At 36.3% G+C, this 66,318-nt stretch overlaps 1 protein-coding gene across 1 annotated transcript; it reads left to right on the top strand.

The window, feature by feature from the left end:
- Nucleotides 1–11,270: 11,270 nt before the first annotated feature.
- CDH9 (cadherin 9, type 2 (T1-cadherin)) lies at nt 11,271–60,926 on the top strand. The gene is made up of 11 exons (XM_010075267.1): nt 11,271–11,322; nt 16,677–16,997; nt 36,453–36,572; nt 38,942–39,109; nt 42,999–43,186; nt 44,490–44,743; nt 46,065–46,201; nt 47,572–47,693; nt 56,762–56,889; nt 56,966–57,207; nt 60,022–60,926. The coding sequence occupies exons 1-11, from the start codon at nt 11,271–11,273 to the stop codon at nt 60,507–60,509; spliced, it is 2,220 nt and encodes a 739-aa protein (XP_010073569.1). The 3' UTR covers nt 60,510–60,926.
- Nucleotides 60,927–66,318: the final 5,392 nt, after the last annotated feature.

Below are 66,318 nucleotides of genomic sequence, written 5' to 3'. Positions count from 1 at the left end.
AATGATACACAGTGAAACTGCCCACCACCTGGTGACCAAGGCTCAGCCCTTTCCCGGCTAATGATCCCAGAGAAGGGAGAGTCCTGAAACTGCAATCCTTTAAAAGAGAAGATCCTGAGCATCTGAGAGACTGAGAGCTGACTGAGAAAGCAAAGGGACCCCGACAAAGAAGTGACCCAGAGAGCAAGATGACCCAGAGTGAGGGGTGACCCAGAGAGAGAGCAAGAGAACTTCCAGACAGATCATCATCTATATACTGGGCATGACGTGCATGATATGGAATATACCATTGGCCAGTTTTGGTCTCAATTCTAAACCTAGGCTAGTAATTGGGGTTGTGCTCCTTCCCAGCTTCTCCTGCACCTGCAGAAACTGACACAGCAAAGATGCTGAGAGGTCCTTGACTTTCCTGGCAGCAACTATAAACATCAGTGTGTTATCAGCACAAATCCAAAACACAGCCTCTCACTAGCTACTATGAAGAAAGTTAACTCTGTCATAGCCAAAACCAGGGCAACTACAGTGCTTGTTCTTTCCTTAGTCACAGCTCCCCTTCCCTGGGGATCTCCCCAGTGTGCTCAGAGCACCTGTAGGTTGGGCCAGGACAACAGTAATGGGGGTCTGGGGCCTGAACAGTGGAGGCCCTTTCTATGGAATGTGCCAGGACTGAGGGTGTTGGCAAGCTAACGAAAACCAAGGCTCAAAGTAAAAAAACTGTTTTAAAGACAAATTGGGCAAGGAGAATCAAGTTCTCTCCTGTCTCCAGTGGTAAATACCAGTTGCCCTTTAAAATACCATTTTCATTTTAATCAAAACTAGCTTTTCTGAACTTAGAAGCCTCTTGGTCTTGGCAAGAACATCATGCTAAAAGTCCTTAGCATGTCTGCCTCAAAGATCTGTCTGGCTCAAGAATCTGTCACAATAGGTAACTGCCATTTGTAGAATAGCCCCAGCTTCTTATTACAACTTTGTAGGCTGCTATTTCTCAGCCTTACAACTTTAAGCTGTAGGAAAGATTAGACTAAAGGCAATCTGCAGACATCATTTTCTGTTATCAGACAATCCATTTATTGTGCATGAAAAGGTGGGAGGGTGAGGAAAATGTATTTCACAAGATACATTTCATGCTGTTGTATATTTATTGCATTGATTACATTATGGGAGCAATTCTGAAAAGGGGAAGTGTTTTGACTATATTGTGGTTTACTGGTACCTGGCAGCCAGGTGATAAAGAGAGTGCAAAACTCATCAGAGAAAATCAATATAGGGCTACTTAGAAAGGGTAATTTGACTGCATCAGAGGGTGGTATTGTGCAACATCTTGTCTGTCAGAGAAAGGTTTATGAATAGTTATCTTGAAGACAAACAGAGGAGCTGTCAACAAGCAACTGTCAAGAACAGCAAGTGTTTTCTTCCTCTATGTGTCTGATACATCAGATCCTCTCCATTGCAGGAATCATCACACATTTCAGCCTTCTAGAAAGTGAAAAATATGTTAGTCTAGCCAATGTAATCAGTCATCTAACACTTTGCTGGGTATCAATCAAAAGAGGACTCTGTGATCCCTTATGGGCTACGGAAATACATAACTATGGTCAAATCTTTGGCATATGTATTGCTGTAGCAACACAAACACACTGGGCTAACTTCTGCTCTCATCTATGGTCAAGAAACTGATGAAATATCTCTTTTCTTTTTTTACACAGCAGAGTGCAATAAAAAGAGTGAGAAAGCATTCTGGCCTCCATGAAGAATTTGGAAGTTATAAATTCCTCCTTGTCTTCCTTTACATTTCAGGGACAAGCATGCCCATTTCAGATGGAAGCCATCTTACCACTTTGTCAAATTGGGAGCGCGAGGAAATTACAATCAGGCTGATAACAGTAAATGAGTTTTGGCCTTAACTGAAGAGAATTTTTTTTTAATGTATTCTCCATTTCCATAGAGGGAACCTAAGCAGAAATGGCATCAATTCCCCTCTGTTTAAGTTGTAGAACTCTTAAAATCTCAGAGGTCTTTGGAATGCTTGATTCAGTTACAAAAATAAAGTTTTAGCCCAAACTCTGCCATAAAAATAACTGTTGATGCCAGAAATAATTAATAGAAATTTGAATGATTTATGTACATTTTTCATCTGTAAAATGTAACTGCCAAGACTTACCCTAATTTTCCTCAAACATGTCTGTATATGAGGTGTTCCCACACAATATTATGAAAAAAGCTCTGGAACATCACAAAAACAGCCATGAATCAGCCATCTGATTGAAAGCAGGGTTGGAAGTATTGGGCTGAATAAGATATCAGGGCACATGGTGAAGAGGAAGGAAAAACAAAACTAAATATTTAATAGTTAATTACCTGGTGAATGGTGCTTCGATGCATGATATAAACGATTGCTTTAACTTTTCCTAATGCATAAAAATGACAAACACAGAAGTATTAAGTGAGATACTTCTACTCAAGCATTCATAAAGTGCATTTACCTAACTTAAAATTTGTGGTTGTTGTCACCACCTGTAGCCATTTTTGATCCTTGGACTAATATTTCTGATTGAGAGCTAAAATAGATTTAGTTTCTAAATACTGATGGCAGACTTAGTTCTTATAAAACAAGTCTGGTTTACAACTTCTATTTGGCTTAAGTGGAATTAATACTATATCACACTGTTAAAACGTTGCAACAACTGATTCAAGCTTTAAAAATGGTGCTTTTCTGATATTTCAATCTTGCAGGGATTGTGGAAGTAAGCATATTTTTCTTTTTAATAAGCATTTGTGATGAATAAACACTGTCAAATATCAGGAGGCAACAGACCATTAAATGTTCAAATAGAATTGAGTCAGGCACCTGAATGATAGGACTGAATTAACAAATGAAAAGTAAAATATAGAAAGTATTTGCTTACCTTGTCTCTACCACTGCAGCATCTGCATTTAAAATGTTGAGACTAAAGATCTTTTAAATCAACAATTCCAAAAGAAAATGGAAAAAGTTCCTGTATGTTCTGTGTAACACAGTTGACTAAAAGAAATAACCATGTATATTTATCTTTAATTTTGAACCTATATTAATTAGATATAAACAAATGGTGTGGACAATAAAATGAATGTAAAGAGGAATCTGGCACACAAGCAAGTATTTCTGTAAATATTATCGTTGAAGTAAATGGAAGCAGGGTTGTTGCAAGAAAGCAAAATAAATCATTAAAGTTTCTTTTAACAGTCTCTAGGTTTCACAGAACATGCAAATGCATTAATCTCTGTACAGGCTAGTAACTGTGAAGTGGAAAAGGTCACAGTCTAATTCCCACCCATTCCATGTGAAAGATTTTGAATCACATGCAGAAAGGCATGAAGTGAAGAGCAAAATGTGAATCTATCCTGGAAGAAATTCTTTAGTCCTTCAAAAATACTGTTAATGGAGGGAAACAGGAATGACCCATTCTGTTTTAATTCTATTAGAGGTACTGCAATTAATTGTCTTTGTACTTCAGGTGGCTAAATCTGGTCTAACTTCAAAGTGCGTAAAAGAAAAAGAAATAACAAAAAACCATACAGTTAAAATAATTTTATGCTTCCAAAAATCTATTTATAAAAAAAAAAAAAAAAGTTTTCTCTTCAGGATAAAGATAAGATTTATTTTGATCTCTTTAATTAAGATAAAAGAGGAAAGGATAAATAAAACCTCATAATGATGTTGCTATGATTATTAACAATAATTTGCACTTCCATAAGTACCAATGAAATATATCAAAGATTTTATATTAAATGGTGAGGCAGGCAATGATATAATATCTGCTCCTCTGAGGAGAAAACTGCAGCAGAGTTGCTGAAACAGTGATGTGAAGTCACAGAACCAGTCAATGACAACAGTTAGATGCAAAACTCAATAGCCACTGCACAGGGACAAATTTAGCACAATGACAAGGCTTATCTATTTGAAGAGAAGCGCAAGGCAGAAAGGACAGTATAGATCAGGAGTGAAAACCATTTGAAAAATGAGCACTCTTGCTCCCTCATTTGAATTTTATCAAAATCTCAAATTCTGTTTTAAAAACTTATCTCCAAATCGTCCACAAGACCATGGTCAACGTTTTACTCCAGATGAAGTCTTAGGATAATTGGCAAAACAGCTGTACTTTGTGTGTTGTGTGCTGCTCCAAAGTACAGAGTAACTCTTTAGACAAAAATGGATTTTTAGTAAAGGATGAAGACAGCTAACACTGAAGATTCCAGTTCCTCTAAAGACATCTTTTTTTTTTCATAAAGTTACTTAAAAAATAACATTGGTACATTCAGACTTTTATCTGCTTTAACCAGATACAAATGCTTTGACTACGCATGCTGTTCAACTAACATTAGTTTAACTCATCCTTTATGCACCTCCTTCTTCTTCATTAATATTTTATCTGAGAATCTAAAATAATAATTTAAAAATCCCTCTTAAATAACTCCTACATTGTCTGGTGTGTCCGTATTAATCTCACTTCATCTGATCAGCTTGCAGATTCTGCTATTAAATTGAAAATACCCTTGATAAAGGAACACTGTTGGTCTGCAGGGCTTTATGGTTGGTTTGGGCCTTATGCTTTGGCTTCTCTAGACACTACTTCTCCTTCATGGAGTTATCATCTGAAGTCCCAGGCAGCCTTACTCTGGCTCTCAGGGCACAATCAGCCTGTGGTTTATGCAGAACCTGAAGCCCATCTCAGGCCCCCTCCAAATGGCATTGCACTTACGAGGTTCTGTTGTGCCAGGAAAATAAGTTGTTCTGATAACTATTCCAGCCACCGCCTGGTCTTTGGCATCACTATATTGACGACCTTCCAAAGATGGTATGTTGAAACAAGATTTAAAAGAACCATAAAAGTAGGTAATGTAAATTTCAATAAAATCAGTGACAAGTAAGAAAAAGCACAAAAAAGGACCCTAAATATTTCTTTCCTAACTACTGATTTTCAGCATACTCTTCTTCAAACAATAGCTTCACTTAGGAAGCTACATTATCACAACACAGATTCAAGATGCCCTGTCCTGATTTCAAACCCTATGCTTTCATATACCTATCTTTTTGGAACATACTTAGATTTCACCAAGAGGTAGGCATGCACCTGTGTTTCTTGGAGCAGGCACAGGGTAGGGGAATTGCACTCAGACTGAGGAAGGCATGAGATCAGTAACTCTACAGTGCCCTTTGGTTGGTATGACAGTTTACATTTTCAATACAGTCTGCAGAATAGAGAAACAGTATAATACTTTAAATTAATTTCAGCCTGTGTTTTTCTTTTTTGTCTGGTTAACTTTGACAACATACAAAATAGCAAAGGACCTTAGTGATGCTTTAAGTCAAGCAATGACCTTATCTACCTTCCACTACTGTTCATTTGAAAGGTTAGTATTAGATAAACATTTAAGGTATTTAAAGAGTCACCATTTACCAACCACATTCTAAAATGAGTGTTGAGGAATGAACAGATTTATTTCTGTGAGGTGTGTACACTGTCTGGTAAAAAAAATTTAGCTTATCAGTTTGCAAAGTAGGATCTTAGGAAAAAAAAAAACTTTTAAAATTGTGATTTGAAGCTTAGTGGAAGAGATAATTGTGAATCAAAAAGCATGGAACTCAAAATAATCACTTTTTATGTTCAAAATGCATTCATGTAAATATGTTTTAAGGATAGGGGACTTTTTACAAGGGCATGTAGCGACAGGACAAGGGGTAATGGATTTAAACTGGAAAAGGGCAGATTTAGACTAGATATTAGGAAGAAATTCCTTACTGCGAGGGTGGTGAGACACTGGAACAGGTTGCCCAGGGAAGCTCTGGATGCCCCATCCCTGGAAGGGATGTTAGGGACTGAATGAGGCTTTGAGCAAGCTGGTCTAGTGGGAGGTGTCCCTGCCCATGGCAGGGGGGCTGGAACTAGATGATCTCTAAAGTACCTTCCAACCCAAACCATTCTATGATTCTGTGATTCTATGATAGTAAATAACATAAAATATTTTGAATATTTCTGGAAAAAACATATTGTTGAACAGCTTAAGAAAAAGGCATACTTTGGGATCTGCTTCCTTCGAGGAACAGGCCTGCAGTCTGGTTTTGTTTGTTTGGTGCTGCAAACCTGGAAGCCTGTTTACATATTTTAGGCTAAAAAAGACGCTTTGATCATATTGCCTTACATCTCAACATCTTACTCTATTACTCTTGCATTATGCTGTATGACTTTCTGAAAAAACATTTAGTCTTGATCTGTAGACATCTGTCTACAAGTATACATATATATGTGTACACATAAAACTCTGAATAAAAGTAGTAAAATACTCCTGTTCTTGATATATTCTTCAGATCATTGAGGATGACCCACAACTGGAAACAGTATAACATCGGCCAGTTCAGTTTAACTTCAGTCAGTGAAGTACTTGTCTAAAGTTAGGGCAATGGGTAACTAGATAAGTTCAAGGATATCAAATTAATTAAAAAAACCCCAAACAAACAAAACAAAAAGACCCTCCCAAGGTCCCTCTAGGATCCCTATTCTAATCTGACAGTTGGAGATGCTGGGCCCGGGAGGCACAGGGAGAAGAAAAAGAAGAAAAAATTTACAGTGTCCAGACTTGCACGCTCTCTCAAACCAATATCTCCTATTGCCACTGGGTTAAAGTACATGGCTAGACAAACCATTGGTCTCCCCTATTAGGATATTTCTTATACGCTTATTAGACCAGACCTGAGCCCAGATCAATTAGTTCTGTGGAGGGTAAGGGATAATCCATCCATGTGACAAACTCATGTTGCTTCCAGGATCAGAGCTTTTATTCCTGCCTATCTCTGTGCACATCTTTTGAAATTACAGCACATTTTTGAGTGCCTCTGAAGCAGCAAGAGAGATCACGCACACAGGCAGATTTCACTCAGAAGTTTCTGGTAAGAGAAAAATCCATGAGAAAAATATTCTTTATTATTGTGAAACCTTTAAAATGATGAATTTACCACCTGTTTCAGAGATTTATTAAAATAACAGTGTCTGATGTTGTGATGTGATAATTTCTGACCTGCGGACATAACTGATGACTTCATGTCACCTGTACACTTCATGTAAACCTGTATCTCATGTTACAGAACAGACAAATGACAAGGTATGGCAAACCATAAAAAAACAGTTTGGTTCTTTACATCAGGCTGAAAATCTGCAACTGAGCTGTTGATTTGGAGAACATAGAGAGGAGAACAATTGAAATTCTATGTACTCTGAAATCCAATTCTTTTTGCAGAAGAAAGAATGCAACCACTTTTCCAGATTTGACTACTATCTAGCATATAGGGTACAAGAGATATAGAAAGTATGCCAGGGAAGGAGCCACTGGAGAAAACAGCTCTGGTTTCCAAGACTCCCCCTAGGTATGGGGAGGTGTATGTGGAGGGAATGAATTTGCCCATACTGTGTTTGTAGCAGCAGAACCAAAAGACTACTAAGAATTCTGCTGAAGCCTTCCTGAACGAAAAATAGATTTACCCTTACCTACTAAGTCAAAATCAGCACCTGCAGCTGATGTCAGAAGTGTTTTTCACAATATCATTCTCTAGAGAATTTGTAACAATAGACAGCTGAACACAAGAACCAGATGCTGGAAAACAGAAGATAAGAAAAGTAAATGTCACTTGCCTTGTTTAATAGACAGTCGCTTAGGTTACCATCACACACAGAGTTTGGTTGTTTAATTAAGAAGTTTGTGCTTATGTCACAAATTCAAGTCAGGTAAATACATTGCCATATAGCTAGCGCATAGATAAAACTCTTGATTAAACATACATAAATAGAAAATTAAAGCAATGCAGATACGGCTGCTGCAATCTACACTGAAGAACTGCAGCAGTTATTAAGAACTACTGCAGTTATTAAGATGTCTTGAGAGTTTTTAACCAGTTAAAATGCCAATAAGGGAGAATATTGACTGAGCTGCTGTTGGTGCTGTATTCTAGCTGCTGCAAATCTCTCAAAGGTCTGAAATCATATAGTGGGTGCATTGATTAATATTCTACCTATCACTAGCACTCAACATGTTTTCTGTGAGATACTAGGGTTGGCTGGGATGCTACAGGCTCTTATTTCAACTACACTTTTGCATTTCTTATATGAATTAATTTATTTTGGTTTAGGTAATACTCATCTATCCTCTTTCACAAATACTGTCTTCTTTCCCACCTCTATATGCATAACCTTCTTTACTTGGAGTAAGCTTAGAGTGATAATTACCGTCAAGTTTCCTGGGGTCAAATCAATTTGTGCTTTATTACATACTGGGCAGACTTGGAAAACTAAGACTTTTTCTGTGCCACAGCTTCAGAAAAAATAGTATAGTACAATCACCATATATGAATAGAAATTAGATGTAAACAGGCATATGGCTTTGTAAAAGTAGCATACACATGAGCTTGTGTTTTCCTTTATTTTGCGTGTTTCTTCCCTCAGTGCAGGAGCTTTAGCTAGAAACTATGATTAAAATATGTTTGAGGAATCCTAAAACTACAGAAACTTTCTTTTTCTCCTCTCATTTCTGAAAGGGTTACTTTGGATACACCCGAATAGCTTATGCTTCCCTGTTCCTTCCCATTGCTTACTATTTATGCTTATTGCTTTCCCATTTAAGAAGACACAAGCATATTGAAAAGAATCATACTAAATCTGACAGTTAATGACACTATGCCAAGCTGATTGCTTATTCCATATACACTCTATTATGGTTTCCCTGTACATTTTCCAAAGTCAGTAGGTCTGGATATATTACAGACAAAACTCAGCCTTTTCTAGCTGTCAAACTATTAATGTAGTGCTTCGTAATGTTGATTTTATGGAAAACTTTTTCAATCTGAAGTTTTACATGGCTTGAGTCTTTTGCCTTAAGCCATAAAGACAGCAATGTTATGAAAGATAAACTCAAGGATAAGAACTTGCAGCAAAGGCAAAGTTGTGACTAGCATGTAAAAAGCACCTTAACTATACTAGGAACATGTACAGAGGCATGTCCCGGTTTCACACAGTTAACTTTCCTCATAGTAGCTAGTGAGAGGCTGTGTTTTGGATTTGTGCTGAGAAGAAGGCTGATAACACACTGATGCTTACAGTTGCTGCCAGGACAGTCAAGGACTTTTCAGCTTCTCTGGTGTTCCAGTGTCTGCAGGTGCAGAGACTCTGTGAGGGAGCACAGCCCCAATTAGTAGCCTAGGATTTGACCTTAGGTTTAGGATCGAGACATGAATTGGCCGATGGTATATTCCATATCATTCATGTCATGCTCAGAGTATATATGAGGCTCTGTCCGGAAGTTCTCTTGCTCTTTCTCTGGGTCACTTCTCACTCTGGGTCTCCTTGCTCTCGGGGTTGCCTTTCTCTAGGGATTGTTTTGCTCTCTCCATCAGTTCTCAGTCTCTCGGATGCTCAGGTTCTTCTCTTTTAAGGGATTGTGGTTTTGTGACTCTCCCTGCTCCAGGATCATTAGCCAGGAACTGGCTGAGCCTTGGTCACCAGGTAGTGAGTGGTTTCACTGTGTATCACTCATTTGTGTATTTATATATGTGTATATGTTACTATTATAATTGTTATTATACTTATTATATTCAGTTTTGTTGTAGTTTAGTTATCAAATTGTTCTTATCTCAGCCCACAAGTCTCTTTTTGCTTTACCCCTTTAATTCTCTCCCCTATCCCCAGGAGGAGAAGGGTGAGCGAGCAGCCGTGTGATGTTTTCCTGCTAACCAGGAAACCAACACAAGGCTGAATACACAGCATTTGGAGGGGGGGGGGAAGGGGCAATGTTTTCCATGTGAATAGTAGGTTGTACATGAAATATGAAAAGAACAGAGATGTGTTCTGACAGCTGCATTATGGCTTAACAGAACCTTAAATGGAAATATATTTGGTATAAAAAGACAATACCAATGTAACTCTTGGTTCAGCTTTCATTTTCACGGGGGGGAAATAAATCTTTGTCTTTTATAGCTTACAAGTTTTCCCTGATGACTTGTGAGAGCCTCAAACCAAAATAACCAACACCATTTACACTTCATGTTTTTATTGTTATGCCTCCAGCAACTGCAAGAAAAAAATCCAGCAAGCAAACCTTAATGTCCTCCTTTAAGAAAGACCTTTGAACTACACACATTGAAACAAAACCCTATTCCAACCAAAATTAACAAAGAACATACCATAGGCTATTGCTCCAAGCATCTAAAATGCATGTGTAGGCATACACAAATTTTCCATGATTATTTTCAATGTTTTGTGTAATATAAATACAATCTAACTTTACTGGTGAAGGTGGAAAGAAATAACAGAGAAGACTGCAGTGGAGTAGACATTTTCATTTCATGCAACTATAATATGAAAGAGGAATTAAGCCCTTCATATTATCACTGCAAATTTACAAAAATTATGAAAATACCTTCATAATTACACAGGATTAGTTTAAAAAATATTGTAAGGACATTAAAATTTTCTAATATAATTTGAAGGACTTTTGTTCAAGGAAATTCTTCCTTCTACTTGTAAACAATAGCAAATAGCAAGTGAGGATGAACACCCAAGCGCAGCATTGCACAATGTCCTAGGCAATGTTGTCTATGGTGAACACAGGAAGAAAGGTAACACATCATAGCTACATCTAACCTCTGGGACCCAGAACTGTCTCCCCATGCCAAGAGAAGTCTCAGTTTTGCATCTTCTTCCCAGTCCTCCCTGTCCTGTTTTGAGGAAAGCAAACAAAAATAGCTGAGAAAGACAGGAGCCTCTGCTCTCTCTAAAGTGTAACTAGGATGTTAGAGAGTTTGGAGTTTCAAGTGTTTGGGTCTGGGACTGGGCATGCCCATGAATTCTCCAGGTCAGATATTAATCACCTTCCTATCTGCCTGGTAAATTTATGGCACATTTGAAAAAAAGATTTCTGCCTTTAAAACTCCGTTTTTGCACCCTTTGCTCCTCCCATGTGCATCTGCATTCTATCTGTGATTGCAGCTCCATGCAATCCTCTGTCCTCGACATAACCTTGAAGAAGTTCACTTGTGTTCTGGTAGCAGTTTTACCACAATAGTGTGAAAATCAGCGTGGTCTTCATGTCCCACTAAAATATGCAGACGTATCAATCTAGTGATTGAAAAGAGTTCATTTCACCACAATAATTCCCCAACATATATTCACTTAAAAAAGTAAGGAAAGAATACTGTTCACACTTTCTAGAAGGCATTTACAGGCAAATAGGTTCTCAAACATAAGACTATGGATCAGGATTCCTCTGCTGGAGAGAATTGTGTGGGTGGAGGCAGCAGAGGTAAGAAATCTGTAGTAATAGTTCTTATTCTGTATCATGATACAGATGCACACTGTAAACCATTTAATTTGTAAGCATTAGTTCAGTACCTATCACAATGTAAACATGGATATACCCTCCCTTTTATGTGTCTTCATCTTTCCTTTCCCCTCATCCCTCTCCACAAGAGGCATCACACCTCTTTTCTGAATTTAGGAAACAAAATAAATGTTTTAACTGTATTTATTCATAACAATCTTGCTAGTCATAAGTAGCTCATCTTTCTCTTTTTTCCCCTTTTCACCTGCAACGATAGTTGTACAGAAATAAATTGCAAATAAAATTAAATTTAAATGAAGTCTAGCCATTTCTTGCTTCTAAACGGGGAAAATTATTTCCTATCACTATATAATTTGTTAACTGTGTCCGTTGATTCTCCCCTCTTCCATTGATTATATGTCTGCCTAACTTGAAAGAGTTACTCTCTATTACAAAGACCTGAAAAGCAAAACAGCTGCACAGTTTACAGGAACTCTAGTAAATTAAAATTGAATTAATAAGAAACAGTCATTTAAACATGGGCCTTTAAGAAACTCTTTTCTATGGCAACATTTTTTTCTTTTTTTCTTTGTTTTCTTTTGTCACTCCATGCCAATTCCTGAACTGGATAATTTATGACATATCTTTTCCCTCCAAAGAATGCTGATATCTTATCTAGTTTATAATAATAGCAGTTTTGAAAGAAGTTACGGATTAGCCTTGGACGTACTAATAATGAATAGTCACATAAAATACTTCTTGAAACCAAGCAGATATGTGTTATAACTACCATGTGCTGATACATATTGAGTGCTATGTGCTACATGAGGGTGAAGTGTAAGACAAAGGAGCAAGGTACTTAATTAAGGGAAAATAGAATTATGCTACAGAACTCTGAGATAATCTGTTGTTTGCCTACTCGTTTACTTACTGGAAATTATAGTAACAGGGACCCATGTAAACTTATGTCAAGACTTCTGTTGAGAACATCTAGATCTCAATTATCATATCATATAAAAATTCAGTTTCACAGAACTGTATAGACAGGCTAATTTGAAATGCACACATTTCATATGTAAATAAAGAAAAAAGATTGAGAGAGCATTTATAAATATGCCCATATTTATAAGACATACATTGTTACTAATTGTCACTCCCATAACCAACGTCTTTGTTTCTGATAATCCTCAAGAAAAGTTGTGTTGAGAATGTGTTTAGCTAGCCACACAGAAGACTACAGAAAAAGAAATGTGTATAAAAGAATATTAAGAAATCAAGATACACAGCAATGCACCTTCTAAGTTATGTCTTCATTCTAAAGTGTTTCAGATGACTTGCTACTGGATATTGAATGGAATGGGGATGGCATTCATTATCGGTGTGGTGACTATATACTGAGTGATCTAATATTTTATCTGGTTTGGGGTTTTGTTTGTTTGTTTGTTTGTTTTCCTTTATCAAAGTATTTAATGGTTCTCCTCTGACCTGCAAGCTCTTCACAGAAATTTCAGAATGAACAATTTATGACATGAGAAATGACACATTTGACAAGTTCATTTTCCATCCATATAGAGTTTTTCCTTGCTAACATACCCCACTCCAGACAAAGAAAAAGGATCCTGCAGAGTAAAACAAAACAAAATATTTCAACAGGAATGACTTTCTGGTAGTAAATGGTAGACCTTCCCAGACCTACTGAGTCTGTAAAATGTAGAGGGAAGCCAAAACAGTCAAAGATTACTTCAGATCAAATGTATTAATACTATTTTTCCAGTTTAAACACCTGAGCCCCCTTCACACACAAAAACAGTTTACTAATTAAAAAAAAAAAAACACAAACTATTTTGTATGCAAAACTATTGATTATTACTTGAAACAGGATTTAGAAAATTTGTCTGTTCTTGTTCTTTAGTTTTAGTGAATAAAGGACATGATATTTTGTAAGCGTATTATAACACAGCACATTTCTGCATGTGATTTTCTGTGGGCAATTTTGTAGGAAGCTTAAAAGATCCATCACAGTTTGAACTACCTGACATCTTTGTCAATAGTTTGAACAGACGGATAAAATAAATTAACTTCTTATCTGAGGATCTCAGAGAACATAGTTGAGGAGCAGGGTAAGGGAATGGCAACGGACAGATGTGATTTTTTTTTTCCAGAACTACTTGTTACTGCAGAAAAGATCACTGGTCCCAGTACTCACTCATCATTGACCTGTTTAAAGAGGTTATTGACCCTGGATTACCAGCAGACTTGCTCATATCAGCAATCAAAATGAGATTGGCATGCTAACACTATTTACATTCACAATCTGGATCTCTGCTACTCATCTACATCTGTCTTCTTTTAGTATATAGGACCTCTTTTCAGCAGATGACCAGCTCTCCAAGTCTATAGAGAGTTTGCAGGAATAAAAAAATTCAAATAGCAAAATTTGCAATCTTAGTAAGTATAGTGCTAGTTTTAGGTGAGTTTATAGTCTCTGAAATAATTTTTAGGTAGCAGAGCTGCCTGAGAAAAGCATTTAGCAGATTTTCAAACATGAATTGTATTATTATTACCACAGTTTCAAATAAAATTATGGTAAAATAACATTCCAGATATAATTACCTATAAAATGCATAGTATGTACTTATTATTTCTGATAAAATTCCCCATATACAACATATTTATATTTAAACTAAAAAATTTGTTTTCTGTTCTAAATCAAGATGAACAATATAAAAAACTTATTCTACCCCTTGACCCCTTCTTTCTTTGATTTTCCAGTTCAGAACTGTGTGAAATTTTGTTTCAGGAATGGCTGCTTGCTTTTAAAGTGTAAAACTTCTAATGTCTCTGGTTGTATTCCATTCTTCCCATGCACAGCAGTCATGTCAATTAAAGACCAGGGCTTCTGGAAGTTAAGTTTCTTTCTTTGCAGTCTGCCAGGTAGGCTGCTGTGGAGATAATATTTGTGAGACAAAGTCCAGTTTAATTCATAAAACAATAAGCAAGTGAAATAAATTTCTATCAATAACAATGTGTGTTGGAGTATATACGTGTGCAAGAAAAAACCAAAAGTCCCAGGGATACCGACAGAAATTATTAAAAAAATTCAAAAAGTAACTTTGCAAATACAGGACAGAATGTGCAGCTACTCAACTTTTGAGAACTTTAATGCACTTACATGACTAATGCTAATACTATAAACAGTTTAACTAACTACTGATTAGTCGGTGATGACTTATTGAGTGGGAATCAAGAAGTACTTCCCTATATGCAGTGCTGAGAAAGAATGTTAGCTTTACGGAGGCTCCAGCCTCCCTAATGCCTTACGTTAAGTGATTTCTATTCTCCTGACCGTTGGGATTAATCCTCATCGGGCTCCCAGACAAGGCTCTTGCTCTGGCTGCTCCCCTGGCTGGCTGGCTAAGAATGTTTAAGGAGGCACGTAACAACACAAGGCATCGTAACAGGCATTTGGATATTTTAAATATTCAAAAAGAAGCTGTCCTGTCTTAACGAAAAAAAAATAGGTTCAGGTGCTAGTCATCAGTCCTGAGATCTGATTCTTGTCTGGCATATTTTAAAAAAGGTTTCACCTTGAGAAAAAGGAGAAAGCTATATTTATGCCACAAGGTGAGCAATATCTCAACAAGAGTAAATGTGCACTGTTTCTTAGGGACAGGAAATTGTCCTGTGTGGCACAAGACAAAATCATCTGACTGAAAGAAATATGCTGTATTTTCTACTTTGCATACAAAAAAGTCTACTCTTTTTTCCCCCGAAAATAACAGTTAAAATAAGAAATTAAGAATAAAATATTTTTAATTAACTTTGTATATTGATTACATAGTGCTCCACATTCTGTGTCAAGATTCCCATACAACTTTTAAGTTTATTTTCTCTGTATTACCTGTAGAGCTGGTAAGTTGGCAGGGACTTTTTTCTGAGTGCTGTATGCATGTTGTATATAATCCTTTCAACTCATTGTATGCAATCCTTAAGAATTTTCACTGATATTTATTACAGATATACACTGATTATATTAAATGCTAAAACTATTTGGATAGTCATCTCATCCTGTGTTACCTCTAGAAGACCATAACAATAAGGAGATCACATTTGATGACGTTAGGCTACAGTGTTAAACTAGAGGAAAAATCAAAGTGAAGAAATTTTACAAAATCCGACACAATCACCCTTCATACAGGTGGAGTAATAAAAAGATGCAATTGCTCAGCTACGGAACATGGAGATAAACACTGGCAGGAAGAGAGAAACAAGGAAACAAGGAAAGAAGCGGCTTAAATTATCTGGCTATAGTAACTATCTAGAGTAATACCTTTACTGATACTGAAAACTTTTCTCAGGTGGATGATATACTACAGTTTTCTACTCAGAAAAATAATTTTAAAAAAATGCTGGGATAAGATTATTTCTGTCCACATTTGAAGAACACTCAGGTCATCGATCTGTGTCCAGATGTGACTAAAAGCATGTATCTGAGAAAAATACACTACAGATGCTCATAAAAAGGAAATACAGGTCCCTGTAAATGAAATTAGAGGAATAGACTTCTGAAAAAAGAGTATTATGTGATAATTTCTACTGCCTGGGTCAGCTTCAATGGCTTGCTTTGGCTTTGGTTTTAGGCACTTTTTCATAATGGTCCTATACAGCAAAATAATCAGTGCCTGTAAGTTCACAGGGATATGGTTTTGAACTTTTATGAAAAGGTGTAGTAGGAAAAGGACTGTTAAATCCCACTCGATGCTTTGAAAATTTACCTCCTAGTGTCCTTGAAAATTATTTCTCCTGCGTGAAGAGGACTAGAAGGAAGGAAGTAATTAAATGAGGTAAGATGTTCATAAAGGAGAAAAAAAAAATAGAAACATAAGTCACTTAAATCAGAACATTTATAGCTGATTTAGGGAAGTTCAGAAGTCGTAATCCTTAAAACCCACATCTATGTTTTTACAAGGTAACTGGTTGCCTTGTCAGCAATCGTTAACTGGGAAGACAAGTGTTATTTGCAAATAGAAACGATGAGGGTTTTATACCCCCCGTCATCTTCAACAAAGAGACTTCTGTTAGTTTCTGGACAGATTGTTCAAAGAAATACAATTTTTTTGTTTAAGTTGGTCATTTTAAATACTACTTCAGTACCTTCTACATCCCCCTGTGTCCTTACGAGTTTATTTAGAGATATTTTTTGTGTATGACTTAGGCTCAAATTTGCAATTTTCAAAAAGATAACCACTGCTGGCCCCAGTCACAGTCAAGATTGTACAGACATATTCATATATGCTGAATGATTCGGTCTGTAATAACAATACATATATTTATAGAATTCTTCTTTTCTACCTCCCTGAAGCTACACACTGACCAAGATGAAGGAGATGGAAATTTAAAATACATATTAACAGGAGAGGGGGCTGGCAGTCTGTTCATTATAGATGAAAATACAGGAGATATTCATGCTGCAAAGAAATTGGACAGAGAAGAAAAGTCCCTGTATGTGCTACGTGCCAAGGCTATAGACAGAAAAACTGGAAGACAAGTGGAGCCAGAGTCTGAATTTATTATTAAAATCCACGACATCAATGACAATGAACCAAAATTCACCAAGGATATGTACACGGCTAGTATTCCGGAGATGTCTGGAGTTGGTAGGTAAAAATTTATCACTATGTTAAATGCAAACTGTTTTGAGTTGGTTTGGAATTTAAAAATAATTTATTATTTGAGGCATTTACTAATAGCTTCTGTGAATATCTATGGAACAATTTTTGTTGCCAGTAATGTATCATAAAAGATTGGTTTCTGCTTTTATTTATTTGTTTCGCTTAATCCACTTTTTAATCTTTTTTTTTTTTTTTTCACACTATAAGCTGTTCCTTATTCTTTTAAGCCCCCTGGAACCATCCAGGAATGTAGCATATATAGTTGTCTTACCAGTTACTACATAGTTTTGCCACAGCTGAGAATATCCCTTGTATAAAATATATCCTCTTTGTATTTGTAAAGTCTAATTTACCAAACCTCTCTGTACCTTAGGACACAAACAACTTTAAGCACGTAAGTATGTAAATCAATTAATGTATTAAAATGATTACAAATGTGTTCCTACAAATACCTAAAAATTTGGTTTGTGTGCTTGTTTGGTTGGTTGGTTTTTAAATTATTTTTTCTTTTAGGCATCAATAATAGCAGTTGTTGTTGGTGGGTTTTTGAATATGGACTTGTCTGTTTGTGTTTTTTTAAGATAACAAACATATGAACACCTTCCCCAAAGATATAGTTCTTTTTGTTTAAAAAATATTTTTCTTCATGGATAAAATCTTATAGCTATTCACAATTGCTGCACGGAAGAGTAAAAATGTGGAGTGACAATAGAAGACGCATGAGAAATATAGCATCAAAGGAAAATAATTCTCAGAGTTTTGTTCAAACAATACAAAGTGATAGATAATATTCACCAGCACACATTCATCAGAAGTTATTGTGTTTACCTAAGTGTTCTACTCTTTTACAGTAGAGACAGTCTCTCTGATAAGATGAGTAAGCATAAAATACATAGACTATGGGAAACCAACAGATAAATTCTCAAGAGTTATTTACTTGTCATGAATTACTGTAGTGGTCTGCAAAATCAGTGCTAGATGATAGCATTGCTAAGAGAGACAATCGTATACCAAACAACATTTGTGACCAATATGTATCTTTGCTAAATAATTTACAGAAGCTAATAATTATCTCTGAGAGGAGTACCAGAAGTATAACAGAACAGGACTCTATTTTATAACTCTCTTTTACAATAATGAGAAGGGACTAACTACGCTGCTATGTATAACGCGAAGAGTCCAGGAATGGTTCTCTTAAAGATACATGGAAAATAGAGAAATCCCTTCCATTCAGAATTTACTTTGCTGACAAAGAGTGAAGGAAAATGTTGGCATTGCACCTGTCAAATTTAATTTGAAATATATTTGTAAAGAAGGAACTCTATAGGAATAGATAGGTGATGTCCATGTTTAACCTTATCACTTACTCCAACTTCATTAGAGTCAATGGAGAAACATGAATTAAAAGAGAATACAAAAAGGTCCAGTGCTTTGGCACTGTCTGTGAAACTTTATATCTGTATTTGATGAGGATGATGATAGTATAAGTACCATTATGTACTTTAAGCTGCAAAAGTATCCATAAAAGACCCAAGTAAAGGTGAGTTTTATTATGAAGAAAGAATTAAGAGGAAAAGGATTTAAACAGTAAAAAAAAGGCCTTTAGCTTGCAATATGAAGGCAAAAAGGGATCGGAGTTACTCTTTGTTATGATCAGTTGATATTTGCACTTGGGGATATAAAAAATCCACTGGAATGGCAATTTTTGGCGTTTGAATTTGAATGACTAAAAGTAGTTTTGTCATTATCTAAAGGAGCAGAGAAGAACCCAAGTCCAGACCAGTCCATTCAAGAAGCATAGATTCTGTATTTCTGAAGTCAGTCATAAGTATGCTAATTCAACAGTCAGGATGTACATATAGGTAAATAAGGAATACATAAATACATTCCTTCTTGGAGTCCCTTTATCCTCATCCAAATAAGGAATCAGGCATCATAACAGGAGAGAATTACTTGGGAGTGAAAAGCTGAGATTCTTGCTGTAAGTGTAGTACAACTTACAGGTGAGCAAGTGGTACTCTCATAAACTTTCCCATAAAACCCACAAGAGAACACATAAAATACAAAATGAAGATAGCATAGTCTTGAAATACCTAGACAAAGCTATATGAATGTAAGCCAGCAAACATGCACTAGGAGCCCATACAAAAAAAAGCAAGGAAAAGAAGAAAAAAGAGTGCCAAAATTAAATTCAAAACTGATCCAGTGTAGCAAAGGGCTGTGTAAGAAGCTCCTGGTTCATACTTTCCACAGTGGCTAGGATATCCGTTAAAAAAAATCTCCAATGCATTATGAAAACGTCATTTAAGCAGTTGTAATTATTCTCCCTTCAATAGGTATGATTTAATTAACAACTACTAGTTTTTCTTTTGTCTAGATATGCAGTCCAAATAATTTTTTCTTGAACAGTGTTTATTGCAGAACATCACAAATTTGCAGAATTAATTGACATTAAGCAAGTAGGTTCATTGCACCTCAACACTTCTTAAGTGCTTTTGATATATATTGCTGTTCGCAGATTAGATAGGTGTCAAATACAAATCCAAAAGCTACATTTGTTAAGGGAGTAGGGCCAAGCCTTTTAGTTGGTTCTGGACTGTAGATTTAAAAAAGAATTTGAGGTTGGAGGGTCACATAAAATAAATCATGAAGGAAGAACAAACTGAGGAACTATTGAGTGAGCAACTCATACTAGGGTTATTGTTGCTGTGAAAGCAACTGCATCTGAAAGAAAAGGGAACAGAATATACTGAAAATTAAAAGAAATTAAAAATACTGAGATCACAAAAGTGAATTCCATAAAACCATAAGACTTCAGAATAAAAAGTTGTGTCCCTCAATTCTATATGCTCCTCTATAACAAATGGAAGGAAAAACAATAATAAAATAAAAGCAAGAATCCCTGGGATAGGGTGATTATCTTTACTACGTGAAATTAAAAAGTCAATGTAGTTCTGCATCACCTGCAAAAATACTTAAGAAGATGGATATAACTTGTTATAACCATTAATACACAGATTCTTGCACACCTAACCAAATAACTTTTGGGACGGGAAAGAACAACAATTACACTATTTTAAGAAATACATATAATCATGACAAGCAGGTCACAGATTTGTGGGAAAATCTCAGTTTCCTCCCATCCTTCACTTCTTTCCAATTTTGTGTCTTAAAATACATTTTTTTTTCATAAATATTATATTTATTATGTTTGCCAAGTTCAATAAATATGACAGCAGATATTTGTGAAAGCTCAGGAAAATGTCACTAAGATTGAGAAATTGAAGAATCATCACTAGCAAAGTTTACAGCTGCATATGTATCTGTTATTCAAATGACATACTACATACATCTCACTACGTTACTGACTGTTTCTTGGAATAAATAGATCTTGAGCACACAAAGGAAAATGATAAGTCAACACCTCTGACAGAATGTGTGATTTTCAGTACCAACAGGCAAACCTCACTCATGTTTAACTAGTTTGATAGTATGAACAGTGAAAGTGTGACATGAATTTTCAGCACAACCTAACCAAGCCTGGGGGGAAATATGAATGCTTATTTGTGCACTAGTTTGTGTCAATCCTATGTTCTAATATCTACACTGCAGCCACCAAGCCATACATAAATTAGCCTTGCTATGCCTAAATGGGATCTAGTCATATCTCCAACAGCATTTTGGGGATATCTAAAATGCTGTGTAGCAAAGTTAGTGCTGGAAGCAATCAAAACCACTGAAGTGAGTTGACTGCAGTGTCATTTCAGATAGCTTTTATGGAAATGATCATGCTAAATGCTCACAGTGATATTAACTTAAAAAATTAAATGAGAAAGTTAGTTTAAGAGATTCTAAAACTCAATAACATGGGATTTCTCATTAAAATCAGCTAGTCTACTGAAGAACTGAGGATAATAACTTCTGTAGCTATGTTTTCAAAGAGTGCTAAAGTTGACTGGAAGAATCCCAAGATTTATGTCAGACTAGGTAAATTGATTCAGTAAAAAAATAGTTCCAAAAAATGAGAAAAAGATGCTAGACAGACCCATGAAGGTTAATCAAAACATAATATAAAAAGTAAAGGAACAAAAGACGTTCAACTTTTTAAGTTGATGGAATGCCAAAGCTGTAAGATACGATCTTCGTCACAATAAAGAGCAGGTGGACTTGAAGCATAACCTCTTCTGATATGGATATAATTTAGGAATACCATAAGAAGAAACTTCAGAAAAGCTAAATACATATGATGCATCTTGAGAACAATCTTTTCATTTCCTCTTCACGTAAAAGGAAAGGTACAGCCCTAGTCAAACTTAAAATCTACTCAGTCTTCAAGTCTTACACGAATAGAAGCTATGATCCAAGTATTTTTACAAGTTGAAGGTAATTGCTAAAAAACCCCAAAATAAAATTAAATCAAAACTAACCACTAACCCTGCACCTCATTGTGAAAATCAGTTTTCTCAGAATATAAACAAAGTGATTAAGTAATTTTTAAAAAGGGAAATCAGCAATGAGATGTCCTGTGGAGTTCAATCCCTTTTGACTCCTGGGTCAATATTATTAAATCCTCCTGTACCTGTCTTGCTAATTTTAATGAGTAAGGCTTATCATTTTTTCTCATTAAACATCTTTAGCATGCAGTTGATGAGTATTTCACAATACATTTTTAACCTTGAATTTATCCCATTAAGAGAAGGGATAATGCCTAATTTAATTGAGCACTCATTTCTTCTTACTTAACTTCATCTTTCTACGTTTTCTAGATCTAACCAAAGGCACCTCCTGGTTCAGAATTTCTACATGGTAAGATTTGTATAAGTATAGAGAGCCCCATTTTAAATGGCTAAATTTTAAATTTATAATTTTTCCATGAAATTACTTTGACTGAAAATACAGTCAGAATAAAAGTTTTTCAGTGAAGCTTGATAGGACATTATATATGAACTATAGTTATGGCCATTTTCAGCTCAGGCATACAGGATTACAGCATGCCTAAACATGTCTTGTGTTTAACAGCTACGCTAAATAAAAGATGTATATAAAATACATACACACAAGGAGAAAGAGAAAAAGAGTTGAAATTGCAGTAAAACACACAAGGTAACATGAATTAATACGACCCTTTTTGTTTCAGTGCTATTGTCAGTGAGTGCAGTAGTAGATATTTCAAAATCGATTACACAATGATTGCGTTATAAGTTCCAGTATCATTGTTCACTATTTGTATAGTATTTTTGGGGAATCTATAAGCATCACAACTACTACAAGATTTAAGTAAGACTGCATTCTGATATTTAGTTTTAGTTACATCACATTTTCAGCATCACATGATCATAAACACTTATTTCTCAAGAACAGTTTCTTAGCTTGTATAGGAAGCTCTTAAAAGAACAAGTAGGCCTTATGGTAAAAAAAAAAAAAAAAAAAAAAAAATTAAAAAAAGAAGAAACTGAACCAAATACAGTAACCATCACATTTTCTATTTTTGAATTTGCTTATGTCAGTAAGCATTAATCTACAAATGCATGCAAATGACTAAATGGAGTCAGCTCTTTCATATTTCACCAGGAAATAATTATATTTTCTCATCTGCATATTCTCCCTGGTTTCAGATGCTTATAAAAAAAAACTATGAATGGCTGTCTTGACTTTGCTACAAACTTATGAAAACTACTTTTCTGACTTGCGAAATTTCAGAATGATAATTGCTAACATGCACTCTACTTTAAATTGACTAAGAGAAAGAAAAAATTCAAATAAATATTCTATCTGCAAGTTTGTATTTTACATTCTACCGTAGAAATATAGTATTAGAATTCCTCTCAGTCAAACTAAGCATGATGGCAGAAATCCTGTAGCTAGAATACTTCCTACATTTCTATTTCCATTTGCCACTACAAATAAAGAATTTGAAAAACTCTACAGCTGTCAGAATCTGCATAGGGTACTCTTTTTTAAATGCAGTATTTTTATTATTTTAAATTTAATCTTCTTTATTATTTTTATACAAGTCTTTATAATGAAACAGATCCCTTTCAACTAAATAAAGCTGAAAATAAAAAAAATAAGAGTTCAATGCCTCATAATACTATCTGAAAATAAACAATCAAGGTGAAAAAGGCAAAAATCTTTTTTTGTTAAACAGTTAAAAATAGAGATTTAGTTTTCCAATAAATTTGGGGTATTTTTTTCTTTTGTCAGTTTTGGACATGCATTCTGCTATCTACATGAAGAGCATTTTTATTTACAATAAGCTTGCGGTACATTTTTATTAGGAAAGTATATAGAATGCTTTATAAATATTTTGCATTTGGCATGAGGTCAAACTTTTTAGAAGAGTATGAGAGGGTGTTTTAAGATGTTGTATTTCCAGTTTAAAAAGAAAACCACTGGAATGACAAAGGAATCTTATTTAGATCATTATTTTTCCCCCCCTAAATTTTTCTATCATTTGTACACTCATGTATATAATATGGATAGCATTTTCCTATCAAAAAGGAGGTCTACTCTGCAAGGAACTTACTTACTAGAGCTTTGATACAATAAACAGGTTATTTTCAATTTGTAGAACTCAATCAGCTTCAAGCTGGATGTTCTGTAAGTGTTAGGATCTCCCTGCATGGACCTTACTTCATGATTAATGTATATAATTTAAATGTCCATGTACAACTACTATTTTTTTCCTGACGTTTCTCATATGTTTGTTCAAATAAACAAAATTATACGTAATGTAGACATTTCTGCTCTTCAAGAAACAGAATGAAACATCCTCAGATGAAAATCTCTGACTTTACAACACTCCCAATTAATTATGTGATCTCAAGAAACAAGCAGTCATACACTCTGATCCAAATGAAAAGCAATAGTTTCCTTTTAGGGTCCAAAAAAGCAGTGTAACTGATTTTTAAAAAAACCCAAAACATTTTGGGATTATTATCATTGCACAGTTCTGTTTAACACCCAAACATAACATATGAAATTGAAAGTAAACATTGAGTTTATGTATTATTTTTTCTCCTTCAAAGCTTGGTTAATTTATCTTTACGTAAGTAATTTTATCCATTAGTGACACTGCATTATTCTTTGTTACTGACTGAAGAAAACATAAACACTTACTTAAAAAAATATATATCTATATATTATGTGTGTGTATATATATATATATATGAAAGTAAAGAGGAAACTTAAATAAATCATGTTTATAAAATTTGGGAAATTCCTCCTAAATCATGAGAAATACCAGAGTTCCTTTAAAGATTATATATTAACATCACACTTGAAAAAACTGAGAGACATTGCACATTCAGAAAAATGTCTTGTAAACAGTACTCTTCCTTTCTCAGTCTTTTCTCAAGGGGAAGTTTGGTTTCTTATTAAGACACAACAAGTCTGACGCAGCACAATGGGAAAACCAGGACCAGAATGGGGCTTTAGGCTTTGTAAACTGCTTGGCCTAAACTCTGGAGATGCAGTTTTAAGGTGACCACAGACTCATTTAATCTCTGTGTGGCTCAATCTCCCATCAATTAGTGGAAAACTAGAACAGCTCTACTTCATAGATATGTCAAAATGTGTTCGGTTACTGCAGCAACAGACCCCACAGCGCTCTTGGAGTGACAGTCTTCTCGCCAAGTGGAATTTTCAGGCCTGGGCTGTGTTAAATGTGGCTCCCCTTCATATGTGTCAGAAATGATTCAGTGCAATACCATTTGCCTGGCTACTTTATTGCAACAAATTTATTACTTCCCATTATCTGTGTACGTTGAAAACAAAACAAAACAAAACAAAACAAAACAAAACAAAACAACCCAGAGGCCTGGACCTCTCTAGATTAGAGCTTGAAATTAGCATTTAACATGCCTGTGTCACACTTACACTAAAAATTGCTTTATGTATCCATTTTCCTTCCTTTTATTTCAGTAGATTTTCAGCTATAAGACTATAATAGCGAAAAAAAAAGCATAATGGGCCTGAATTCTTTATATCAGCACTTTTTCTCATACTGCAGTGCAGTACAATGGGCTATGTTCTGCATTGTTAGAGATGCTTTCCTTCAGATAGGATGTTAAACCAAGGTCCTTTCATCTTTCATGGCTTCACACCTAAACAGTAAAAATCTCATTGACATTCTGAAAACATTAAGGAACAGAAATGGTGCTTCAGCCAGTATATATACCTTTTGATATGAACACACACCCTTTATACATCCTTTGATATGAACGTGTTGCAATTCACAGCCATGTGCAACCTGTTTTCATAGCCACAGTAAATATTAAGTTCCTATGCATGACACCAGTTTACGGGCACCGAATTTATTCCCTTATGAGCTCTTGCAGCTACCAGCCACCAAATAATTTTGTTTCTTTTAAGGCAGGCTACAGTAAAACCGGTGAGGTGAGCCCCTTCTCACATTTATGTGACCATATTGGAGCCTGCGGCAATTGAACTGCTGGTATTAAGGATTGGAATATCTGTGACTAATTAACATTATTAATATTAGGAACATCTGTGTCATTACCAGAAGGAATATGTCAAATAGATGCATGCATGTGTTATATCCTTTATTAAAATTAAACATGGCAAAAAAAAAGAGCAAGCTAATAGTGAGGATGAGGTAATCTGTTGTCTAAAAGCAGATCTTGCTCTGAAAGCGCTAACATTAATGTTTCTATTTATATCACGCTAGTGCACAGGGTTCTTTCCTGACACCATGTAGTTTTAGGTGTCTGAAAAAAACATTTGAGAATGGAATTTCTCAAATGTTGGATCTGCAGTAGGCTGGGAAGACTGGACACACAGTCAGGAACTGTAATTAACTAGATGTAAGTTAAATCTGTTTGAGAATTGGTTATATGTAGCCATAAAAGAAAATTATAATTTTTACTGAGAAGTATTATTTCATTTTATTCTGTTAAATCAAAGCACATCTGGGATCCTTGCTTAGTCTCATCTTCTGAACATGGAAGTTTCCAGTTGTTTTAAAAGCAAAGGCAGCTTTCTGAATTCCTGAATGTACATTTTAGTTGCTAATGTTATGCAGCTGAGTGTAAAATGTCAAATTGTGGGGTTTGCTTTTTTTTTTTTTTTTTTTTTAAATCATGCTAAAACATGCATGCATCTATTTTGAAAGTAAAATAGAAAGGCAGGGTGGTTTTTGCATTTTTTTCACCAGATTTCTCTACAACTTCTAAGCGTTTCCAAAATGTGTAACTAAGATACAATGGATCGTATTTGGGTGTAAGATAAAACATAACTTTTTTTCTAATACAATATAAATTATAGTAACTATGTGTCACATATGGTAGAATGTACATAAAGATGCTTTGACATAATTTTCAGTCTTCCAAAGAGGTAACAGTCTCATCAAACAGATCAGTCACTAAGCAAAGGTCCAGACTCCTACATCTTTATTTATCCTGTGTACCTCATTTCATGAGCTATCCCCCTCCACCCTTAACCCTCAGTTTTAGTAGAACTACTGAGAAATGAAAGCTTTGGTTCATGTGAATCCATTTGACTACGACTACTTCTATTACAAATGATTTAGCTGCAGCATACCACCAGCCTAAGAGTAGTAAACTCAGAAAAGGAACTTTACTCCCACAAAAAAAGTCCACTATTCCACGTAAAAGAGACCATCAAATGGCTCTGTAATGAACTGGGGGAACTATGAATGTCTGCCAATAATGGATACAGTATTGTTAAATAAGTAAAGTACTCATTTAAAATGTGCCCATACATATACAAAATAGATATGTAAGTTTATATGTGTTACAGAAATAAAATATTACATTTGTTTCAATTAAATAATGAAAATAGGTAGGAGAATTTATCATAAATTTCTAGCAACATAGAAGATGGATTATACAAATGGCAGTTACTGCCTGTGTGTTCTTCTTTGTTCAACTAACAATTTAGCTTCAATTCTATTATATGTCAGTTTTCCTTCTCGTGAATCATACTGTCATTTCAGAAATTTTCTGTGTCATAAACAGCCTTCACAGAGTCAAGAAAAATGAACATAAGAAAAAGCTTATCCTGGACCATCTTGTGCAACTCTTGCTTATTTGAAAACTACTCTATGTTATTTGCACTGATGCTCATCTTTTACTAAGTAACTGGAACAAGATAGCATACAGCATTTCTCATGGCAATCACTATATTTTTTCTTAATAACTATCAAAATGCACATCTGCAAGTTTTCACGACAGCAATCGTGATGTTTACATTTACTTTAGTATCTGCTGTCTAACCAGATGGCTCAGAAGACTTTCCGGAATAACTTTTTCCTACAACCTCTTAGATATGTAACACTGAAATTCAGATGAAGCATGATTAAGATCTGTGCAAGTATCAGTTTGATTCTGTATGAAAGTTGTTCATATCTTTGTATTTAAAAGACATGTTGCTCACATTTAATTGGTAATTTAGAAAAAAAAAAAAAAAAACAACCAACAATCAAGCCAAAGCAACCTAACTTGTTATCCACTGAAGTATGTACACTTGTGTGAATCTCCTGCATTTAACAGAGTTGCTGCCAATAAACTGCAAATTCTCATCAAAGCTTCATGTCAGAAAGCCAGCTCAGTAACAGTTACTTCACTCTGTTCCAAGGCAAATGATAAATAGCCTGTGATAAATAAGGCTATGTACACAGTATATTGGAGATGTAAACAAAAAAACCCAAAAGGTTTACTTCCTTATAAAGTCAAGATACGTGACAGCTGTGAAAAAAATCACACCTAAATAATAACCACATCTTTAGCACACTCAGGTGGTTAAGAGAGAGGACAAGAAAAACAAAAAAAAGTTTTATATTTTATGGTTTGGAAGACTAATACTTACTGACTTCATAAATAAAATTTTAAAAGATACCTTGGCTATCAAGAATGTGTGTCTATCTGAGGAAGAGAAACAACTATTTAAGTGTTTATGTCCAACTAATTTTCACTGAGACCTAGACACGCCAGTGTCTAAACCTTTGGAAATTAGCTCAGGCATTTCTAAAGAGTATTTCTCAAACAAGCAATTTGGCATCAATACCTTTAATCTTTTTCAAACAGAAGTTTTCTAATCTATGAGATTTGTCCAAATGAGATCATCCTCATGATGTGTGTCATTTACTCTGACCATAATCTTGTGATCAATAGCCAATGCCCTTGTGATCAATTTGCAAACAGTGAAAACTCAACAGTCTTCAGCATAATACTTCTGAATATGAATCATTTGACAGATTATACTCAAGACATTTGAACACTTTTGATGATAAATGAAATGTCTAGAAATAATAACAGAAAACTCCCTAGAGTGACCCTACTTTATATTGTAGTAGATCCTAGTAGGATCTTCTCAGTTTATCATAAAAACACCTGAGAGCTGTTTCTCTCTTTTGGAGTATTCCAGAAATTAAAATTGGGCAAAGAGGCAAGATCCCCAGTTCTAATCTCTAAAAAGGAAATAAGCCTTCAAGGATTCTTAAACAGTGGAGTTCCTGTGACTGACCTGCTGTGGATGGGAGCTGTCAATCCATAATCTGGCCTATTTCCACATACTCTATAAAAGCATTGCAGTCAAAGAAAGAGTAACCAAGGTAACTAACTGCCTTCAAGAAATTGGTTTCATTAGCAACTAATTCTAGTTGGAACAACCTTACCGTACGAATATCAGCTCCAGGCCCAGAAACACGCTACTGACGAATTTCTTCATTATTTTGAACAGAAATTTTGAGGATAATTTTGTGATTCATTCTTTTCATGTTTGGTTTCAATTTCTTTTCAAACACAGATTGCAGACACTTGCTCTGTGTAAAAGAAGTGTATTTTCTAATTGTAAGTGCACATAGCATGCTGAACAAAATGAAAAAGATTTCTAAGCTGCAGTTCACTTATTATGGATGGCAAATCATTTTAAGGTACCTCTTTAGTCACCAGGAAATTAAATGTAGAAGCTAATCAACATTAACACTTGAAAGAGTTTGACTACCCTTTTCTCTATCTTATCACTGCCATTTGATGGCACCAGTATTGCTGTTTCTTTACAGTGAGAAGGGGAAAAAGAAGATTCCCAAAAGACTTAATATACATAGAGTTGTTGACGCATCAGTACTTCAAACTCCCTCTCATTCTTTTCACTGTTTCCCACCTGTTATGGCATCCATAATACTTCTCAAAATCTCATGAAGGCCATCTGAGGCACTTCACAGCTACAAACTAAAGTTACTGTATCAGGGTATTGAACAGTGTGAGGGCAGGGCTAGAGGCTTTGGTCAGCTTTAGTCATTTTTTCCCAGTTCAATTTCAGACATTATGTTACAGCGGTGTATGTATTGTATTCACTATTGTATTCACAGCCTCTACCCCACACAGCATTTCAGGCAGGTTAAAGACAAAGTAGTTCAGTCACATTGCATCTTTCTATGTGGTGAGGCAATCATTAGCGTATACTTACTTCTTTAATGCAAGTTCTGATAACACAATACAAAATGCGACTTGATTTTGTCATGGAAGAGAAAGCATTGAACAAAACCCCAAAACATCAAAACATAAGATGCACAAGAAATGATGAGAATTATTTCCCCATTATGTTTATAAAATACAAGGGACTGTTTCTGGTGTCAAGCTGCATAAACACAGCATCTTGTATTTCTGTAATGGGTGGTAAGGTCCATCTGTTTTTACTGGTATGGAGCGAAATGGAGAGGAAAATGTAGTTCTGAGGGAAGAAGTAAAGCTATACCGCTCAGCATACTTTGGTTTTCCTGCATCTCTCATAAATTACTTTTAGTCACATTAACAGGGACTGTTTATGTACACTACAGTGGTGCAAAGTTTGTGATTCCTGGATGGGAGATCACTGGGCATCCGAAACAAAGGTACAGTACATATGTACAGGAGCTAGCACATCAGCTGGCTTCTCAATCAGCCATTACGTGAGACTATATACACAAAAATAGGAGACAGCATGTTTTCAAGGGAAATTAAGTTTCACCTCATACCTATATGGTGGACTATTAAAAATCATCAACCTGGTAAAATGTAATTCATGATATATGCATCTCCTGTTCTATGCCACCTTTTTGCCTCCTCTCTTTTTTGTCTTTTTTATAAATTTCTGCTCAATATATATGGCTGAACCACATTTTAAGGTCCTTCTTAATTTTCCAGTTTCATGTTATTGCTCCTTGGAGTCTGGTTTCCTGGGTTCTTTATTTGTTCTAGGTTGACTTTATTTGTTTTTCTCAGTTGTGCTCATTTATTCTTTTTCTAGCTTGGATCATTTATCTGTTTACCTGTTGACACTTCATCTTTTTCTGCCTTTACTCTTTCTTTTCATTTGCTCTTACAAATCTTTAATGCTGCCAGCCTTTTGGATTGTTCTGCATCAAAGCAAAAGCAGTCTAGTGAAATCTCCATTAAATTGTGGTCAGGTACAAAAGAGCAAAGTTCATTTTGCAGTTCCCTGTTCCTCAGCTTTCTAGGTAGAGCTGTCTTCCAGTCAAAACATAAGAGTTATATCTCAACCTTATCTATCCCCTCGCCCTCCCACACACACTTTTTATAGAAAGCAGTCTGAAATGATGTAGGACAACTGAGATCCTTGGTGCTAAATTCTACATACTCTTAAACTTTTTAGGCTTGAGTAGTGCCATATGACTGCTCCTAGTTCATAATTTCTCCAGTCCATTGCCTAAGCACAGGGTCCTATCCAGACAGAACAACCTGCTCTCAAAAGCAGAAGTGTTTTAATATCTCTCAATATTTCTGTAGCTCACTTAAAATTTCACTCATGTCTTCATAGTATGTCTGCACGAAAATAATGCTTGGAGCCATTTTATTTGAGCAAACTGCCTGTCCACTTACCTTCTTTAGGTTTTTAGCCAAGCAAAATTCCTAATTTTGCGTCTAGAGGTTTTCAGAGATTCTCCCAAACCTTTTCAGCTTGTAAAAGTAATCAACTTCTAAAATCTTCCCTTCATGAATAAACTTGATGAACAGCAGATTGTCACTGTGCTTGAAAACAGGAAGCAAACACAAGAGCTTCTCCTTTAGGGAAACCAAGTCGTTCCTGCATGTCCACTTACCCAGCTGGTCTTCTGCTGCTGAAAATGAAACAGCCTTTCTGCTTTGAGTGGATCTCTGTCTTAAACAGAGCTAGATACACACACACAAAAGTTCCCTGCAAAAATCAGAACATTTTAATAATTGCCAATTTTAACAGAAGTTGAATTGAGGAAAAATAGAAAGGAAGCTGTCTGATAATGTAAAACATATCCTGTTTTGGTATTTTCAGATTTTTTGATTTTCAAATTGCTTTTTGAAAAATTTATATTAGAAGGCCAAAGTCTAAATGAAACATCTTATTTTTTTCTTAAAAGTTTGAATTTATCTGAAATATATATGAATATGTCAGAATCAAACTCAAAATGCATTTTGAAGTTACAGAATTCCCTTTGGAAAAGAAATGTCACTGTTCTGAACTATATTTATATCACTTTCTGTCATTTTTTGATCCAGAGTTCATCGTAGAATCTTGAAACACACTACGCTAACAATAGGATCTGCTCATTTTCTTCACCGAAGCTGGAGATCAGTGTTCAAAATGAAGGTTACAGAAGAAGTTATCTGTAAAAATAACATTTTCAAATCAATGCAGATATATTCTTCTGGCTGGCAGAAGCTGTTTTAGTTCATGCGAACCAAAGAAGCCAAGTAGGCACAAGAACTGCATGCTGAAGACTATGACTTTACATGAAAAAGTAGCAAAATGTGTACCTATCTCATCTGAAAGAAGACCTCTTTGCACAACAGCAATCCTCTGCAAGCTACTTCACCTTTGCAGTGTACTTTGGTTTTGTGCTAGGAGACCTAATTATACCAGAAGGACTCTTTCAAAGACTGAATAGCACAAAAAAATAGAAACTATTTTAAACATAATTCAGAAAAGCATTCCAATTTCAAATGCTTTTTCATGTTTATGTCTCACCCTTCATGAGTTCTGGAAATCTGTATCAGTAGGACTCATTTCTGACACTGAGTTATACCGAATTTTTATTATCTGTCTTGGTCACCCTTTAGCACAAATCTAAAATATAGCCTCACACTAGCTACTATGAATAAAGTTAACTCTCTCTCAGCTGAAACCAGGACAGCACACAAGACACTACTTACACAAACTTAGTCTAGATTTGTCTTCTCTCAGATTATCTTCACAATTATCCTTCTGCATTTTTCCACCTTTACATTAGGACACCATCCATCACAGATGTATTGTCAAAGTGCTTAAGCTTCTAGTCTCAAATGCATCTAAGCAAAGAAGGAAAAAAAAATAGTACTGATGCTATAGCACTCATAAAGCTTGTTAAAATCAACACATTCAGCAAACTGTTATTACTTGCTCTTTATATAACCATAGAATCACATAATGGTTTCAGCTGGAAGGGACCTTAAAATCTTCTAGTTCCAACCCCCCCCTGCCATGGGCAGGGACACCTCCCAGTGGACCAGGTTGCTCAAAGCCTCATCCAGCCTGGCCTTGAACACCTCCAGGGATGAGGCATCCACAGCTTCTCTGGGCAACCTGTTCCAGTGCCTCACTGCCCTCACAAGAAAAATTTCTTGCTAATATCTAATCTAAACCTACCCCCCTTCAGCTTAAAACCATTACCCTTTGTCCTATTGCTACACTCCCTGATCAAGAGTGCCTCCCCATCTCTCCTGTAGCCCCCCTTCAAGTACTGGAAGGCTGCTAGAAGGTCTCCCCAGAGCCTCCTCTTCTCCAGGCTGAACAACCCCAACTCTCTCAGCCTGTCCTCACAGGGAAGGTGCTCCAGCCTTTCGATCATCTTTGTGGCCCTCCTCTGGACTTGCTCCAAACAGGTCCATGTCTTTCTTATGTTGGGGACCCCAGAGCTGAATGCAGAACTCCAGGTAGGGTCTCTGCCAGGTGTGTTAAAGAAGTACTGAGAACTCATCAAAAAAAACCCAAAACAAAACAAGACAAAAAGAATTAAAAAAAAGAAAAAAGAAAGGAAAAGAAAATCAGACAAATCTCTTAGATTTACTTCCCATCCTGAGATAGCATAGGCTTGCTGTGTAGGACTGGGTTGAAGTTCACTTTGTTCTGCAGAAAAGTGATGATATTACTCCTTAAACTGATGTTGTAGTCATTCTCACATTTTCTCTGTCATCTTTCACACCAGTTTTCTAGTGTGGTGTGTTTGATCTTGGCTGGCTGCCAGAAGCCCACTCAGCTGCTCTCTCATTCCTCCTCCTCAACAGTAGAGAGAGAGAAAATAAGACGGAAAAGTTCATGGGTTGAAATAAAAACAGAGGGATCACCTACTGATAAACCATCAGGGGTAAAATGGACTGACCTTGGGAAAATTAATTTATCGCCAATTAAAAATTGAGTTGGATGGTGAGAAACAAAGACAAAAAACAAAACATCTTCCCCTCATCCCCAATTCTTCCCAGGTTCTACTTCACTTTTTTTTTCCTGCTCGTGTTGGCAGCTGTGGAAGTATCTCAGAAAGCTTCAAATTTCTAATCAACAGCCCCATTTGTATTTTAAATCATGCTGACTTCTGCTGACAAACGTGAGCAAAATGCTGCTTGAGATGTAATCTGGACTACGAATAAATAAATTAATAAATACATCCACACTCTGTGGGCACCATTCAGGTAAGGGTGAGGATAGGGCATAGCTGTCTTTAATTAAAAAGATTCAAACTGGTTTTGCCTCATTAACAAATACTTTGTCATTAGTGTTGTGCTCCTTTATTTCACTGTATTTTCCGCTTTAATGTTGGACCCCAAAAGCTATGAGAAGTTTCCTTCCTCAAAAAAACCAGCTCCACAAGCATTGCCTGTCACCTGTAAGGATTCTCCCTTTATGACACAGCAGGCTGTTGGCAGAGAAGAGAGTGAACTGCATGCTGATAATAAGGTGTCTGAGGATATATTTTGTTAGTCGTTTTTCACAATTGTACTATTAGTTTTCTAGGAAGCAACAGCAGTCACAGCACTATTTTTCACCACTCTATAGAATTTAACAAATAAACAAAAACATTAGTATTTTGCAAACTCAAATGAGACCTCCTTCTATATAAGATCCACAAACTATTTGGTAGTGTCCTCCAAAGTTTCTGTAGGATTACAGCTTCTGTACTCTCCTCAGCAACGATAATTATACGGCACTTGAGCCTCAGGAAACAAAGATATGTGTTCCAACAAGACAAAGACAGAAGTTTCCCGAAGACTGCCCTAAGCTCTGGAATACCTTTCTTAGGGGAAAAAAAAAAAAAAAAAAAAAAAAAAAATTCTCAAAACAGGCTTCAGCATTCTTTTTTTTTTTTTTTTTTTTTTTTTCACCAAAACAGTATGCTAGGAAAAAAAAGTTAATATGCATTCAGTTGTTATGACCATACTCAAAGTTCTGTGTCATAATCAAGACAGTGCCTATATCAGGAGGTCATAGTTGCAAGTTTTCCTGATTAAAATATTTTGGGTTTTTTGGGGGGGAGGGTGGGGTGGGATGGTCATGTACATTTCCCCTGATTCTTAACCTCTAGATGCTACAGTGGCATTGATTCTACTGATGATTCTACTGATGACAGCATATGATTCTACTGATGACTTTTACACTTTTATAGGCTAGCAAGTGATGTTGACTCTGTCTGTCAGTCTTGAGGAGACAGGGGATCTAACTTACTTGCTTTTTTGAAAGCAGATAAGACTCACAGAACTTTGTATCTCTCAAAAAGCTGTCTCAATTTTTGGTCCAGACAAGCAGTTCTGACGGACACAGTGATTGATATTCACTTCTTCAGGATTATCTTTACAGCTCAGCTTGGCACATTGATGACCTCTAACTGTTTAACCAGGCAAAAAGTAATCTAGATTACTGACAGCAAAAATCCTCTTCAGAGTTCGATGAATTGTGACAAAGCATTTTTACAACTTTGTTCTGCTAATTTGTTGCAGAGAAAGAAGCATTCCTCCCCTCTTGTCATGCTGTTCAGATAAACTGAAATAGTGGGATTTGTTACTATTATGCAGGTAAAACCATTATGTGTAAAGTGGTATTATGTACTATAAGAAAACAGATGCATCTAACAGCATGTAATAATAACACGTGCTCTCATAAATCTGTTTTGATTACTCTGGATTTCTCCATTCCCAATCCCTCGTATACACCGAAGAGTGATGGTAGCGATGATTCACTTCAATTCCATTAGTCACAGGTAAATGAACATCTTCTAAATTTGGAGTCAAGACAGATACTTGACTGCAAGTTATCTAGGTGAACTTCAACCTAAAGAAGTTGAGGGTGAAAAGAAAAAGGAATAGGAAATGATATCATTTAAGTGGACAGTGCTCAGTAGACCTTTTCCTTCTAAGGAAAGTGAGATACATAAAAAATAGACAGCCAAAAATAGGGTAAAGAGCTTTCTTTAAGTCAGTCTTCTGCCCTTGCAAGGAGTTAAGGTCCTTTACACCTCTAGATACTGGACTGCTTGCATTTATCCAGACATTTTTCAGCTCTAGATTGTGTTAGTAAAATGTATCCTGATGTCTTGAAAATTGCTTAGAAATAAAAGCTTATGAAGAATAGTCTTGTCCTTTCACATATCTTGTAAGAAAGGCTTTACAGAAGCTTTCATTTGCTTCTAATCCATAAACCACACCAAGTGTATTGGCTCACAGTGCTCTGAATCCCACATAGCTTGCATTGTCCTCATTGCTATCACAGGACATGGATAAGCCATTCTCATGTAACATAAGTGAATGCTGAAAAAAATGTAGCCAACACTTAATGGAAATTATTTGCCAAATGGATAAATTTGATCAAAAGAGAAAAAAAAAAACCTCAGAATTTCTATGGCAAAACCAAGCTAATCTTTTAAAAGCATCTTAAAAATTAGTTAGGATGAGACAAAACTTTTTATTTAGTGTAACTTCAGATATTTGGAGGTTGTCATCTAAGCAGAAAATGAGTATCGGGAAGTTTGCTTTAGGTTATTTTACTGATTAAGACAATCTTAAGAACCATAATGGTACTTTTCACACAGCAGCTAGCCACCCTTTAAGTGAACAGTTTCAACTGAGGTTATTTTATTATCAAAGAACAATCTTCAAACCTGTTTGATCAACAAAAAAAAAAACTAAAGTTGTGTTGAGTTTCAAAGTTACGTGTCAATCTGTATGCATTTACTCATGTTTAACTGAAGCATGACATTTCAGTGGTAATGATTTTAGTTTTAATCACAAGGAAGATGAGACTTTATTTTACTGTTTGCTTGGGTAGGATAACACCGGATTTGTCCACCAGATGCTGTTCAATTTTATACTGAATTCAATACTGAAACCACTGTCTGTAGTTTACAAGAAGTAGGTGCCTTCTTAAGATCTGCTGATTCTTTGCTTGGTACCCATTTAGGTACATCTGTTATTCAAGTGACAGCCACAGATGCTGATGATGCCAACTATGGAAACAGTGCCAAAGTGGTGTACAGCATCCTCCAGGGACAGCCGTATTTCTCAGTGGATCCAGAAACAGGTTAACAATTCATTCAGTCTTTCTTTTTGTAATGTCAGAGACAGGGTGCAGGGATCAAGACACTTTTCACTTGCATTTAAATAGTGGAACAGGCATATTGCATCATATGCCTTGACAGGAAGCTGATACACTTTTGAAAATGGAAACTGGATTTACAATTAAAATGCCTTTTTTATCAAAATAATATTACTGCTTTATTTGGTATGAACTTCCAAACTTACAGAAGAAAACTGCTAACTGTAAAGGTCAACAGTTCAGAAAGGTTGTAGAATATTGTAAAGGGTCCAAAGAATCATGAAAGTATTAAAGCTTATTTTACAACAATTTATCAGAATTTAATCTGTTTGTCTTTAAGAAAACAAAAAAGGATCTAGACAATTTCAGACTATAAGGTTAAAAAAAATCCCCAAAGGTAAATTTATTGTTCCTAAAAGTTTGTGATATATTCTTCACTATTGACCATTTTTAACTCAAGATGCTTTTTGAAACTGTAGTCTGATTCCAACAGCTATTAGAATTGAAGCAAAAGCATTAATGCTTTTAAGTTGTAAATCATGAATGGAAGCCCTTTTCAATGTTGTGCAGGTAGTCAGATAAGGGACAGATGCAAAGAAGAAAAACTTGTGTGAACTTTGGATATCTATAATCCAAAATTGGTATCCAAAAAAGAAACAAACACCACCCTCCTCCCCTTCAGATACCTAATCCTAATGCACCTAAGACTTAGCAGGCATTGCATTAGCTTCTTCCTGTATTTTATCAGAATTGTTCTGCTTTGAGAATGCAGAATTTAAGTGCAACTGTGCCCAGAACCCTTGAAGTTCCTAATCCATTGAGCATGCTCAGATGATGGCTTAATTTCCTTTTGAAACAATTTATTTTTTAAATACAGCAAGGGCATTATATCCAAAAGATAATAAGAGTCACATGGCCACAATTTTAAAAGGAAGCATAACAATGTTGCCTAGGATTAGAGAGTTTGGGGTTTTTCCACCTTTTCCTATCTCTCTCCTTTTTTTGCATTTCTCCAATCCCCTGCTCAAAACATCTTCACCAGACATAAGCAGGGAAACAGGACCACATGGTCATTTACTGATGGCAGCAGGCAGTTACACAAGCAGACAGTTTTGGGGGGACCCAGGCTTTCATCTTAGAGATCTTTCATTTTTCTCTAACTCACTTTTCAAAGTTACATATATGTAACAACCCTAGTTGTGGTAATCAGAACTTGGTAATCCTGGATCAGAGGTGAATGCCATATCCACTAGAACACAGAGGTTTTTTTCTTTGCTTCACTCTCATTCTAGGAGTAGGAGTCTTCCAGGGTTGCTTTTTTTGCATAATAAGACAGCTTCCATATCAAGCTGATCTTGTAATCAGAGCCTTCTTCTGAGAAAGAAAAGGTGGAGGTATGGAGGTATGAATCTTACAAGCAAAAAGGGACGTTGTATTCAATTCTCCCACTTCACAAGAGAAAGACTTCATCACTTCAACCTTGCCAAGCCACTACCCTACTCAATACCAAAAAAAAAAATTCAGATCAATCCCTCTAGTTGCACCCCCTCCCCCCCCCCCCACAAAACAAAAAAAAAAAAAAAAAAAAAAAAAAAAAAAAAAAAAAAAGCTAGCTCTGCTTGGTTTTCTAAGAGAAAACATGTGTGTGTCCACTTTTTTAATGAAAAGGTCTTTTGGGCTCTGGATCCCAGGAGGACTGAGGTCGCTTCTCTCCCCAGGGTATGGGATTTTTGGTTTTATCACCTGAGGTCCCTAGTTTTTTATGTGCTGTACAATAGTCTAAGACATTTAAATTACACTTATGAAATTCTTGAGATCGAACACCCAAAAAAGATTTTCCAATACTAATTTTACAGTCTTGCCCAACTCTTTTATTAGCTATACCCCCAGTTGACATACAGTGGCCATCGCTGGGCATTAGAATCTATAATCTATTACAGTGCAAAAAATGAATCCGGGGCATATTAGAATTCAGCTTTGTGCTATATCAAAACCTCACCAGGGATGGAGATCACATAATGCATTAAAATAATAACTGGGGATAGTAGCTGAAAAAATTCATTAATTCAACAAACATATTTATATTTTTGTCATTGAAATAATTATTAAATTGGTTTAGCACATCACAAACAATGAATAATATCTCTGTTACATTTATTTATCTTTTTTTCTTAAAATCACATTAAATCAGCCATAGATTGAAAGACCTATTGCAGTACACCTTGTTTTGATTGCTATGAATTAGCATCTGCACAGTATATCTCATATAAATCCATTTAAAAAAGCTGAGATTAAAGTGTATGGTGCTGCTTCTCCTTCACCTCTCTGTCTCTCCTTTTTCTCTCTTCTCCAAGGCATAATCAAGACTGCTTTACCAGACATGAGCAGAGAAAACAGGGAAGAGTATCAAGTGGTCATCCAGGCCAAAGATATGGGAGGCCAGATGGGAGGATTATCAGGGACCACAACTGTGAACATCACGCTGACTGATGTCAATGACAATCCGCCTCGCTTCCCCCAGAGTATGGAGCATCTAACAGTTTTGTTGTTTTCCAAAGAACCTATCTAAAATCAGCTGTTTCATTGTCACCATCTGGGATCTTTTTTTTTTTCCTCCTTTTTTTGTTTAGTATAATTACCAACCCACTGCTGTGTCTGTTTATATTGCAGGATTATTAAGGCAAATGGGAATCTCTGCCTCCATTTTTTGTAATAGCAAAATATTTCTTGGAATGATAAACTTACTTTACATTCTTACTCTGCTTATGGGAATGTGGGCTGTAAGAATAACTTAGGTTAACAGCAAGCACTTAAAAGCCTCTAGAGGAATTTAATTACAAAATTTGGGGTTCAGGTTTTGGAGACACTTGTAATTCCACGTGTTTAGGCAAGCAAATAGGTCAGCAAATTTTCCAGTGTACCACCTTGCACAGGCAGAGCTGGTCAGGTGGTATGCTCTGCTGGAAGTCTAAGCATTTGGTTTAGGTACTTATAATCTGTATCCAGCTCTTGATGTTGAATGATTTCAATAATCTAGACCAGAATGACACAATTAAGTTTTTAAAAACATCTCTGTAGAATACAAAATGGCAAACAAGGTTGCACAATACAGAAAGCTTCACAGCACACTGCAGATCCTTTCATCCTTTCATCCTAGGTCACTGGCTTAAATCCAATCACAAGTTGTTATAATCAGCATCTGATAACTGTTTGATAGGCTTCAGATAGAAGAAATTGACAGCTTCAGTTCAGTGCCTGCTGGAAAAATGTCCATATTATAAAATTTGAATTGCCTGTTGGGACTGATTAGGGACCTGACTGGTTCTCTTTACAGATTCACCACGGACAGAACAAACAGAGCTGATTTAGAAAACGCTCTCTCGGACTTGAAGAAACTTGAAAAGCACTTCAGTACCATGGCAATAAGTACACTCAGAATAGTATAAACAGGTCAACCTACAACAGATTTTTAAAAATACAAAAAAACTCTGACTGTGGGAGAAAGAATTCTTGAAATTGCATATAACTTTTAAAATCTCTATTAATGATATCAGATTGTTTATAAAAAAAGAGGGGAGGAGAAGTACCGCAGTCCTCATAAAGAAAACATAATATGAATTCATACTCAAAGTTTACTTGCTGAGAATCATCGTCACATGGCAAACTCAAACATCAATTTTTAACCAACTTCTTGTTTGACTTCAGGAGGGGATAATGCTTAAACATATATAACATGATATAGCCCATAATATTTTGGCAGATCGGAATTGAACCTAAGTATGAACCTAGAATGCGGTGTAGCACATTGCACCGTAAGATTTGTTGCTGAATAAAATTAAATTAAACTAAAAAATAAAGAAGAATGCCTAGAACTGCAAATTAACTTGAGGTTTTCCATCTCCTTAGCCTTTGTTCCTTATCACACATTTCTTTCAAGATTAGCTGAAGCCTGAAGTCTATGGAAGTTCTTCTGATTATTTCAATAAGCTTTGGGTTTGGTACTTAATTATAGAGAAATTTACACAGTTTGATGCCTCATACAATATTCTCTATAACTTTCTACTTTGAACATCACCAAAACACATTGCATGGGCTATAGAAGACCTGCTGTGGGATCTATTCAATGGTGCAATTTTCATTTTCCTGATGACCCTTTCCTTTCATTTTCTTTCTCCTTAGCAGGGTGGTTTTCAACAATTACTAGGAAATCAAACATATGGAAACATCTGGAGGTTTTGATTTCTTTTTCTTCTTAGATAGTAATGAAGAGGGGCATACCTTCAAAGAACTATCTAGTTCTGGAAGTCTGCTCCTTCCAAAACCAATTATCTTCCATTTTCTCTTATGTGAGGCAACAATAAGTGAAAATGTGCCCCAAAGCAGAGGGTGAATTGCAAATGGAAGCAACAGGAGTTTACGTCAAGGTAGTGAAGAACTAAAGATTGATTTCTTAGAGGGACAGAAGAAAGGAAAATGACAGAGGGCACTATGAAGTACTGGTTGTTCAGACCCCATTAAGAAGGAACAGATTTTCTGTTTTGTTTTGTTTCCTGAAAGGAATCCTGGACAGTTAAAAGACATAGGTCTAACCTGAATGCAAATGACACCATAATGAAAATCTTACACATTTTTAATTCAGTTGTACTCTAAACCGAATTAGCTGTCTTGCATGCCAAAATGTGTAGCACTCACACAGCACCACAAAAATAAAGAATGCTTTCAGATGTGAAAGCACTCAAGGGAGTTATTCATTCTGGAAGAAGCCATAAGTAGCATGATTAAATCTGTTCTTACAGTATTTCTGGTTCACCTGCCAAACCCCTGAATTTGAGCAAGCCTTCAAACTTATGGTTAGCTTCCAGGAATCTTAACTTGCATCCCATTTTCAGCTTGGTTTAGGGGAATAGCATGCATTTTTATCTGTGTGGATTGCAGCCAAACAGTCTATTGCTGAGTTTTCACTTACAACCTTGAATTTGTAACAGCAAATACAATTTAGCATCAAGCATTAGCTTCAATTTTGTTACACATCTATATAAATATAAGGTATTTGCAGTGACACTCTTTTGTACTTAGTCTGTACAATTGGGGATATAAACTCATTCAGAACTCAGACATTTGTTATACTCCTTGTACTTGAACTTTCAGGACCCTCTAAGTATCTTAAAAGAAGGCAAAGGACATGTAAGTATAGGAAATAGTCTAGTTCCAAGAAAGATACTTGACTGTACTGTACTACAAGTCAACACAACTTATACAGGTTCTTATTGGACCCTTCAAATAAAGATCGTGCATTTAATCAGGTGCTAATTTTGTCAGGTCCAGAGTCTTATGGTATTTTTCCAATGCTACTACTTCACTCAGTAAATTAATATTAATTTACACAAGAAAACAGGTCAAAAGAAACATCAGATTCTGGAATTTGGCATGTAAAACTGAATATGCCTGTTGGTTTTTTTTACATTCTCTTGGTAACAAATAACTGAAAATACTGATCCAGAAACATTTGTGTTGTACTAGTGATGACCAGTGTTTAGTTTTGACTGGTCAAGAAAACCATGTGATTAACACTTTTTCTGCAACAGCGTGTCTTTATAATCAGATTTTTACTGAAAATGTTGTCAGAAAATTAATATAAATTCACTTTTCCTACACACAGGCAAGATTAAAATGTCTGTGTAATCAGAATTCCTTCTAGCAAACCCTGATCATAAAAACATTAAACGAAACCAACCATTGAAAGAGCACAAAAAGTATGTGCAGAGTAAATTAAAGAAAAACTGAATGTATCTGCATTTCAATTAGCTATACCAATTAACATGAACACGTATCCAAATGCTCTTTACCATGACTCTTTAGTATGTATTACTAATAACGGATGAATGAATTACTTTCACACAGAACACCTACAAATCTTGAACGTATTTTTCAAAAGAATAAAAAAAAGCCTATTCTGTTTCAGTCTCTTTCCAAAATTCACACAGGTTTCTACAGCTCTCATGCTTTGAGAAAACAAAACAAAATCCCCTACTACTTCTAAATGTATCTGGGTATATTTCTAGAAAACTGAGAGAAAAAAATTATATATACTGTTAAATAATCAAGGTTGTAACTGGTGCTTTTTGCTGAGCTTCTCTGTTCCTTACAGCTGAAGAACAAAAAAAAAAAAACCAAACAAAAAAAAAAGTGTTAAAAGCAACATACTAAATGACTTTGAAGAATCACTTGAAATTTTTGTGACAGTTTGTCAATCAGCTCCAGTTTAAAAGTTTTGTATGATAACTAACAGCATTTTTCTTAAAGTGTTTCAAACTTCAAGTTACATAAAAAATCCAGGTAAAATTGAAGATGTTTATTATTCAAAAGAATAATGCTTCTCAAAATAATAAATGCTTGGTTTCACTCTTACAGGCACCTACCAGTTCAGCTCTCCTGAGTCTGCACCACCTGGGACTCCTCTTGGCAGAATTAAAGCCAACGACCCCGATGTGGGTGAAAATGCAGAGATTGAGTATAGCATCTCCAATGGGGATGGATCAGACATGTTTGATATCGTCACTGACAAGGACACGCAGGAAGGGATTATAACTGTCAAAAAGGTTTATTTTTTGTGCCTCTCTTATATGTACTTAGCTCTGCAGGTGTTATGGTTATTTTTCTTTTTCCAGGGGAAGGGAGGGTAGATCTCTCAAGGGGTCAGGCTGCCAAGAAGTTGTTGTATTAGTTTTGTTCTTCTTTCTTCAGCAGATATCTGTTATTTTCAAGTCCCAAGGGAAATTTACTGGCATGTCACTTCACATAAAGCAATATTTCAGTGTCTGCTGTCTGTTCAATATATATATACTCTCACACACACTACTTTTGAATTAGGGTTGTGAAAACCTGGGGGGGTTTAGTCAGCTGAGTGCTGCAGTGAGGCTCACAAGGGTTGGAGGCTCATCTGAAGTTTGATGAACTTACACCTCCAAGGCTAAATTGTCCCTCTCTAACAGTCAACTGTCCAATAGTCAGGTATCTCCAGTACCTAAAATCTGTCTTGGTTTAAGTCCAATCTCGGTGAAACTTAAGTTGTTACATATTATGTCAATTGAAGTCCAAAGAGCAAAGACATGGACAGAAAATTAATTCAAAATACCATCTCTGACAGATTTATTGGTTGCTTTTTAGTGCTCAGACTGTTAAACTCTGAACCTGTTTTTGGTTCTACTTCTTACCGAATGTATCAGTAACAATTAATTGACATATATAAAAAAATATATAGATCTATATACATGTATTTGGAAACATACACATATTTATGTGTGGATATGCATGCATATGTGTGCACATATGAATATATATATGCATATATGGATATGCATAGTATAAATGTCACATAGATTGGAAATCAGACTTCATAATTTTTGTTTTCACTCTGGAAGATGGTGGTCAGGGACAGGTCTGGGTTGCTCCTGGTGCAAAATAGGCAAATGTAGATGGTAATGGGGGAGGAGTAAGAAAAAAGGAAATAGGACAGAGAGCATTTAAGAGCTGGGATAATTGTTCTCGTCCCTAAAAACGAGAAGACACAAATAAGACCTTTAGTATTTCCCACTTGTGGATTAAGCCGAGCTTCCCTATTTCTTTCTCTGTTTCTATTTTTATATAGATTGACCCCTCCCGGTTTTCCAGAAATCTGAAGAAGTAGTAGACAGAGGGATCATAACTGCCTTGCTGCCCTATAATACTTATTTTTCTTATACCTAGGGCAAGCCCTAACATACTCCATCTTCTCCAAGTTGCATTAAATTTTAGACCTCTTGCTCCTAAAAATGCCTACGCTTCTAATTCAGCATTATAAAACTGACTCACATTTCTCATAAAGTGGCACAATTTTCTTTATTATTATTATTTGCTCCCCAGCGGCTGGATTTTGAAAACAAGATGCTACACACCTTAAGAGTGGAAGCAACCAACACTCATCCTGATCCTCGTTTTCTTCAGCTGGGGCCATTCAAAGACACAGCTTTGGTCAAAATTTCTGTGGAAGACATAGACGAACCTCCAGTGTTCAGCAGAGCCTGGTATTTAATAGAGGTAGATGAAGATGCCAAGGAAGGAAGCATTATTGGGCAGGTTGTAGCCCAAGATCCGGATATAACAAAGAATGCAATAAAGTAAGGCATTACACAATATAAAATCCTTTAGATGTGGGTCAAGTCTCACGCACAACATGTGATGAAAGTGCAATGTAATAGGGGGCCACTTGAGTAATGAAGCCCATAGGGGCTACTGAAAAGTGTCAAGCAAAGAAATATCTATGGGAGCTTGTGCATGCAAACAGTTAATGGTGCAGGATATGCTTCTGATGGGCAGCCTATAAGCACAAGGTAAAAACAAAGGAGAGGTCAACATTTAACTGGCATCATATTCTAGCGCTTTCACCAAACTGTTCATAAGATTATGCTTTTATACCAAGTTTCTAACAGCAAACATGTAAAATACTCAAAATGGTGTACTTCTACCACTCCCTGCTGGTTGACAGCAGTCAGCCTTCTATACCTTCATAACTCCCTACACATAACACTGTCTACCATATTCCATAGCTTAACTATTTAACAATCACATTATATTAAATAAGAAATGATTGCGAGCAAGTCATAACAATTACAGGGAAAAGTTCAGTGCTGTGAAATTGCTGTAATCATTAGCCATCTGCTATTATTATCTGCAGTGACAAACACAGCACTGAAATTTGTGTATTTACCGTGCAACTGATTAGAAGACCTGATTTCTGTATTTCTGAACAAGCCTGTTGTGTTCTGCAGAAGTACAGCTTGGGATAGAGGTATGAGAGGAGGAAGAAAACAAAATATTTTTAAGTAATGCATGCATAAAATCTCAGTTTAACTAATAATGACTGGTAACTACCAGACTAATTAAAAAGCACCTGTAAAATATTTTTTTTTCTTGTTGGGAAAGAACAAAGCAAAAGCAAGTGTCATAAAATAAAATTTTAAGAACTTTAATCTTAAACAACAACTAATCCAAAGATTTTTCTCATGGTTTTGATGGTCCTTGTGATATGTCAAAAACATCCTGTTACAAACTGATACTTCATTGTATCTGCAATGTGTGTCCTTTGATGACTGAGTTCTCCAAGGAAAAAATAATTTACAAAAATGTTATCTAAGAATGCTCATTTGCAGTTGTTATTCCAGTATTCACTTTATAAGCTAAAACGTAATTTCAAATATTAATCTAACAAACTGCCCACATAAATAGTTTGCTCTTCATCCCACTCACTAGTCTTAAAAAATTCTCACTATTTGTAATATGCTGCACTCCTCAGGCAGCTACAGGAAAGCTTAGGTTAATTGTAAAGAAAGCAGTCTTGATTAACCACTGTTAAAACTAAAAAACTTTTACAGGTGGCTGTAACTAAACTAGAGACTGTAACAGGAGATACTGATGCTCAGTTGTACTCTATCTTGACAGATATTCCGTGGATCGACACACTGACCTTGACAGAATATTCAACATCTATTCAGGAAATGGATCCTTATTCATCTCAAAGCCACTTGACAGGGAAGAAACTCCATGGCACAACATCACTGTCATAGCAACTGAAATCAGTGAGTTGGAGATCATTTATTTCAGAACATTAGAACTGAGAAAAGACTGAAATTGACAGAATCTTTTTTTTTTAAATTAGTTTAGCCCTTATTCAGATATTATCAATAGACAGTATCTTTAAATGCACATCTAAAAGTTCACTTTACTACTTTAGGATTATCCTTGCATATTTGTGAAAAGATAATTTGGAATTCTTAGGCTCAACAAAACCACGTACAGTATATATTAGACAAGTTGACTGGTTCCCTGAGAATTCCCAGCAAATAATTTGGTGCAGGTGTGATGCACTGGCTTTATGCTAAGCTAAATCTTTGGGAAAATCCTTGGAAAAAATATGCCCATGATGGAAAAATAACATGTTGTCAGAATGACCACTGTAAACGAAGAAATTATGCTTTGCCTCCACTGCTTTAACTTATCTCAGGAAATGGCTTCATTTGAATCCAAGACTAGAAGAAATTCTTTCCCCTCCGTGCCTGATGCAAACCCTGGCCCCTAAGACTTTCACCTGGATTATTTACTATTCTGTTGGATCCTTTTAGATCTTCATATCTTTTTTTCTTTCCAGCCAAGTGATAACAGTCATCAAAGGGGAAACAGAGACACTGATTTTAAGGAGCAACTATTCTCCCTTCCTTCTTTCTCCCTATAGATTCCTTAGGAGAGCTTAACAGTCTGGGAGCTGGGTAATATGGAGAGATGAACTATGTCCCCATTTTCAGAAGGACTGATACCTTTTCCTTACAAATACGTTTTCATTGTTTGGTCAAATATGGTCTCCATTTTCAGTATGTGTACTGCAAGATTCATCTCCAGTGATAGGTTGACCTTGGAGGTCAAGTTCATGAAGACCAATTGATGATAACATCTACATATATCCTTTTCTTGTGTTGGTTTTAGCATTTGGAGGAGAAAGGACAACTTTGGGTTGGTCTGGGGGTTTGTGTGTGTGTGTGTGTGTTGCTGTTGTTGACTGACATGTTTTAACTGCTTTACTGCTTTGAACAAGTAAATGTTCTTGACAGCTTGACCTCAGGAAACAGCTTTTGCAATTAATCATTTACTGCACTGATGTATGGAATACAAGTCAATTATAACTCAGTGGCCTGTTTTTAATGCAAATCAATTTAAGCATAATTCGTATTATTTCAAAATACATAAATTACAATGGAACCATTTGTTTCAAATATAAATAGGGCTTTTATGCATATGGAATGTATGTGAGTAGAAAATCAAATACACTTGTTTCAATATAATCAATATAAATTAATATTTCTAACGTATATTGGAAAAATATATTAGATAATTTCAGATGTTTTCATAGACTGTAAAGCATTGCATTGTAATATAAATATTTTTCTTGTTTCAGATAATCCTAAACAAAGTAGCCAGATCCCTGTCTTCATCCGGATTTTAGACATAAATGATCATGCACCAGAATTTGCCAAATACTATGAAACATTTGTTTGTGAAAATGCAAAAGCAGGACAGGTAAACACCTGTGTTACTGAAGAACTTGCAATGATACTCTCATACTGGAAAACTATCATAAAAACTTCAGTGTATTTTAATTTGAACAACTGCAAACCAACCCATCCTCTTTATTCCCTACCTTCTACAGAAACTAATAGTTGATTCAAAAAAGGTTTGAGGAGATAAAAGATGTAGGATTTTACCCCAGTATAATAACATAGCATGTAGTACAAAATCATACTTTAACGTGTTTTTTCATTCCTAATAACAGGAAGTAATTTTCATAACTAGTTATGCACAATGTTACAAAAGTTTTTATACTGTTTCATAATTCCATTTCTTTCTGGATTTTTTTCAAATGTTTAGTTAATGTAGCCACACCTTCAAGTACACAAAGCAGGAAAAGCTTTTACTTTGCTTCAGTAAAGGAGATGTGGATAATAAACTTTTACAAAAATAAAAGCTAATGCAACTGTTTCCATTGTAAGTTAAAACTTCAATTTGGAATTGAGTTTACTTTGATCAAAGGTCATGCATACCCCTTTCTGAACTATCTCAGCAGTTCTGTAGTGACCTAAAAAGACAATAACAATATTTGTAGAGAAAATAGAGTGTGAACTGAGAACAGAAGAAGACCAATGGAACTCAGAGCCAGGACATTACAGAAATCTTTTAATATTACTTCTGCTACAACCAACATCTATTTATGCTAATGCCAGTCAGCCTTTCAGTTTTTAAACCTGTGAAGAAAGATGTATGTTTTCCTGATTTTTAATTCTGAAAATATTTATCAAAGAACTGGATTTAGTAGCAGATTGGGTACCTCGAGACTGTCTTTCAAGCATGAGCCCAAGTCCATGCATGAGCCGCTTCTCTAGACTGATGCATTTTTGAGTGGAAGAAAAAGCTTGAGATCATTATTTTTGCTTGCACAAATCTGAGTAGGTTTACTCTCCTACTTTAGAGGAGAGAGGCCAGGATGGAGCCCTGAACTCAGCTTAGGTCTGACCCTGTGTCTCACTAGTTTTATGCTGACATCACCCAACCAAAGCTGGCTGACTTCATGGAAAGTTATGTGTAAAGAATCAGAATGTAGGATATTTTGTTTGCCTTAGAGCACAGTGACCATACAACACTCAAAGGCTTTACAGGGCTGGGGGATATGAATACACATCAGGAAGTACGCTCATGTTTTACCTCGGTCGCTTCCCAGTGTTGCATTTAACATTAAGCATGGGGGCTGCACTGAAAGGAGCATAGACGGCACCTGATATGAGTCCAGAATTTCAGGTCCTGCAGGGCTCAAGATAGAACAAGAACATGCAACTTAGCCGTTGCAATTCAAATGAAGTTTCATAAATGGTTTAACAGATGAAAAAAAAAAATCCAACAAAAAAAGAAGGTACCAAAAAAGGATGAAAAAGAGGATACAGGGATTGCTGCAGTTTGCATTCAATTCTACTTATTTTTCATTCATTGCACCTAATACTGGAATTTAAGTAAGTGGGTTAAAAAGACAGAGTACACTTTGAGTGAAATCACTTGGCTTTGAAGAGGTATTTGACCATTATTTTAATTCTTTTTCAATAAAGTCTTACTATTTCTGATGGAAATGACATAAATAGAGGAATATGCATATCAAAGGCTGTGATGAGTTAAATTAAAACTATGGAAGGAATTATAGTATCAGAAAAATGAACAAGGAACACCTTTCAAAACAACTGAGGTTTATGATCAGAACATTGTGTCTTAACCAATGACATAAACTGTCACATAAGAATACAGTTCAAGCCTTATATAATGAGCAAAAAATCCATAAACTTCTGGTTACTGTGCCCTCATAGTTTTGTATTACGATTTATAAGCTGTTTCTCCAGGTGGAACACATTCAAATAATTCTAGCCATTAATTTCAAACAGCTAGCATATGACCTAAATTCTGTCTGTGCAACAAAACCTCTGCACAAGATGAAATTGAAACAAATAAATCTTAAAAGTCTCAGGATAACGTCTGATAGCAAAGTGAGTCACGTACTTTAATTGCATAAAACAAAGAAAGGTTCCAAAGCTTACAAATGAAGATTTAGTTGAAATTAATCATGTGTAATTTTATCAACCAGCAAATGCAGGTTTTGTCATATATTTGAACCCACTTCAAACCAGGCATACTGTTTGTCACTTTCCTTAACCCAATTTCCACCTAGTCTAGCATACTTCATGAAATATCCATTAATGTATAAAATTTCATTTCCCTTTCTGGTAAATTCTGTGTTTTACTAACAAGAGAGATGACAGAGACTCATCAGACAGGCATACTGTTGTTCAGACCTCCCTTCCACCTAGAGTACCAATGTAATTATTTTTCCTAATTGGAAAAATCAACAAAAATACTAGAAAGACAGTGTGCATCAAGTGTAGCTGCAGAAGAATGGGAGATCCAGACCGCTCCTCTATTTGTTAACAATTGGGCTCCACAAGACAGGCACCAGGGTCCACATCTGGACATTTACATATAGTTGACTTAATATTTCAAAAAACAAATTACCTTCAGTACCTGAGACAACTTTTATTTTGGTGCCCAAAAATAGCAATGGATACAGACACACACACTTGAATATTTTGACCAAGGATGCTAGGTTCCAGATAGCCTCTAGTGCTCATGTTTAGCAGTCCTCCTACAATACAATAAAGATATAGAATCATGTTGTGTTCATTTAGTACTACCCCACCTTATTTTAGATCATCTAAAGCAGCTGTCTTACTAGAACCATTATTGCTTTTTGACACATCACAGCAGTGGTTCTACATCTGGTGCCTGCAGCAGGAGAGCCAGACTGAGAAGTTAAATATATTTAGTTAATTTTTTTTTTTAATCAGGCCCAGCTATTGATCATACTGCTCTCTAAATCTCAGTTGCATCAGGAAGTAGTCAGAATTATAAAATATTGCTCCTTGCTGCCAAGTGACATTACTCATTCTCAACATCAGCAGATATTAGAGGCTGCATTCATTGTGTTTTTCAGATAGCCTTAGGAGGGCCAGAGGAAAGAAAATCTTACAGACTCTCTCCTCCTCCCCTGCCACTCTATTATCTTCAAACAACAATGATATGACTGGGAAGAAACATTATCACTAGAGGTGCATAACTAACTATGTTCATTAGGCTGGAACAGATTTGTCATCATGTGAATCCTGTTCCACCGGCTAATACACAGGCTAAAGAAAAGTATGATGCAGCCTTCCTCTCAACACAATTTAGAGATCCCTAATCCTTTTGATGGTGTGCTAGAGCCCCAGGGACTGTTGTGGGGAAGGCTCTGGTACGAGATCTCTCATGCCCTTGTCACGGGAATTAATTGGGTCTTTTTAGGTGGATTAGAGGATGAGTCCTCTCCATGGAAACTAGGAAGACTTGCTTGAAAAGGAGACTGATTTAACTGACCAATTTGCTAGTAACAATTTAGCTAATTTCAATACCCACCAATAATAATATTTAAGAAAATAACCTGGGTTGCTATTTTTTGCACTGATGTTATATTATTTCCTGCCATTCAGGGACTCTCAGACATTATAACAGAGAAAGGGTTTGTTTCCTCTTTCAGAAAGCTGGCAGATTTTTCTTTTCATTTGTCTCCATACCCTCCCCCCTCTTTTTCAGATGGAGCAGACAGAGATCATATTTTTCATGTGGTCATTGTTAATTATCAGTCACGAGTGGTTTAAGCATTGTAGCTGCCTTCTCTAGGTATAGACACCTATTGGCTTGACTTAGTGAGAGACCCGTGCTAACAGTCTGTCTCTCTTTTGAAATAAGAAGTGCAGTTCAAGGGAGAATTTTCCAACTTCTGATAAGCATTCAGTCCTGCTTTAAAACTGCCAACACATTTATGGAACAGAGCCAACACTTGAAAACGAAACTGTTTTGCATTACCAGACATGAAACTTTGTTAAGTGTCAGGCATTTTAGAATATTTCTTAAGACATAAAGCATCAAGACCAAAGGTATATTCAAGCTTACACACATGAAGGCTGCTTTCTGCAGCTAGCACCATATGGGTGTATGGGCTACAATTGTGCCTGAACATGTGTGATCACTCAAGCCTCAAAATGACAAGATGGGCATCCATGGACAGCTGGACTGATACTGAAACACTTCTATGTGGGGACACTTGACCTAAATTATTTTTTCACTCCTAGAGAAATGTAGCCACTTCAAAATCTTCTACAAAATCTTCATCCCACCTGCTTACACTGTGCTGTGTTAATCATACATTCAAGATTACCTAGTGATTGGCCCTACCAGATAGTACTGGCAGGAAAGGAAATAGAAAGAAAGGACAGGACAAACACAAAGTTACTCTTCCACCATTTCCTCAGAGCACCTGCACACTACTATGTTCTGATGACTGTCAAAAGTGCAGTCTCTCTCACAATATGTTTTTTCATAGCTTGTTGCAAACAAAGTGGTGAGATCTTTCCATTCCTTGTCAAATATTTGCAGCACAAAACAACTTTAACAAATTTCAAGAATGACAAAGCCAGTGCTCCAGGATCCAGGATTTGTTCTGTTCTCTCCTATATCACTTGTGAAAAAAGTGTCAGACAAAAACAAACGTCAAAATGTCCCAAACATTCCTTTCTTGAGTGCCTAGTGATATTTTTAAGTAGATAAATTACATTTGAGAAATTTCTCTATTGTATAATATCCAGGTTTAACTGAGAGCGTAATATAACAAGAACAAAAACCCAAATGATTACAGTGGATTGAAGGCCTATTCCTCTGCCTATCTATAATCTCATACAAGGAACAACAAAATTCAACATCTGTAACATATCTCTAGCTTGGAAGTACAATTTTCATGCTATATGACAATTACATTTTTTTAAAACTTCAGAAAGGCACTGTCCACAACAGCAGATCATCTTTAAATTCCTGTGAAAGTGATATTATTTTTCATTGTCTTATTTATGGTTAATTTTAAAAGGGTTTTTGAAAAAAAAAAAAGGTTTAAAACTATGATAGCAACCACAAATATACTGTTGTTTTGAAAAGAAGCAGACATTCTATTTTTCTGAAATTTTATTTTAATTAGTAGAAATTTTTAACTTGAAAATATATTGCATCTGTCCACCCACAGACCTCATCTTGTTCAGCTTTCTTCAAAAAAGCATTCAAGAATCTGTCTCAAGTATGTTGCTACATTTTTAAAGTGTGTACCTTGGAGCCAATGTGCAACTGGGGTTTATTAGAATGACATGCCAAGCCACTGCAGGCTGAAAAGTCCCTCTAGAAATTGACTAGCTGGCATTGACCTCTATACTGTTGAAGATACAGTACTAGCTTAAGGTTTGCTTTAATGGTTGCTATATATACATATATTTATTATTTTTTAGAGACAGTCCCAAGTCTCCTGCTTGTGCAGCTCTCCATGTCCAAAAATGCAGCCTCAAGAACAGTAAGGGCATGCTCTGAAGTGCACAGGGACCCTTACTATTGCAGAATGCCCCTACCTAGCTTTTACTCACTTTCTGTCTTTAAAACAGTTTGAAGAAAAGTGAAGGCAGTGTCTGGGACGTACCAGATATACATAAGGAATCTGTTACCAGGCAGTTTATTCATCTCTAATCACTTTTTCAGGGATGAGTATGAACAGCAGTAAAACAGCCTGAACTTAAACTACATTCACAGTTTTGACTGTGGTGTAAGTCATGGCCTTAAAAACACAGAATCCGGGAGCAGAAGCGGGGGAAGTTTTATAATTGAACCATTTCCACATTTGAAAAAATTATGACAATAGGAAATAGGTCCAAATCCTTTAACAGAATCTCTGTTTTTTCAGAATCTGATGAAAAAAAATCATCAAGAAATTTTTTCCAGTGAGAATAATTCTGCATGCACAACTCATCTTACATTGTCAAGCTGCTACAACCACTTTGTCCCAAGTGTAAAAAAGAAAACTATGTCAATGCCTCCATTTATATTTTCAGTACCCTCAAAGACAAGTGAGCCCTAAAAACTTGAATTTATCCAATAACATCCACTCAAGATGGGAGTTGACAAAACAAGACTGTTTCTTTAAACACACAGAAATGCACATGCACATGCAACTCTCAGAATAGTGACAATAATGCTGTATTTTCCAAACTGTGCTCATTTGCATAGGAAACTATGGAAGAAAAAAAAATGAATGTTTTTTATCTAAGCCTGATATCCCTGAAACATACTTGAGTAGAAGTCATTTTCTTGAAATAACTCTTCCCTCATAAATCTTACAGTGTCAGAGATTTTTCACTCCTGGTGAAGAGTGATCATAACACAATGTCCATATCTGCTTCAAAACCAAAAAATAAATTTCTAACATGGAATACAAAATGTACACAGAAAAGTACTATTTTTTTTCATATAACTGATATGTAAAAATAGCCACATCACTTTCATTTCTGCAGTGATTACCATGAACATAATTCCATTTTATTTACAGCTGTATAACTGAAAAAAACCCCTTAATTAGATAACATTTCTCATTTCTTTTCACCTATTCATCATTTGGAAAAATTCACCTGCAATCATCCTTTCTCATTGTTCTTTTATTGTCTCATCTTCCCTGGTGGAAGAACAGCTGGTTCTCAATTTATGCAGCCACTAGTTAGCGCAGGTAATAAGTTTTGGGTTGTTTTTTTTCTTCTTCTTCAGCTTTACCCTCAACAATAAGTTTTCAATGTAATTAGGTTCCTCTATGCCTGGCACAATTGTCCTCCTCCATATGATTTGCACATGAAGGGAATCAAATCCAGATCCTACAAACATCCATCTAATTACATCTCAGAAGCCCTAAAATACTCATTGGCAATTTCTGTTAGCTATTATATCAGGATATTTTCTCCTTGAGTTTTTCAGCGAATAATTGTGCAAATATTATCACTTATTCTAATTCTCTCCTCTCTGATACTTTTACACTTTTTCTGTCTTTTCAAACTTGTAAAAATGTGAGAGGAAAATTTTCTCATTTCCATTTCGTATTTTAGTCCTATCAAAGGGATTTGTTTTGGTAGCAATAATACATTTTTGCAGTAAACAATGAAAAACTAAAATCAAGCACCATCCTGGTCTTGCTCTCTGTATTGCCACTGTCAGAGGCAGATAACAGCAAAGCAAAAAGCAATGGGATACTGGAAAAATGCTGCCATAATCAGAGACTCAGCAACATTCTGAAGAAGCTACTTTGCCATAAACAGGTATTTGGCTAATCCTGGGAAACATCTAAAACTTAAAAAAAAAAAAAAAGTCTAAAGAGCAATGATAATGAAATGCTTTAAAACTTAAGAGACCTTAATATGCAGTTATTATTCTAATCACATGTAGAAAAACTCTTGTACAAGTCTGATGTTCATAAATTACATTTCAAGATTTCAAGTTCCTCAATATACCTCAAATTTAAAAGAGAATGATAAAAAAAAAAAAATCTTGTGGTTGTTTTAGAAGGATCTGCTAGGAAGTGAATGAGCTAAACTCAGACTTTCTCTACTGTGGGGTTTTTTTTTAATAACAACCTAACATTATTAGCTGTAATAAAAGTATCTCAAAACTACCTAGAAAAAAATAGGCCAAATACTCATTGTGCAGTACAGCACTAGCAGCAGCAGGTTTCTGAATGATACAGTAAGAAAAACACTTTTGTATTTTTGGTAGCCCCACAATTGTGTTTGTCTAATAAAGTGTTACATCCTGAGAGATGCTAAATACCCTCCAAAATTTAACTGTATCCTCAAGATCCCCTCAAGCTGATGTTCAGAGAAAGTACACAAGAAAAAGTCATTCCTTACTCGATTGCTGCAAATCTTAAAAATCATATCAGTGTTGCTTGTCAATTACTGTATTTCTTGAAGAAGTCATGCTGTACTTTCCCTGGAAATATAAAAAAACAAGCCACGAAGGAAGTCTTTGATAACAAGTGTCTTTGATGTCTGTGGGATTTCAGGACAACCTACACACTGGAAATACTTAAAAACCTCAAGACAGGCAAGTCTGAATGCTGAGCTCTTTCTGCCTTTAAGTTTAGGTATCATAGGAACTCGCCTGTACTGAGTTTCAGCATCCTCAGTTGCAGATTACTCCTGTTCTCATGCCACCAAGCTTTGTAATTTTGTGACTGAACTCAAACACACCCTTGCAAGCCAAGGTGGAGCATCGGTCACTCTCCGGTGTGATAGCCACCAGGGAGTGTAAAGGGCCTAGCAGTCATTCATGTGGCTCACTGGAGTTGCTATGACCCATGGAACCTGGCACAGTGTTAAGTATTGCAAGTCATTTCACAAACCACAGCTATTCCCAGGTAGCTTTTCCCTCCTCAGTTCTGCAGCTGTTTTCCTTAGCCTCTATCAGTCTAGCAGCACATAGACAGAAAAAGAGTCAAATTGCTAGTGTATATGTGTGTCTACATATACGTGAGTATATATATTTGCCTGGGCAATCCAGAGGTAGTGCTGAAGCCTCTCTTTTTTTAGTCCACTCTCCTCAGACCCTACGCTGCCACTGCTATCACTCCTTCCCAGCTGGTCTTGAGTGGCCTTGTTAGGGTAGCCATAAAGCTCCACAGCCAGACGTTTCAGTTTAGGAGGGAGTAAAGCATCTCTTTTTATTACCTCAGGAGAAATGAGCACCCTGCCAGTGCAGTACTCAAATTTATCGCCAAGAGCAGATGAGGTGAACTGGGAATTAGACCCACTTAACAACTGGCTTACACACTACTCTGTCTCATTGCTACGTGAGGCCACAGGAGTTTTATGGCTTATTCAGAAGGGCAATTGTTTCTGTATCACTGCAAGCTTCTGAGTACAAATCAAAGCACATGGCTGTCTTGCAGTGAAGACTGGCCCCTTTTTCATCCTCCCTTATGTGTTTGAACAATAAAACAACTATTTGCTTACTGTAACCTCTCCTGCGTTTATAAGGGGAACATTTGACTCTGGACATCAGTTTGTGTCTTCAGATACAGATTCATTGGATTCTTACTGCACATGAAAAGCAGGGACCTTATTTTAAATGCAAGATTTCTAAAATACCATGAAATGCTGTTTTCTTTATAGCTGATACAGACAGTGAGTGCAGTTGACAAGGATGAGCCTCCTCGAGGACATAAATTTTTCTTTGAGTTGGTGCCAGAATTCGCTGTTCATCCAAACTTCTCCATTGTAGACAACAAAGGTAACTGCTGACCAGCACCATCCCCTCCCCTAACCCCATACCACATAAAACTTCACACAGCAACATTTATTTATTCTGCTTTTCCATTTTTTTATGACTAGAAAAAATGGATACAGCCGTAGTAAGATGAGTACCTATCTCCTGCCAATCATAATATTTGACAATGACTACCCGATCCAGAGCAGTACGGGCACGCTGACCATTCGCGTGTGTGCCTGCGACAGCCGGGGGAACATGCAGTCCTGCAGCGCTGAAGCCTTGCTCCTCCCTGCTGGCCTCAGCACAGGGGCGCTGGTTGCCATTCTCCTCTGCATCATTATCCTGCTAGGCAAGTAGCCGCGATGAGATGTTTAATTGACTTGGTAAAAATTTGGGCACTTCTAGACCTCTGATATTCTTCAACCCCTTATTGACATGGCCCTACCGAACAGTATCTCATACCTGATGTGGGTTTGTTATTTTTTGGTTTGTTGGCTGTTTGTCTTTTTTTAACAGCTGTTTTCTAAGATGGAAGAGGGGGAGAGAGGGAGCTACTATGGGCTGTTTGTTGTCACTACTATCCAGCAGAATGTATGAAAAGAATGAGACTAGCAATGTTATTCAGATTAAATAAATTCTAAAATCTAGGGTCAGTTTTAGATACTATGTCATAAACAGATCTTCATTTATTTCTAGGACTTTAAAATCATGCTCCTGAAGCTGAGTGATAAGTTTCTCAGTGATGAAAAGATTATCAATTATACTAATTCCTGATTTTTACACTGAGGAAATACTTATCTCAAAAGCATAGAAAAGAAATGTTCAGTAGCTTGCAACTGATAGTGAGAGCAGCTGATAAATAAAGTGTGAGCACTGAAGTTAGATGGGTAGTTGGAGAGCAGAAGCATTTGAAAGATGAGGTAATATATGAAGAAACTAGAATAAATGCTGGCTCATAATCTGACAGTAAGAACATAAAAACTGCAACTTGCCTGTTTTGCTTACCAGAGAAGTGCCTCCTTAAAAGTGCCATCATCTCTATTTTCCAGTCAAACTCTGGGGAAAACCTTTTTTCCTTTCCACCTGTCCTAGCAAACACAGCTTGCTAGGTGGGCAGCGACAAGCTTATAGGTGTCAGTTTATATAATTCTAAGGAGATAACTTGATAACTTTTTTTTTTCAGTTTTTAGACTGGATTCAAGCTACCTCCAATAAATACTTGGAGGATCACAGAGGTTGTTAGGAGAGGGGCAATATGTAGGAACTACTCCTGTACTCTTGGGCAGAGGTAAGGGAGGGTACTCGAGGTCTGACAAACTGATTGTCCATACTGCTTAAGTTCAAGCATCGCCGCTGGCCTGGTTGCAGCATGAGCCAGCTCAGATTCTCCAGGACGCTGCCCAGGAATAGTCTGAGCAGCAGAATTTGCAGGGCACCACTTCCAGCAGACAATTATGTTTCAAACTCTGCCAAATCTCTCTCTCCACCTTACATAGTTCACCATATCAACAGGCTCTGCATCTTCAGAGCCACATTTCAGGCCCTAACATAGAGCATGAAATGTATGCCATGAAACACATACCCTTACTCGCTCACTATAGAAACATCCCTCTGATTGGCTGCAGTGCTTTAGTACAGAAACATTGAACTAAAAACAAAAATCAAAGTGTGCCTTAGGACCACAGAGACGGCACATGAGACTCAGAACAGGCTCAGGGACCAGTGCAGTGCAAAACAGGCATGACCACTTTGTGTCTCTCAGCCCCAGGGTCAGGGACCCTACTCTACTTAGGGCTACAGACATTAGCTGAAGCCAGAGTAGCATAAGGCTGAAGAGCATCGAAACAGAATTGCAAGTCAAAAGCTGGTGTTGTTCTTGGCACTTTATTTAGTTGTTCAACAAGATGTGGTGTGGTAGTGTAGTGTCATGCCCAAAATAGGAGAGACATGTTGAGTACCCAGCTGTGAAAGACACTTCTTCATCACAACCTTTGAGTGATCTGCCCTAATTTGTATATGAATTTCTTAAACTTACTTAAGTGGGCTATTACTTGTCTAGCATTAGGAAGACTTGAAAAGAATGGGTCCTGTACAGATACAAAATGGCAAACAAAACAGAACAGCCTTTATGTTCACAGCATTGTACCATGGCATGTGGAAGATCTTGGTTCCCCTCTCCCTACCTGAAGCATGTCCAATCTTCTCTCTTATTCAAGAATACTCAGGTCATCCAGAGTAAAAACTTTGCTCCTAAGACTCAACAAAAGTGGTCAGTGCTGCTGTAAAGCATGGTTTGGCAACTGCTCTCATGCCTCATTGACAGATGATCTCTCTGGCCTCTCCTGTTTACACCAGCTTCTGGAGCTAGAGTCAGATTTTTAAATGCATTTAAGCATTGAGTTCTCACTAAAATCAACATAATTTAAACACCAGGATGTGTTCACAAATCTTAACTCCAGTTTTTCGTCTCCCTCTGCAGAGGTTCGTTTTTGTGTCTAACTACCTCTCCAAAAGGAAGAGTTATTCAACTAGCATTTCTTAAACTAGGAGGACCATGTTTTCAAAAAGAAAACATTTAATAGCAAAGATTGGATTTCAATTCTTGCAGTTGCTGAATGCAAAAATAGTTTTGTCAATAAAATTGATAGCTGAAGGTCTTCAGGTTCTTATTTTCAGAAGGACCTGTAGATCCCATTTTCAAAAGTGAATTAGGCACTTAGGAATACCTAAATCACTGGCTTTCAAGAGCATGAATTACCTTTGCCAAGGAGATTCAACTACATTTGATAAAATCACCCTTAGTGACTGCCAGGAAGTCGGTATTTCACAAAACTAAAATCAAAATTAAACCTTAGTAGGATGATATATTTTAAGACATTGTCTACTTTTCAACTTCAGCTTAATTGTATATCTGTTTCAAACGTATAATATTTTATTCACTGGTCCCATAAGTTTAAAAGAGCATAAGTTTTTGACTGCTATGAAACTAATAATATTTTTTGTTATTAACTTCAACTTGGATACAGCTTTTATCACTATTTTCCTACTAAAAATCCCATCCCAGTCTCAAAACTTTTCCAGTTGAACAGATAATGCAAAATGTTTGCTCATTTATTTAATTTCTAACTACCCATTTCTTCATTTATCTTTTGCTTTCTTTCAGTATTAGTTGTCTTGTTTACTGCTCTCAAGAGACAGAGGAAGAAAGAGCCCTTAATCATCTCAAAGGATGATGTTCGGGACAACATTGTGACCTACAATGATGAAGGAGGTGGGGAAGAAGACACACAGGCTTTTGACATTGGTACACTGAGAAATCCAGAAGCGAGGGAGGAAAGTAAGATGAGAAGAGATGTTATCCCAGAAACTATATTTCAGATAAGACGGACTGCACCTCTTTGGGAAAACATTGATGTCCAAGATTTTATTCATAGAAGGTTAAAGGAAAATGATTTAGACCCAGCTGCCCCTCCTTATGACTCACTAGCGACATACGCCTACGAAGGAAATGATTCCATAGCAAATTCACTCAGCTCTCTGGAATCACTTACCACTGAGGGCAACCAAGACTACGATTACCTCAGTGACTGGGGACCTCGGTTTAAAAAACTAGCAGATATGTATGGTGGAGAGGACAGTGATCGAGACTGAGAAAGTAATCTGTGACCTGGTCAGTGTTAGTGGAATTCATGTCTATGTTAACAGATAAAGTGGCCTACTCTCTCTTACTTGGGAATAAAAAATTTACAAAAAATAGGTGTTGTCTTAGTAAGGGTTTGCTTAATCAATAAGTCAACGTGAATGAATATGAATTATTTCAATTTTAAAAAAATCTGTAATTCACCCTCTCTGCCTAGAAACCTCTGATGAAAGGTTTTCCCTGACAATGAAAAGACAACAAAAGGCTTTTTGTGCCTTTGATAATGAGATGGAAACTTAATTCTTTTTAATTGCTTTGCATTACCTTTCCTACTAGCTGGGACAGTGTGCACCCACGTTGTAACATAATATCAAAAATATACTTTAAAAAAAGATCAATATTACTGCCATATTTATTGAGTTAAAGAATGTCTGTGTGTTGATTCATCCTGATATTTTTATATATGTATATTTATATTTTTGTATTTTTATTAAATAAATTAGTATTTATAAAAACTACTTAATCACGTACTTTGTTAATCACAAGGAACTGTCCAACCTTTATGAACAAAAGAAATTGCGTATTGTGCAATACTTAATTTTTGAATGCATCTTCTTATATTAGATTAGTAGTTGAAATGTACTGTGCAAAAATATGGAGAGAGTGCTCTGTAATGGGAATGCAGTGTAGAAAAAAGAAAAATTATTTTGAAAAAGTGATTATAAATAAATTCAGTCTGACTTGCAATGTGTATAACTATATGGCATAATAACAGTTTCATTGTGAAACTTGCCTTCATGTACCTTCTTATATGAAGAGATGACCGGTGAGAGGCTTTAACAGGTATATGCCTGGGGATTTAAGGAACTATGAAGGTTTATTCTGGCAGATACGGAAACAATTTTATAATATGCATTTAAAAAAATTGGAATAATTAAGCAAACATAAATAATGAAAGGAAGGCTTTTGTATTCTGATCTTATTTTTGAGTTTTGAGGCTATCAGGCAAATCTGATAGCTTCTTTTTAAATCAAAGTGAGACAAGCAACAAAAACAAAGACTTTAGGGAAAACCAAGTGCATATAGCTGTCCGCAATTATCACATTTTAAGGTTTAACATAGATTACTCAGTTATTTTTCAGATATTTTTAGAAAGAAACTTAAGATACACATTGGCCAGGAAGCATCTCAAGTTTTCCGACACTAACTCCTTTTCTTGGGGAGCAGGGTGTGTGAGTGTCATGGGGTCATGGGGTTCAAACAAGCACAAAGATATAGGGAAGGAAAAGAAGGTCCTGAGAATTTGATGGCTATTGTTTCTTTCACAGGTCCACATTTAGAGGAATTTAGTGAGGTCCAGCATGGATACCATCAACCTAGCATGGCTGAATGTGCTGATAGAAAATATCTTTGAGTTATCCAATACAAAATGGTAATAATGAAGTTATTAGCTTCCTTTGTCATTTTAAGATTAGTGACATTGATGGGTACAACTGACAAAAGGTCCAACAAAAAAGACCAAGATTCAGCTGAATAGGCAAACAATATTGGACCAATAGTGGGCAGAAGAACTGATTGACATAGTGGGACACACAGTACTGGTTAAACACCAGGAAAGAAAGACAGGGATGAGAGGTGAGAACTCCTTTCAGTGATGTTTCTGCAGATGTTCCTCCCTCTATGAGAAAACTGAGGCACAGAAGTGCTGGCCATTTCATATTTATACACATCTTCATCCTCTGTGATATCAACTATGCTTAGCAAAGTTCCCAGTCTATGGGGTTGCCTCAAACCTCAGATATGTGTCACTGGGAAGTCGAAGGCCTTGACACCTAAGAAGAGGCTCAAGAGGAAGGAGAAAGATCATTTTTTTATAGTGCTAATCACACCAACGATCTATTTTTCTGCCACTCAGATATGTTATGGTTCACTCCAAAGGAGAAGTATCTGTAAACTCTTAGGATGTACAAGACTTAATTTGAGATCTCTTGCAGAAAAACTACTTGTGACTGCTAAGGGCCAAGATAAACTTACTAACTCCTGAGGAAATACTGTGGGAGATGAGTCTGATTTAGTCATCATTCCGAACAGAGTTTAAAATTGATTTTTGAAAGGGCTCTCCCCAGGATTAAGGGAAAATAAGCTGAGAAAAAGGAGTGAAAAGGGAGTAACAATCCTTCACCCAAGTGAATGTTCTACGTGGGGAAAAAAAAAAAAAAAAGTAAATCCATTTCATGTTGAAAGCAGAAAAAAAGAAACTGAGCAAAAAACCAACATATGATGAAGGTCTTGTTTTGTAATGTTTATGTATTTTCTATTTCTTTTTGCTTAAACTGAATTTTGTAATGTCTTTGTAGAATTACATGCTTATCCTGATAAACAGTCTTATCAGTAAAAAATAATGCTGGAGACAATTTCCCACAGAAGGTTGCATCTTTCACTGAAATGCTGAAAAAGGCTCCTCATTATGCCAGGTTAAGCAACTTAACTGCAACCACTACCATACATAAATATGCCTAAAATTTTTAGACATTGCATGAAATGTTCAGAATTCAATAGCCACAAACACACAAATAAACATTTATCAAAATTTCCCTTAGTACTTTTCTTATGTATTGATAACAAGAGGCATTAACAACTTCTGCTCTACCAAAGGCATTTCAACTGCTAATGGTCTAATTTGCACTGAAAATTGTATTTTAAAGTTCACTTCTCACTTGTCCTAAGCAGACAGATAGAACACATAAATGTTTGGGTCACTGCGTATTGGAGTATTGTTCCATTTTATGTTTTACAACTGAATTTGTAGACGAACTTGAGCAGTTTCAGAAAGAAAAAATAAAAGACTAAAAAGCAGAGTGGGGAAATCAAACATCTTTGCCTCTGCTATGGGAAGGTGAATAGGGGAGAGATGAATTCTAGAAGCATTTTTCAGGAACATAACATGGATATTACTTTGTGCGCATATGATTCTCTGTCTATATGTATGGGTGAGTGTGTGTATATATATGCATAAATTTAAAAAAATACTTTATTATCGGTAAGATTAACTAACAGAAACCCTTAGGTACCACTTCTATTCAACAGAGATGCCTATCCAAAAGCAAAAATAGCACGACAGAGCTCAAGAAATGTTCAACTATGTGCAAACCAAAGGACATAAACCAATCTGATTTTACAGATTGTTTTCAGTTGTTCTAGCATCCTGCTGTTAAAGGGTATATTTTACACTTTGGTTCAGTTTCAGTTCATGAATCATAATTCAAACTACGAGGGATCTGGCCTGAAGTCTAGTTAAAAATCACTTCCAAACTTGGGATTTTGCATCTTTGTCAAAATCCCACTGAAAAGGAAATGCAGAAAAGAAGGTTGTGAATATCACTGTTCTTGTATTCCAAAGAAATCATGTTGACGTTGCTTCTGCAGAGGAAGTGAGTGCCTCTGTGGAGAATCAGCCCACTGGCTGTCACAGGGCACCATGCAACAGAAGAAATCCAGGAACATTTACTTCTTTCCTTCTACTCCCCACCCCCCACCATCCTCATTCAAAGCAAAGCACTCTGAAACACCCTTCGCCCACTCCAGTAAAATTCATTAGAATACTTCTTAGCAAATTTCAGATCAGCAGTAAAAGCTGAAGAAGGGACAGTGTCTTGTCACAAATTCAGTGTCGTATTTCCTCTTGCTGGTGTGCACAATTTTAGCAGGAAATACATTTTCACAGCAGTCCTGTGACTTGAAGTATGAACATATTCCTGATTTTGTTCATTTTACCATGGAATTTGACACAGCTCCTGTCATAACACATATTAATATACCTTCATCAAGCTTGGAATGAGCTCCATAATTTTAAAAAGCATTTGCTTTTAGAGTCAGTGTGCCAAGCATTTCTCCCGTCACTTCTCACAGGAGAATGACAGGCTGTACAAAGTAAGCCTGCACAAAGACAGACTTTTGATTTTTGTTGGGAGTAAAATTATATTAACGCTGTTCACTGCTTATAGTTCTGTCCTACAATTTACCTTTGAGTTACTGGTAGACATTTAGACCACATTAAGAACAGTCTGTTAGAGTAGTGCAGGAATATCTTTGGAGTAGCAGAGAATTCAAACCTACCCTATTTTTAAAATACAGTATGGGATACTTAAGAGTCTTCCTTGCCCTCCAGCAGCAGGAAGCAGAATGACCCTCCCAGACTCTGCATCACATATCTGGCACTTACCCCTGGAAGAAGAGGTGAAAGCTAGAGTTTCATGAGTAAAAATGGTGAGAAGGAAATGAGGGCTGGGATTTTTGTTACTTGAGAATTGCTCTTGCAGCTGTCAGGAAGCAGGCTGCTAGTTGCTAGGAGCAACGATAATAATGCTTACTTCTTATATAATGCTTTTCATCCCTAAAAAAATCTTTTTACAAAGAAGGTCAGTATCATTATCACCATTTTACAGGTAGGAAAAGCACTTATTTGTGCACTGGTTTCCCCAAGGACACCCAGCAGGACAGTAGTGGAGACAGGAGCAGGTGCCTGCTCTTCTCTTCACAGGCCACATTGCCTTGAGGACAGATAACCATTTCGGAGGCATTAATTTGTGCACCTTCACTGCATAAACTGATCAGAAATTTTGCTTTTAATTAGGCTTTTAGTGCCCCACAAATTTCAGAAATCTTAAAGGAAGATGCCTTTCCATGGGACACTGTGAATCAAAGACCCTTTCCAAATTAAGGTTGTGCTTTGGACAAGTATGTGTCTCTGAGACAAGTCCAAGGCAGTTGCAAGAGGAGAGGTTGAGGCGTTTTCCTGGGCTTGCTTCCTGGAGGAAAGAGAACGAAAGAGGCTTTTAATTCCAGGTTCAAAGTGAAAAGGGGAGACAAAGAAAAGTGGAACAAACCCTAAAAACTGCAGAAATATGCCCAGATTTGGCAAAGAAGTAACTTTAACCTAAAAGTTAATCTTTCATTTAAAGCAGATGACAGTGGGACAGAAGGGGCGAACAGTGAAAGAATATGAGGTTTTAGTACCCAACACCAGATGGTCTCCACTCCTTCAGTATTTTTTTTTTTATTTCTAGGGACTCCTTCCATGCCTTTCCATTTGATTTCTTGATGAGACATTATCTTTTGATTGCTGAAAAAAAAAGCCTTTTCCCCAGCAGTTCCAGATTGGTGATTTAATGACAAATCTTTAGGAACAAGCCTGACCAGCACTCAGCCGAGGTGCAGAGAGAAAAGACATGAAGAGGCTCTCCAGCCACATCCCCCGTGTAAGTGAAGGGCTTTGCTTCAACTAATGCTCAAATTAGGATGCAGAATGGACACCAGGCACCACAGCACCATCCAACAGGATCCAGAGTGAGAGCCAAAGGGAATCAACTGCTTCCCCACCTGCTAACACATATGCTCTCATCTGCAACTTACTGACCAAGGGGGAAGTTTAATTGTTGTCAAAGCAATGGCAGTGTGCTTTCCTCTGTGCCATGGCTAAGTGCCTTCAGCCACGCTGTGCAACAGTGCCAGAATATTTGTTGTCACTGATGTTCAGCCAACCCTGCAGTACTTTACAGCCAGCTTTTGCACTGCACTACCAGTAAGGGCCAGGTTTCACCCACGGCGTTTTTCTTCCAAAGTCAGCGACATGCTGCTGGACATCACAACATCAAATTCATTGCAAAGTAGTATGAGAAATCATACACTATAATTTTTTAGAGAAAACAAAATGCTCATGTTAATGGTCTCTCCGGATTTTATGAAAAGCCCTTAAAAATTAAATTGAGTTTTGCATTGCATCAGTAATACAAACACATGCCTGTACAGTGATGTAATCAG

Source organism: Pterocles gutturalis, unplaced genomic scaffold (assembly GCF_000699245.1).
Source record: "Pterocles gutturalis isolate BGI_N339 unplaced genomic scaffold, ASM69924v1 scaffold11692, whole genome shotgun sequence".
NCBI lineage: Eukaryota > Metazoa > Chordata > Aves > Pterocliformes > Pteroclidae > Pterocles > Pterocles gutturalis.
Note: the sequence above shows the minus strand (reverse complement) of the source record. Positions and strands in the feature narration are given on the sequence as shown.

Bases quoted from the DNA above. Each gene is read 5' to 3' on its own strand.
- CDH9 (XM_010075267.1), top strand. From the start codon at position 11,271: ATGGATCAGGATTCCTCTGCTGGAGAGAATTGTGTGGGTGGAGGCAGC. The intron at 47,694-56,761 runs GTAAACACCTGT...TTTTCTTTATAG, and splicing joins AAAATGCAAAAGCAGGACAG to CTGATACAGACAGTGAGTGC. The intron at 57,208-60,021 runs GCAAGTAGCCGC...GCTTTCTTTCAG, and splicing joins CTGCATCATTATCCTGCTAG to TATTAGTTGTCTTGTTTACT.